General features: G+C 40.2%; 2 protein-coding genes across 2 annotated transcripts; both read right to left on the reverse strand.

The window, feature by feature from the left end:
• Positions 1-3,532: 3,532 nt before the first annotated feature.
• On the reverse strand, positions 3,533-26,262 carry LOC137277855 (deleted in malignant brain tumors 1 protein-like). Its single transcript, XM_067809819.1, has 20 exons — positions 26,052-26,262; positions 24,876-24,942; positions 24,019-24,149; positions 22,243-22,383; positions 21,841-21,931; positions 21,175-21,293; positions 20,481-20,612; positions 19,548-19,632; positions 18,781-18,905; positions 17,290-17,439; positions 16,634-16,718; positions 15,951-16,069; positions 15,256-15,420; positions 12,137-12,221; positions 11,886-12,010; positions 11,472-11,630; positions 10,476-10,566; positions 8,661-8,791; positions 6,392-6,544; positions 3,533-6,099 (listed from the first exon to the last, which is right to left on the reverse strand). Exons 1-20 carry the CDS (start codon positions 26,110-26,112, stop codon positions 5,972-5,974), a joined length of 2,343 nt encoding a protein of 780 aa, XP_067665920.1. The 5' UTR covers positions 26,113-26,262; the 3' UTR covers positions 3,533-5,971.
• A 6,820-nt stretch (positions 26,263-33,082) lies between these two features.
• Positions 33,083-50,870, reverse strand: LOC137276766 (elongin-A-like). The gene is made up of 12 exons (XM_067808407.1): positions 50,755-50,870; positions 49,422-49,478; positions 48,498-48,798; positions 45,081-47,242; positions 42,188-42,281; positions 41,556-41,633; positions 37,668-37,721; positions 37,318-37,415; positions 36,629-36,730; positions 34,847-34,928; positions 34,335-34,514; positions 33,083-33,892 (listed from the first exon to the last, which is right to left on the reverse strand). Exons 1-12 carry the CDS (start codon positions 50,827-50,829, stop codon positions 33,828-33,830), a joined length of 3,348 nt encoding a protein of 1,115 aa, XP_067664508.1. The 5' UTR covers positions 50,830-50,870; the 3' UTR covers positions 33,083-33,827.
• Between the last annotated feature and the right edge of the window lie 2,098 nt (positions 50,871-52,968).

Raw genomic sequence — 52,968 nt, forward strand, 5'->3', positions numbered from 1 at the left:
AACTGTGAATAGAAATGTTCAGTTTTGGGCAGGTTAACCAATAAATTTCCAAAATTATGAGGATATTTCCACTTTGTACCCTCTAAACTGGCTTATACATGAAACTGTCAAGTCTAACAACCTCAAAACAATTCACAGTAAATAGTTTTGATTTCCTGGAAGTTTTTAAAAGTCTTAGCTTGATGAATCAATAGAGTCAAGCATAAGTTCCTATCATGCTGTGGTCAAAAAGTGATTTCATCTGTTTAAGGGGTCATTTGCCTTGATCGACGAACAGGCGGCAGGGTACTCTGATCAGTGTTCCAGACAGCTAGGCATTATGCATCTCCTCACTTAGTACTTTTTGACAAACTTCATCAACCAGCCTTACATATGTCAAGATTCTAAAGCTGCTTAATGTGAAATCTCCCCAATATCTGGCCTATAGTCCATGATTTTGGTCGTTCAAAATATATTCTGGGTTGATATGATCTAGGCAGCCCCAGTCATGTATGGAATCAACCCATGACCCCCTTCTTTTGTGAAATAGGAGTGAACTCCCATGGTATATACATGATTTGAAAACTTTCTCTATGAAAGCAGAAATGCATTTTTGCAAAGCTTTGATGAAGTAGACATGATGTAACTCTTACACCTCTATCAGTGCAGCAAATCTCTTTATTCTTTTGCCATAATAGATATGTTGGACAGAAAAAAATATTGAGGTTTCATGCAGTTTTATTTTTTTTCTGAGAAGTTTCATGTATGTACAGTACATAAATCACAGATTGGCCTTGTGCAGATGCAGACCATTTTTTCTACAGGTTCCACTACACTATATCAATATCACATGCTGCCCGAGCGAGGACCGTATGAAACAACTCAAACGGACAGAGGCCTGTGACAGCTGTGATTGGATGAAATAGTGTAAGATGTGTATGTGTTTTAAAAGCACATCCACCCTGTTATTAAAACTGACCACAATTTTAAGTATTTAGTGCTGTCATTTTTATCACCATGGGTTATGCTTATGTGTGTACCTATATTTTGAAGTAGGTGACATTCGGTGCGGAGCTGGGGGTTGATGTGTTCCGCTTCCTGTGCTTGGCAAATGTGCCGGACAAGTTGGCCACAACTTGTGTTTTATTGTAGTTTAGAGGCCAGACTGTGCCCATGTGTACATGGAATGGCTGTTGATAGCCTGGATATTTTAAAAAAAATATAAGGTTACTATAGAAGTCTATGGGAAAACATTTGGTGTTGTGTAACCTATAGCGGTGTCCATATGTTTACGGAAGTGACGTCACAAAACCACGCTCACTCAGACATGGGTAGGCACAAAGCCACAATGGTTGATGATAACGATGGGAACCGGTGTAGCGTGAAAGGCAAACAATGGTCGGATTATGTACTTAACATTTTATTTCTATCTGATAGACACCCCAGGTCAGTTCACCCTCGAATCTGTGAGACCCTTCAAGTAACTGAAAGCATATGAATATATGGAAAGTGGACACGTTTTTCCGACACAGTACCACAATGTCGATGACAAAACACCTCTGTGCTTGCTGGATATCTGCTACGAGAAAATTATGTCTGTGAGATGACTGTTTAACTTACATATTGAATTGTTAGGAATAAAGAATATATTGCTGATGCCTACTACAAGTGTGTCTGGAAAGTTTTGAAACCACCCTGTTGGTGAGATTAGCCTAGATCAAGGCTGCTTTTGTATGTGTTTTTTATAAGTAGGAATTAATGTGATGACATGATAACTCAATGCCATTTAAAGATTTAGCTTAGATCAATGCTACTTCTTTATCTGTTTTCATAAGAAGGAAAAGCTGTGATAAAATGGTAACTCAATGCCATTTAGATGCATGTGTTGTTATAGTTGACAAGGAAGGTTTGGGGTGGTGTTTATGTAACATGTATGACTGGCAGGTGAGGCAGATTACTCACCTTTCCTGATTATGTCATTGACAATATGTAAGCAAAGAAACAGTAAGTGAGGGATTATTTGTTTAAAATTTGTATTGTTTGAAAGAAATGCGAGACAAACACTTGGGAGTTTTTGCATTGCATTCTTGCTTTAAAAAACGAAGAAGACTTGCAGTATTGGACCAGAGTGAAGTATGAAATCTGGATATTGTCAATTAGATACTTTCCACAAATGTTTTAGAAAAATAAAGGTTGTGTACCTGTCTCATTATACAACACACCAAACGAAAAAAGAAAACCAGATCGGGAGGAGTTGTTACGCATGACAAGTCAACGATCAAATGTATGCAGCTTGTGTGGTTCTCTCGTGTTTATGTTTAACTTCTGCCTACCGGAAGTACTCGGGCGCGTCACGTGATCAAAACACTGACGTCACCGTGGCCTCTCCTATATGCACTGCACGCTGCCATGTCATGTTCTATTTATAGCATGGTTGGACTTCCCGGTTTTCGCTATCAGCGTATATTTCGACTGATGACGCTAAGGGTGGACCAGATACATGTAGAAATTATGTCATTCTACTTTCATACTGCTATGTGTGTGTGTGTGTGTGTGTGTGTGTGTGTGTGTGTGTGTGTGTGTGTGTGTGTGTGTGTGTGTGTATGTGTGTGTGACCGTGGTATTTGCTACTGGTATTGCGAGGACTGTCCCCATGAGTATGAAATGCCAGTCAAAACAACTCCCGTGAACATTCCCTGACGTCAAGACGTTATGCACACATAATGAAACTCGAGTGGTTGTCACGTACCTGTCTTTTGTGTAATTTGTGTCCATTGATTACAGTAATCCGTGAAGATCCGGGCTATAGCTGATCTTCAGAAACTCATGCTTGTCGTAAGAAGCGAATAAAGGGGTCGGGTGGTCAGGCTCGATGACTTGGGTGGCACATGTCATCGTATCTGAGTTTCATCGGACGATACGTATGCTGTTGATCACTGGTTTGTATGTCCAGACCATCAAAATATAGTTGAAATATTGGTAAGTGCGGCGAAAGAAATAAACTGACTCACTCACTTTAATTACTGTACGTTAGGTTCTGTTGACATTCTGGATTAGACACATGTCTTGTCTTTAACCTGATCTGGTGGGTAGCTAGGTAGTAAACCTGATCTGGTGGGTAGCTAGGTAGGAGTTACCAGCAACCAACTAGATACCAGCAGGTAATCAGGCGGCTACAATGTGTGACCATAACTTTAGTGTCGCTATGACTTTAATGATAAGGAAGAGAAACGTGGTGCGCAATTGTAAACTGTAGTTCTCATAAATGATTCTACTCTTTTTCAACATCGGCTGTTAAAACACTTCAGAAATATGGAACGATTTTCTAATCCCATTGAGGCACAATTTAGACACTCTCGTAATCTGAATTCACCGTTACAGTCATACACTGACTTATATATTGAGAACTCAAGACACCGAGAATGCAGCACATCTTTTCTCAAACACCTACAGCCAAATTACATTAATATCTTATGATAAACCCCGTATAAGAAGAAATGCATTAGTCAAACTGATGATAAGGTGGTATTTTGTGATTAAGTACAAATAGAAATAAATATACAATCCTTTATTCAAACCATTATACACTGCTCTTTTAAAAAATATTCCAGACATATTAACAGGTCGTGGAACTGAAAATGGTAATATTGACAAATGGTCTGTCCCTGTATGGAGACATCGACACATCAACACAAGCCAGCAGTACAGTGTATCCTTTGAATTTTACATATTTATAGAATGCACATGGTCTGCGATGAAGGTTGGACCATCTATTATACAAAATGCAATATTCGGAACTACAGACATGGCCAACAAGTACTTGCATGCTGGGATGTGGCCAATAGAGAGAACGAATTCAAAAGATCAAAGTAATAAACCGACAAGTTCAGGTTTTCACTTTAATGGGCGGTTACAGAACAATTTCAATATGAGATTGTCACTGTTTTGTCAGTCAATAATTTGCTTGCCCAAATACTGCCGTTACAGTATACCCATGGACGAGGATGTTCTACTGAGCGACATTGCAGGTCCAGTGACGCCAGTCTGCGGAGATCAGCCACCGTTATCGGTGTCTTATACAACACTGTCTCGACAACGTACATACGGGCTAACTGGATTTACCTGAATCGCCTCAACAAAATCAACATTCAAAACTGTTTCAATTATTGAGCTCAGAAATAGCAATAATGGCTACATACACCTCGCTCGGTGTTTATACACTGTGATAGGCTTACCCGTGAAACATGAAAATAACATCAACATCTTTCGGCAGCTTACATAATACCAAAACTCACAGTAAAACGAAGTAATATAACAGCACACGCCATGAAGCATATGTTATCTCGGAGAAGTATCACAAGAGAGTAAAATCATCAGAGAATGGCCTTTGTGTCTTGTACATATGGACTGGTAATGTTTCGATTCATCCTGAGAAAAATAACGATATATGTATAATAAAGATATATGCAAATATGAAAATGTTTGTAGAATTTCATTTGAAAGGACACATAAAGTTTCAAAACTATAAAAATCGACATCCAATTCTGTTAGCATTCTGTACACATCTGGAGATGAAACAAACACCCTAATACGCATAATACAACAGATCTATTGAAACTGTAATGCTTTGGTGAGTTTTCCAGCATCATAACCATAGACAGACAAGATATTTGACTCTGCACTTGAAGAAAGAGTACAAGAAACGGTTTCGACACCAATTACAAGCAAACGGGTGCTGGAACAGACATGGCACGAAATATGTAATCTCATTAAAACTAGCGTCATCAGGGCTTATGTGTTGAAACCTTGCATGAGTATGATATGCTAGAGTAAATGTGGTGTGTGTATAATAAAGGAATGTGAACCCGTGGTCATTACATCAACACATTAAAACAGCACATCTTGTAAGGGGCATAATAAAGACCTCTGCATGATGGTCAAATAATACCATAAGTCATTCTAAACACGTTAAAATAGCAATATTCCGAAGTAAATAGTACTGATCTGATCTGTATGCACGACTATAACCTAAAGTTGACCAAATAACGTTAGGAAATTGGAAAATATAAAAACTTGTTAGGTGAAATGACCACAACTTGACTGAAAGGAATCCTTCTGGTGAAAGCAGTGGTTCGAAGATGTCATGTAACTAAGGACATTATACGACTTAATGTCATCATGCAAAACGTCACCACTAGAGAAATACTTCCTTAATACGTAAATTGATAAAACATATAGTTTCAGTTAAAACATGGCTTGTATTGGATTCGGCATCACTTATTAGGTACTGTCCATTGCTTCCACTTAGAGACAGTTATAGCAAAACGAGTACACCAACATAATATATTGCAGAACATTGAAAATGATATTGTAAATTCATTTCGTGAATGTAAGGTAAGTGTTATATGGTCAATGAACACTATTAACTACATGGTGGTTTGAAAGGGTGTACGGGACTGTAAGATCCTTGTAGATTCAATATCTCCTGAGGTACAGCTGTTTTGTTTATGAAGTGACAGATTTGACGTGGCCGTTTTGTGTATGACGTGACAGATTTGACGTGGCCGTTTTGTGTATGACGTGACAGATTTGACGTGGCCGTTTTGTGTATGACGTGACAGATTTGACGGGGAATACTGTTCGTACACCCTGGCAAATCTACGTACATGGTTTCGTACGCTTTGGCTATTAACCAATGAGAATTCGACACATTTATCTTAAAGGTAGTAAAAGTCAATATCACCGGTAACACTTCATCTTAAAAGGGAAACATATAAAGTGACTGAGTGAATGAAAGAGTTCAGCCTTATGCTGTTTTTCGCAATATTCCATCAAGCTGGGGACACTAGAAATAGGCTTCACACATTGCATCCAACCCGGGGCTTTGGCTTGACGAGCAAACGCTACTGGCTGGAGCACTGTCCCCATATATATAATCGCTTGTCTGTGATTGTGATTATCAAACACAACTGTCCTTGTATCAGCCCTGCACTCACAGCACGTAACCTGAAGTTTCTCGACCATACTTGCAAACGAGGTAGACGATGACGATCGCGACAAAGGCAACAACGCCGAGAGTGATACCAACGATGATGCCAACTGGCATTGAGTAAGGAGTTACTGAAAATACAAACATATTACAAGACAAATGCACAACAGGTAAAAATCCTATAAACAAAGTTCAGTATTATTTAGATGAAATAAACAATACTGGGCGATTAATGTTTATTCCCTGTACGCACATCAAAGAATATGAATTACCAGGTTCAAATTTTTCTGGAAATTCATATTCATAAAATCCTTTGTCATAAGTTCAGTCATAAGTTAAAATTCAGTTTAGGATTAAAAATCAACACAATAAATTTTGCAAAATTAATTCATCAAATTAAAACAAAACTTATTTTCACCGTACTTTCCCGGTCAGACTTATATTTGATCCGATATCCTTTGCCGCCGATATTCGCGTCAGATATAAACATGACCAACACTTGACCGCCAGTTGACTTGACTTTCAACGATGAATTGCCACAGGCTCGGCCCAGACTTGGGTCGTTAGTACTTGGACCTAAATAACATATGGTCAATCAGCATGAAGCAGCATGATCTTATCTTGTCAAAGAATACAAATGTAAAATAATCGGTCTGTATTAGAAGCCGTATGTGTTTAAATTGAGGAACATAAGTTGAACTCAATTCGCATCTCCACAGACTGTGCCCATGCATTAGTAAGATGTCTTGGACTTTCTAGACTTCACCATTGCAATAGCTTCCACGCTGGAATAGACTCTGCGCAAGTAAAGAAACTCCGAACAATTCCAAACACTGCTGCCTGCATTGTAAGTCTGAAATCTAAGTGAGATCACATCACGTCATCACTCATTTTCCTACATTGGCTAACTGTTAAGTACCGTGTGAACTTCAAAATCATGTGCCTTGTATATGATTGTCTCAACCGTCAAACTCCAGAGTATTTACCAGTACTTCTCACTTTACATCCCTGCAAGATTCTGATCCCAGAAACAGCACTTACTTACTTATTGTCAGACTTCTCTCCTATGGCCAGAGAATGTTTGCCTACATTGCAGCATTGCTTTGAAAATCACTGTCAGCTGACGTCTAATGTGCCGAATAACTTGCACTCTTGCAAATCCCCTCTAAAACCCCATTACTTACTCCATAGCTTTCTCTTATATACGTACTTCCTTTTTGATTCTACCTATTTGTAATCTCGTGTATACATTGTACATATATCGACTTACCCTTTTCATAGCGCCTTCAGCGAAAATTAAATGCAAATATAGTTACAAATGCCTACTGTTACTATTATTTTTTTACTGGCATTCTAGACGCTAGGTCGATGAAGAATGGGGACTGTTTAAATAGATACACAAGTTCTTTATTCTGTATATGGGACGTTTCGACATAGATTCTAATGTCGTTGTGAAGCAAGTTGTTGTCACGCATTTGCCTGACAACCACATTAGAATTAATGTCGAAAAGTCGCCTATACAGAAAAAAGAAGTTTTATATCCATAAAAAGAGTCCTCATTCTTCATTATTCTTATCATTAAACAAAATAGGTTCATAACTGTACAGGTACAACCAACAGAAAAATGAAACCACAAAATCCTTTGCACAATTATCCAAACTCCATCCCCGCCATGTCAGCTGTGTTTATGACTCTTTATCAAACAGTTCTGGTTCTAGAAAGGTCCACCGTGCATACACTGTTCAGCCGGTGTGACGATTCACAAACACTGTAATTATGGCGCCAAAACCCCTTCAACAGCCATACGAAATGCTGAAAGCATAGTCGATTGTACAATTCTGGCCATATCATGAGTATGTATTTGATTCAGCAGTATTGCAGCTTTGTCACTGTGATGTTAACTTTATTCTAGATTCGGAAACAGTTTCTATGAATATTCACTAGAAGGATTAGAAATGTTTATGAAGAAATCTTTGTGACATGGAGTTAGTGGTTAATTTCAAGCAATAGATCACCCTCTTAACTGGTTGCCAAAGAACTTTCAAACGAAAGGAAACACAAACACGAATGGACATTAATGTTTTCAAATTTTACAGTAACGTTGACAGCATTAATATTAATACACCCAGCTCGTTTCTCAAGCAATAGCAAATACAAGTACTTAACTTCAGATCCTTTTAGGCTTTTTTAGTGAGATAACAAACGTTTTGTTTGTGCAATTTCTTTGACAGGAATGAACCTGTTCCCACTTGATCCACTCTGAGAGACATGATTCTTGAAAACAGGAACATACTACAGCCCCGGTCTAAAAGGTTAACTGGTCATAATGAAATTATTATTGGGTCCTTTTGGTCATTCAGTTAACATTGTACAACTTTTCCCAAGTACATAATTCGTATTGACAAAGGACACGATGATGTATTTTGTATTGTACGCTACTTCTGTAGACTAGGCATGTGGCATTGCATGAGAAATTGCCCACTTGGGCGATCAGTATTAGTGACATTGAGCCATGGTACTACCACAGAACTCAGTGAAGAAATGGGATGAAGAATGTTCAACAACAGGTAACGGCAGCAGAAGCAAAATGGCTCCAATGAACCAATAGAGACTAAACCTACAGTCGGTGGACAATACCCTGTAGCCGCTTCTTTTAATATCGCAATGGAATCATCTAAACCTGAAATCTCACCATCAAAGAACTCCACGTAGTCTCTTGTGCAGTTCGTGTCCTCGGGGTGGGGCATGTCCATGTCAGTGACCTCCAGTCGGAGGAAGGAGCCGTTCAGGATAGCCTTCACTAGGGTGGAACAGTTCATCATGCTGACGGACACAATATTCCACTGTTTAGTTCCATGACATGATTGGAAAGTATTTGAGCATACGCTTCCATGCACTAATTACACTTCCACCTGTTCTGTAACATTAACTAGCAGGTCAGTTTGGAGAAGACCATAGAAAATGAGTTTAGTTTCACGCAATAATCCAGCTACATGAGGCCGGTCTGTAGTTAATAGAGTCATAACAATAGGACCAGTCAATCCACTAATCAACACCATGAGCATCGATCTGTGCAGTTGGGAACCGATGACATGTGGCAACCACGTCAGCGGGCCAGGCCACCCAATCCCGTTTCTGAAGATCAACTCTAACCCATATCTTCATGGGTGACTATACAAAGGAAATACTGAACGCTTGCGATAATAATAACATAACAACGTATGGCATGGATTTCCAACTTCTTTATAATTTACAACACGTTTCAGGGCTATTTCTTGCCCTTTCGTCAGGTCATTGCTCATCTTACGAAGGAGCAAGAAGCGTCGTTTAAGTCCATACTATACTTTGACATGTTACCTTCCAACTTCTAAATGCCCATCAAGCATCTGATAATAATAGTAATAATACTATACTACTCATATAGTACTATCTAAGCACTAGATTATGCTTGATCAGGGCATGCATGACACTGTCTTGAGTCATGTATATGATGGGTTTGGACTGTCAGCTGAACAAACATTACTGAACTATTGACTATGATATTACAGAGCAAGAGACTTCTGCGGCTTGCACTTGAGTATGAGGGAGCGTTGCAGAAACAGTCCAGGTCAAACACATATTGAAGTGAGTATGGATCCTTCATCATGAACTTGGACAATAGATCATGGGTGTACACTTTCAAAGGCAGGTATTTTATCTATGACATGCTTGTTTTAATATTTTTTCACCTTTCACCCCTCACAAATATATTTTTACCTTCTCAGTACACAATGTGGTTTGATGATGTTCCAGATAAAAAGAGCTGTTACTGCATCTTTGGAGATCACAAAAGCTTTTGTAAATATGTTTGGGTCATTTTGAATTGAATTAGACAACTATGTTGCCTCATCAAAAATGCAAGTTTTGCGTGGTGTGTATGGTAAGTTAAGAAGTGACCGTTCGGAAAACAAAGGTGCAAAAACTCGACAACAGTGGCCCTTTCTATTCATCACATACATATTCAGCAAACACTGAGCATCACACTGTTGAAAAAGATGTCTGTCACGAAAACAACGTTAATTCAACGTGTTTTTTTCTTTCGAACAATACTTAAACTCGTATTTTTCTAAAGATATTTAGAAACAATATTCGGCTGTACCTGAAAATATCAAGTCAAAACTATGAACCCATAGTTCCCACGACCTCCCAAACGACCTCTGATACAGGACAGCGGCGCTCGGGACCTGTGACGATTCGGGTTAGAACTGATCTTCAGCAACCCTTGCTTGTCGTAAAGGGCGACTAACAGGATCGGGTGGTCAGGTCCGATGACTTGGTTGACATTGGTTGCTGTCGCTTCCAAATGGCGCAGATCGATGACCATTCTGTTGATCACTGGATTGTCTGGTCCAGATTCGATTATGTACAGACTGCCGCCATGCAGTTGGAATATTGCCGAGTGCAGCGTATGTCAAACCAAACCACACAACTGTCACCATCTGTAAACACCCATTACTCCATAACTCACTTGGGGTAGATGCCTGGATACAAAGGCGATACCACGTCAGTGGAGTCGATGGAAACGGCTGTCTTCACATCCACATCCCCCTGGCAACCATCTGATAAAACCATTAATGAATGTGAATAAGAAACATTTGTTTGTGGGAACAGGTCTTACAATTACAGAAACTTCGTGTTCTTTGGTAGAAAAGTCAATATACAATATACAGTGGAAGCTGTCACAACCGGCACTTGTCCAATCTGGCAGGTTGCCAACACCGGCATAAAATCCCAGTCCCATCCGTGGCTTGTACATTTATCATCAGCTCTATAATCCGGCATATTGTCTAAGCCAGATTATTTATCATGTCCCAGTAAGTGCCGGTTTCGACAGCTTCCACTGAAGATGTTTACACCTGAACTAAAACCAAGGGGTATGGTATGGTAGACATAACCCTATGGTGATATTTTAAAAGAAAATATTTTATGCGAAGGTTAGAGTACCTCCAGAAGGCATTCTCAAGTTCCCCACCACCCGAACTAAGGTTAAGTACTCTACCACTCGAACCATGGCTGTTAAGCTCTCCACCGCCCAAAATAGGGATGTTAAGCTCTCTACCATCCAAAATAAGGTTGAGTCCTCTTTCAACCGAACTAAGGCTGTTAAATAATCTACCACCCGAAATAAAGTAGCTAAGTATCCTGCCATCCGAAATATTGTTAAATACTTTACCACCCGAAATAAGGTGGTTACTCAAACGTCCAAACTGATATTTTCAAATACTCGAACAACGGATATAAGGTTGTTAAGTCCCGTGATCAAGGATCCTGCTACCAGTCGAAGAATTTCCAAAATATGTCTTAAATGAAAATAACCTTTACAATACTGGTATTATTTCATCGATATATTGGCCTAAATAACGGCAAGATTTCGTTTAACAAAATGTTTTTAATGGCGCTCTCAACTCTAAATCATATATATCAGATTCATTTGTCATTGTAACACCAGTTGTGACCCACTTACCAAAGCTTCCATATCGTGGTCGAATATACTCAGCTTTAAACCCTCGTTTAGCCAGGTTGCTGTCTGTCTTGAAGACCACCGTGAGTTCTCTGTCACGACTGACGTATTTACCTGTTTCGTTACCACAGATCTTCGAGAACTCATTAGATGATGTATTACCTGGGAATTGAATTATATATATATATATATATATATAACCCTAACAGGTTACATACTAATTCCAAGCAGAAAACAGTTTGCAGAGAGTAACCTCAGGTTCCTCATTCAAGTTTAAGCTTGTTCGGTTGTGTATGATCTCAGCGGGTACAGCGGCATGTGTCCTGTACAAGAGGTGTTAGACACGTGTTACGTGGTAGACAAACTTCAATGTCTTCTTGTTGAAGTTGATGGTGGCAGTCCCATTGTCACACCTACCTCGATAGACCATAATGTAATTGTTGTTACATCCACTTGTGTCTCCAGCATCAACTTCAACGAATGACAACAGCACTTGGTAGTTGGAGAAATCGGAACGCACCGTCCAGGTGGCGTTCATATCTCTGCACATAAATAAAGGCAGCCATGTTGATCTTGTACACATTTCAGTGCGCTAAATAGAAATGTCATACATTTCCTAGAGTTAAATTCTGCAGTAGATTTGACCTACAAGAGTTACATTCCCTTACCTGACTTCTCCATCAGGGAACCTTGGCGACAACATTGTGGATGTGCCACTCTTAGTTTCAACAAACCGATGCATAGGTGGTGTATCTGAAAGCAAAACATACTAATAAACAAATTTTTAGACGATGGTTTATAATTGAAGCTGAAGCAAGTAAAATGACAACAAACTTACGCGTCTCACATACGAAGAAAATATGAATAGGAGACAATCAAGACAATGGTTTGTTGAAGCATAAGGGAACATTCCTGATACAATTTACTAGCATTTATGAATATGTCAAGGTAATGACAGAGTTTTTAACTTTTGGAGAAGAAACATAACCACATTAATCTTGTTGTTACCTACACAGCAACCGTGTACGTTTAAGGAGGGATTGTATTGAGATCGGAATTTGTTTAGAAGTTTCAGTAAATACAAATAACGTAATGTATTCTTTGGGCATTTACATATAATCGTCAGGATTGGTAATACGGATAGCAATACAGGTGCTTCATGTTCTTGTCAAACACTCCCTCAACCCTGAGACAATACCACAGATTTAATACGGTTATCCCACCCAGATTCACTATACCGAACCCAATCCAACAGTCCTAGTTTATTATCCACAGACACTTTTAGCGGCCACTGGTATGACTCGGTTAGAGAACCGACCTTCCGCTTCCAAGACTGACAGTGTCCGGGAGGTGATCTTATACCGGACATGGTAGGATGATGCCCCTCCGGAACAACTGGGATTGTCTCAGTTACGGTTACACAGAACACAAAATTTCCCAGACAGGTGGAAGACCATGGAGGTATCTTCCTCCTTACACTCACATTAAAAGTACGTTTACAAGGCGAAAACGAGGGGAAACGCTGATGTTTTCCAAAATAAAGATAGGTTAAAATAGCTTTCATGGTGAGTCTTGACATACATGAACAGAGGATCATTCGATGAATAAATATAATATACATATGGAAATTAATTAAGCAACACCAAATTCAAAGACACATAAAAACTTAACAAAGTTTAACGAAGTAATTTTGATGATTGATTATTCAATTTTGATGTATTGACATACAGCATGAGCTTTTCATGGGTTGATATGACGCGCGTGAAGCTTGCACAGCGCACGTGCATTGCTTTAACCTCAACTTTCGAAAAATGCACTTTTTCCCTGGGGTGTTTACAAGCGCAGGTTGTCGATTGCATTCGGTTTTTCATTCATTTCAATGTCATGGCACGTAGGAAATTATCAGAGGCCACTCGTTGGCAAATAATCGGCATGAGGAATGCTGGTATGTCTCTAAGACAAATCGGGACTCAAATCGGACGACATCATTCCATAATTTCAAAACTTTTGAAAAAATACCGGGCCACTAATGAAGTTAAAGACCTGCCTAGACCAGGAAGACCCAGGAAGACCACAGTCCGGGAGGACAGAGCTTTACTGAGACTTGTACGGCGCAGGTCCTTCGACTCGAGCTCTCGGTTGAGACAGGAGTGGCTTCCAGGGAGACCCATCTCGAACAGGACTGTTCGGAATCGTCTGAAAGCTGCAGGATACCGGGCAAGGAGGCCAATCAAGCGACCCAGACTGTCTCCAGCCCATAAGGCAGCCCGACTGGCCTGGTGTAATGACCGTTTGCACTGGAACATTGCCTCTTGGAGGAAGGTCCATTTCTCAGATGAGAGCCGGTTCTTGCTGCACATGGTGGACGGTCGTACTCGGGTCTGGAGGCAGAGGAACACAGCAATGGCTCGACGGAACATCCAGGAGACTGTGGCCTTTGGGGGAGGTTCCGTTATGGTATGGGGGTGCATTTCCATGAACTGCAAGTTGGATATCATTACCATCCGTGGCAACCTTAACGGTGTTCGTTACCAACAGGAGGTTCTTGACAGGGCTGTGGTACCTCATTTTGAGAACCATCCTCTGGCAACGAGACCCATATTTATGGACGACAATGCTAGACCTCACAGGGCGCATGCTGTAAATGATTTTTTGCGGCAAAATGCAATTGACAGAATTCCATGGCCTGCCATGAGCCCTGACCTCAACCCCATTGAACATTTGTGGGACTTTATTGGCCGTCGTGTGAGGCAGAGAGACCCACCAGTCCATAATCTCAACGAATTGACGGCTGCCCTGCATGAGGAGTGGAACAGGATCCCCCAGAATCAGATCCGGAGACTCATCCAAGGAATGAGGAGGCGTCTGGAATCGGTGGTGCGTGCGCAGGGAGGACACACTAGATATTGATGAAAGTCGGTGTGCAGACTCTCAGATGACTGTTCTTTCTTTCCATGTGACATTTGTGTTAATACACCTGACAACAACGTCTGTGGATGAATAGTAAATTGTGTCCATTTTTTCATGAATTTAAGACAGTTTTAAGAATTTGGATTTCGTTGCAATAAAGCAAAGTCTTGATACTTTTTCCCTTTAAGTTGTTTGTCAGAGATCGTCTGTTGAATAAAAAAGTGTCAAACTATATCAACCCGGCATATTTTGATTGTCAGAACACTTCAAAGTTGCTCCAATAGAAAAAATTGGGGTGTTGCTTGATTAATTTCCAGGTGTATATATAATTCTGTTTTGAAGAATCATATACATCAAACTACGATCTCTCGAAATGATATATGATATGATATATCAATATATGATTAAAAGAAGAACGAGGATTGATCCTTCTCGTGACCCTAGATGCCTTGCTTTGACCAAATGTTCTTTAGGTAAGATTTATATTCAGCCAGAAGCTTGCCACTCTTGGCCTTGTCCAAACCAAAACAGGTGTAGGACTGAACTTCCAAACGCTGCTGAACATCTCCCTACGTGTCTATACATCTCCCTTGTAACTGGACCGAACCGTCAATCATTATCATGCCGTGTTTCCATGTAGAGTCCAAATGTCATACCGATATCATTTAACAGCACTCGTTAAGGAGAACTTCTTCTTTAAATTGGCACCATGAGAAAGCAATGTTGGGAATGCTGAGGAGATTGTAAGCCTCCTCTTGATTGAGCAGAAAGCTAAAGGGATTTCAAGACAAACAATACACCAAAGTAGAAAACGGGCTCATAATCGTTATTCTTATCACTGTCTTTTGTTAATTGTTGTTGTTAGTTATATTATTACCCAGCGTTTCTTCGTATCCATATACAAAGCCAGCGTTGTTTCCTAACGTGAACTGTCCTAGGTCGTCAGTTGAAAACACCAGGGTCAGCGCTGACTCTTGACTGGAGAACGTGGGCTTGGCATCTCCAACCACTCGACCCATTAAGTACCCGGAAGTGGAGTTACCTGACGGGGTACGCATGTAAAGCAACGTAGGCTATACATTAATAATTAGCTGTTAATCGGGGGGAAATTTTCCTGCTTCTAGCTGAAAAGTGGTTTTTTTTCGTACCCAGGCATTTCTGCAACATCACTTTTATTTCAATTTCATAAAAATGTGAATTATTGCACTTCTGGATCACACGACCAGAACAATAAAATGTTGTTATATTAAACTGGCAGCGTTAGTGAAACGTTTACATGGAATCTGAAACTGGTTGTTTCAAAATGGACGAAAGGCAACACATCCATCAGAACATCCAGGAATATATCTGATCACGTTCCTCGAGGGACACCGTCCCCAAACAGTTTCCTTGTTTAGATACTAGTTTAAACCAAAATATGACAGACTGCCCTCGCCATTTACCAAAACCTTTTTTCCGAGAGTCACTCATTTAAGTCCTTAAATTGCCTTATAAAAAATGAGAGAAAAAAATGAATCTTCGATAATCAACAAAATTAAATAATTCGTGGCCAATTGAGAGAACTTCACATACCATCATATACAGTCACAATATCTGTCTTGAATAATCTGTAAAGCTGCCCTTCTAAGAAGGAGACTACGACGTGTCCTTGTGGATTCTCAGCTGTAATAGTCCAGGCACATCTAAAAGAGCTGAAACACAGCAACAAGTTACCAATGTATTCGTGCGAGGAGATTGCCCGAAAGACTTGTAACGAAGTGTCTGTTACCCTAGGAAAATTGACAACTTTGACTTTCGTCCCCCTGAAAAATATGTAGTCATTTCAGAAAATGAAATTATAAACCGACGGATGAATGTTTGTCTTTGAAGGTGTTAAGTCACATTGACTGACAAACACTGTGAAAGCTGAATGCTTCGTTGGAGAAGTTTATTCAACAGAACATACAAACAACAGGAACAGATGTCTACAGTACATTCACGCGTATGCATTACTCCTCTTCCTTGGAGTCACCCGTGAAGATCCGGATTAGAATTGATCTTCAGTAACCCATGCTTGTCGTATGAGGCGACAACAATTGTAATCATGTATTAAAATCGTACAGCAAGATTGAGTAGACACAATCAACCCAAGACAAAGTTTGAAATTCGTGGATCTTCCGTACAAGTACTAATCAACCACCCCTGTGACCTACAGATGCAGAACCGTGAAGATTCGGGTTAGAATATTGGCCTTCACTAATTTAACTCAGTCTTACTTGGGGTAGTTGACAGGGTATCCTGGTGATGTGACATTCTGTCTTGTGGAGTTGGCAACCAGGTTCCCCCCGCAGGGCTCAGCCGCTGGGAAGATAACATTTCACAACTGTAAATTGATGACATGCTGGTTGATAACATATGTTTTGTTGTGAAAAGGTATGATACACTGGCAGTCAAAGTGAGACGATGAAAGTCACTTCAGGATGACGACAGACAGTTAGATATTCTTAGGCAAACACAGGTGTGAGGATGTTGTAAACAGACTTGCGTAAACAGTTCCTGTAAGTCAAATTGCTACATAATTGCAAAATGATGACTATAAAGGGACCGTTCATAATTTATGGCCTTGGGGTAGGGGTGGGTAACGGTGATGACTATTATGGAACAGCCTAAGTGAAGGACCTCTACACCTAAAATGTATGTACAAAGTGACACCACCCAACACTTCCTTGCAGGTCATGTACAAAATAAAGTTTGGCAGATTGTCAATGAATAGTTAAACCTCAGCCAGATGATCACAAACTGTCACCACATTACGCAGTTCTGGCAGTGATTCATCTAACTCGTGAACTGAAACATTATTTGGGGGTCAATATTATGAATCATAAAGAACACGTATTTGTGTTTGGTCTGTAAGATAGAAAAGCTGCAATACCTGTAGTGTAGTAATATTTCAGCTTAAAGCCTGTTTTTGCGTTATTTTCTTTCAGCGATTTGAACTCAACCACTGCTGCGTGTCCATACACATAGAATGATGCAGGTGTCTCGCATGCAGTTCCAACAAGCAGCTTCCTAAGTGCTGTCTCTGAAACACAAGGTGCTTGAGAATGTAGACCACTATTTTTAAGATATCAGCAAGAAGTCGGTTTACCAAAATGGGTAACAAACAAACATGATTATACCCACTGTGATTGGCATCAAGTGTGTACATTACAAAGGAGATACACGTATTACCCGTACAGCAGAAGTGCTTCCTGACAGTTGAATAGATGTATTCAACGATTCCTAGGACTGATCTGTTCACGACAGGCCGTGAAATGGTTTCATTTTTTTCAGATAATACGATATAAACTCATCTCATAATCATAGGATCATAATTATAAATTGATACGTATATATACGGAATTGGAATGATATTTTAACTGGAGCGGTAGCTAAAGAAGGACTGACAAATATATATTTATACATACATATAAGGAATTTGAATGATATTTTAACCAGAGCGGTATCTAAAGAAGGACTGACAAATATATATTTATACATACATATACGGAATTTGAATGATATTTTAACTGGAGTGGTAGTTAAGGAAGGACTGACAAATCATAATTACGCCGTCATTTCTTTATGAAAATGAAAAATACGTAAACAACAAAATAACCATCTCGAAATCCTTTGGTCAGGTTTTGTCCCTTGAAAACTAACAGAATCCTCACCGAAGGTCGGGGTTTCAGTACTGCGTCAATTTACTGTATCATTCCAAGTATCTTGTTGGCTCGCCTCTATGTAAATTTGTCTTTGTCAGCTACAAAACATCCATTTAAAAATGACTTTCACCAGAGTGAACTGTACAACGCTTTTAGCAATATTTCAGCGACACCAGAAAGGGGCTCCACACATTGTGCCCATGTGTGGAATCGAACCCGGATCTTCGGCGTTACAAACGAGCGCTCTGACTACAAGGCCACCCCCTTCGTCTTTCACTTGATGTAAAGCCAGTGTTCGTAGTTAATAAGACCTGTTTATGAGTGAATCCGGTGGCTGATTCACTTATGTGGGGCCACTTCTTTCATGAAAGATTAGAATACCGGATATGTATGTCATATTCTCAAATAAAATCTGCGCTCAAATCGTCATTAGCTGTTACTTTTTAAATATTTTGAATAATGATATAATACCGTTTGTGGACACCTTACTGCATCTTGTCATGTTGATTGAGATTCTGTCCACTAAAATGATTAAATTTCACTTGTGTTTCTGAATGTCCTGTATTTATGCAAACACTCTTTGTATGTCACTCCCAGCAGATGACTGAGTCAGCAACTCAGGCCCTTGTGTCTTTGCTCAAACGTTTCCAGCTCATAATGGATGATTAGATATGTTTACATGAGAACACAGCTTCCCTGGTTTCGGAATAATGACCTACCGTCATATACCCTAACACTATCTGTCGAACATCTTTGTGTATCCAGATCAATTTCTAGGACATCTATTCTGATTGAGCCCTTTCTGACGTTGGCAGTGTCTATTTTCCATCGACATTCCTGGTAACTGTGAATGAACAAAATATACACAGTATGTTTAAGCGCCCTATGTTATCCTGGACGTAAACATAAAATGGATTAAGAAATAACTAATAATGATACTACGATTGCTGTTGAATACATTAACCAACTGTTAGGTAAATATTTGCCTTAAAAGATATCAAGTAAAAAGAAAGTATTAACTATTGGCCATACATTGAGATGAAATGAATGAACAAGGGAGGTAACTGAATGACTATACAACTTTCTCAACAAGTGGACGCTGACACTGTTCTCAAGTAGTTGATACTCTCAATACTTTGTCACGTTATTAGAACGCCTGCAGCATTTGGGTACGTATAAGAACATAGTCATTAAGCAATTACTCGTTCGATAGAGATTTTAGTATCTTTATTGAAAGGTCTCATTCTTCGTAATGCAGGGGTTGTATAATTCATTGAGTTACCTCCCTTGTTCAGTCTGTGAACACACAATGTTGGAACAGTTTCATAGTCAAGAGCGTTGATTTCAAAACACAAATGGTAACATCTGGAGACATGACAGACGAAATATGTCCCCCCGCCATTTGATGATTTGCTGGGGTTAACTTGAAAGATATGAATGCAGGTGTAGGACTAGCACAATATAGAGGTGAGAGGTGAAGTGGTACCTTGGGAAAGGATTGGGGTATCCCGGTGTCATGAGAAATTGCTCCTCCACTGCTGCGGTCAGATTATCATCTCGGCAGGTAGGTCCTTTAGAGAAACCACAAAGGGTTTGGATAGGGTTAAACAAAAGTATTAATTAACCGCCCCCAATAACCTACAGATACAGACTCGTGATTATCCGGGTTAGAAAACTGGCCTTCAGTAACCCATGCTTGTCGTAAGGGGCGACTACCGGGATCGGGTGGTCAGACTCGCTGACTTGGTTGACACGTCGTCGGTTCCCAACTGTGCAGATGGATGCTCATGCTGTTGATCACTGAATTGTCTGGTCCAGACTCGATTATTTACAGATTATTTACAGATACAGATATATTACTCATACACCACGGTGACACAATAAGTTGGGAATGACAAGATTCAGTACACCATAAGAATACGAAGCGAGTTTCTCCAAATTGATACATCCTTCATTAATGAATCGGTGTTGACAGGGATCGGTGTCTTCTTGAGTAAATTCATTAATTAATTAAAATATAGATATTCTCTAAACAATAATGGAGACTCTGAGACTTTCTTCCCGATTGTATTTACGACCTCATCATGTGCTTCGTATGCTTATTGTTGACCATGAATAGACAATGACTTTCAAACAGAAGTAAAGCCAATAGTGTCCTGCCAATTTACATTTACCGGGGGCTTACAGAATGTACGTGATCTGGACTACCAATTACCCCACTTACATGTTTGTGGATGTTTCGTGGGTTGGGTGGAATAGGTTTGTCTGCTAGCGATTGGGTGCCTCACCATGAGGTAATGGGTTCAGGTTCACAACTGCAATCCCATTAGAGATTGTTATCACCATATATCATATACGACTGAGATGAATAAATGTATCCCATGTCTAAAACAAATACATATTGTAAAGGCCTAACAACCTTCGATAGCTCTGTACTTGACACGGACACTTCGCTCCGGGGATATCCGAAGGTCCATGCGAGTCGTCTGTCCCCAACTTTGGTAGATACTGTCCCTCCCCGGACACCACGTGACCTCTTCCTTCCCGTCTCCTGCAGGGTGACATAAGTTCGTATTTCGTTATAGTACAGTAAACTAGGTTTGTAAAGAACATGCTTATTACGTAGTGGTCACGGACACGAAATGCGTGTAATGAACAATGGTAGTAACGAACTATATGTCTGGTTCCCTTAACGTTTATCACTTACAATGTCCGAAGTTAATCGTCAACCCTTCATAAACAGTGGGATAAAAACGACCGGGTGTGTTGTTGATTGTATGGGTTGTAGGTGTTACAATATTTAGGCAATATCCAGGCATCGAGACTGTCAGTATTGCTTATGGTTTAATGCAACAATCTGCAATGTTTCAGCTCTACTGACGGTGATCGTAAATCATGTAGTCTCTATAAGCCAACAGTTGAAATTGTGAGCAAGGTCCAGCGTTGTCGGAATTCCATGATATTCCCTGATAGGGTTAAGAACAGTTGTACCATATGGTTCTTTAGTCCTATATTCTCATTCTGAGCGTGGATAGGGTTGACAGCAGATATGGTATTCCTTGTGGAAAGACTAACACGTCAACGTAGAATTGTAGAGTAGTGAAAATGCTTACCATTTGTAAATTTGATCTGAACGTCTGGGCAACTGGTACTGGCATTACCAGCTGTTTCTACGGAAAGACGAACCCGCTGATCTCTCAGTGTCCTCACATACCATGTGCTCGAAACTGTTCTGAAGGAGAACACAACATATTGACAAAGTCATACGATCACATCTTTCATTCACAATGGTCATTACTTGCATCTGCCCTTGCAGCATGACACAGACAGAATACCTATTCTAGAAAGGATCTTCGCGGGTCATTCTTTATGTGTGGGTCCTAGTGCTGTGACAGGAACATAATGTCGCACGTCAGTACCAAGACCACGGGTAAAGGATAAATATGTGCTGATTACGGGTAGATTTCCGGGTGGATGGTTTTTCTAATAGAAACACTCCAACAAACATTACATTAGATTCCCACGACGCATCCACAAACAAGCCTCTTAAAGATGGACATTCGGCAGGTTATGGTGTAGCCTATTTGATGTAATCTACCCTCGATAATAAATTGGAAAAAGATCTGTACACGATCAGCTGTTGAACAATATTCTGAATATAAACGCGTCAAAACCATGGCTTGGGGAACCCGAGAAGGCTTTGTATTTTATCTGAACACGTCTCTTCGTAACTGAATAACTGAACTATTCACTGACATATTGTAACTACATGTACGTACTCTGAAGTGCCGTCTGGGTACCCATAAGAAAAGATGTTGTACTCTGCTGTTGAGACTGCCTTCACGAAGAGCCCATAATAGCTGCCTATATCTGCAAATGAAGGTAAACGTGGAAAGTTAGTAGATATGTCAATGGCGGGATGTCCATGATACGTCCATGCGTCACACTGGAGTGGTTTAAGACACTGAAACTGCCATCATGACACCAAGCTTGAGGTGTGTCTATCCACAAAAAGACATGGGAACAGACAGTGAACACTTATCACGCCGTCACTGTAAGCACCACTGTGAACATGCAGTTTCCCTTGACACTCTCCATTCAGCAACCATACGGGCATGGTATACTGTGAGTACCAGTGACTTTATATGTATTCATATTGCATTATATAATGTTGTACCCACCTCTTTTTACATAGTGCAGTTCAAAGGCGTCTGTTTCCGTCACTTCAGTCGCAGGGTAGCGTACTGTGATGACGTTGCCGGAACTCTGGAAGTTGTTGGTGTAATTGCCACAAACCAAACCGAGGATTGCGCCGGATACATCTGCAAAGACGAAGCATGAATAAGCTTCCAAAACGGAGCCTTAATTCTCGAACCCACCCTGATGTAAAGAGGTCTTGTTACTGAAGTACTGAAGGACGCGGTTAGTTTATTGAAAGATGTCATATAAACAACAAAGATAGTATACTACAATAAAAAGCTACAACTGTGCAAATACCCCTAAAGCAGTGTTTGCCCTCAGCAGTAAAAATCTACAGCCCCTAAGGACACAGAACCATGAAATGTTGTGTGTCCTGATCAGAATATGTAGGCCTTATATTTTCGCTACAACAAAAGTAAGTCCCGGAAAGAGAATAAAAGATTTCGGGCCGAGTGTTTTTAGTGGACCAAAGTTAATTTCGAAAGCTGCCATAAAGACATTTTGATTGATATGAATCAAGTTGCAATCAATGATCCTAGCTGTTACTTTGGAGTGATATATGGCATCAAGGACGCCACATGACGAGAGGATGTTGGTAAGTGAACACAGAGTCACGTGTTCGAGGATATGGCTATGGTTCATTCTATTCCGAAACGGTTGTTATGCACAGGAATATGAATTTCTGCTCGAACTGTCTGTGTTAAACCATAATAATTTCGTTTCAAAGTGCTCCCTCAAAAGTACAGCTTCAAAATGTGTTTGTGGTAGACGTATGAATGACATTTGGAAATGTGACAAATCAGTGAGAAAGCTGATATCCCATGCAGGTCCCTTGTTTGACTGGTATATGTACCCATGATTGACTTGTCTTTGTATGTGCTTACGCCGGACAGAACTCGCTCACCCTTAACACTGGGATCATCACTGCTTGAGAGTGATTCAAAAACACATGGTCGTAATATGGTTGGAATCGTGCAATCGTCGCTGTTTTTATTATTTTACATGTTTTTATTGCACATACTACTTAAGAATATGGACAGGACTCTGTCGCTTTTATTGTCGGGGACAACCTCTACAATCCGCAGCTCTCACCGACTGTGGGCATTATTGAGATGTCTGTGTATGGTGGCAAAAACCTCATTGCTTTTGCTTCATGATGATCTGATTGTATTTATCATTTGCCTACTCTAGTTAGCAACGCTCGCGTGAAACATTCCTGCTGGTATACGTTATGTATGCATTGATGCTGAATGTTTAGGCACATTCATCGTAGAATATGTTCTTGTATGTATTTTTTTCCAGGATATGCAGGGTTACCCATCACTATTTATGTGATCCTTTACTTTAAATCATAACTATATGTGATGTAAAAAGCTGGTGTTGATACAGTACTTCGCTCCGACATTTAGCTAGAATATTGCTGAGTGAACAACAGAGCTTCCCTGGCAAACATATCTGTACCATGTGACCTGTGAAGGTCCCGGGGTAGAATAGGCCTTCAGCAACCCATGCTTGCCATAAAAGGGGACTATGCTTGTCGTAACAGGCGACTAACGGGATCGGGTGGTCAGGCTCGCTGACTTGGTTGACACATGTCATCGGTTCCCAATTGCGCAGATCGATCCTCATGTTGTTGGTCACTGGATTGTCTGGTCTAGACTCGATTATTCACAGACCGCCGCCATATAGCTGCAATATTGCTGAGTGCGGCGTAAAACTAAACTCACTCACTCACTCACTCACTCTGTACCACGTACCACCATCATAAACGACGATGCTGTTGCTGACGTCACATGTCGGGTGCTGCGTTAAGTTGACATTCCTGAAATCCAATGATATCGGACCGGGAGACCCTGTAGAGGTTATTGTCCATGTGCACGTGCCGCTCCTGTAATACAGGTCGAGCATAGTATCAATTATACAGATATAATAACTATTATTACATTGGGTTTATGTATGTATTGAAACCATGTCTGTCGCATGACAGGAAAATGTGACAAGCTCTGCTACCCAACTGTTACAACGGTGATATAACACAGACCCACACACACAGAGACCCACACACACAGACGCAGACACACATACATAACATATGTGTGTATGTAGACCGACACACCGATAGAACAGTGGGTAGTAGTAGTAGTAGTAGTAGTAGTAGTAGTAGTAGTAGTAGTAGTAGTAGTAGTAGTAGTAGTAGTAGTACCCAATATTATTCCCAGTTTTAAGGTTTGTCTTAAACATATTTTATTCACAGAGAAAAGGATAGAAACAAGTTCTCCAGCTTAGAATACCTTCTCCGCGGTATGTACATAGATAATTTAGATTCCCGCAAATAAACATGACAAGAAAGTAGTACAAGTGAAAAGAGACAGAGCTTACATAGAATAATATAGATATAATATAAATATGCTATTCGGGTTACTGGAACAGGGTTATGCACATGTGCGATCATATTATACATAAACGGTCGACGTGTATGAAATATTTATCAGTATATTAACATACACACTTTATTTGAGGCATTCACATTCATCTGTGTTCCTTCGTGTCATGTGAAACTTGATGTTATTAAAGCTGAATAACGTTACTATGGTTACTGATATAATTGTCTTACCCTCCAACAACTGGCCTCTGATTCTTGCTTGTTGTGTCTATTTGGAGGGAGAGGTCGCACGATTGGGCTGAAAAAATAAGGATGTACAGAAAAGGGTCTCTCTCACACACACGTTTTTGTTTCAAGAATGCAGGAGGTAGGACCTTTTTCTAAAACTTGTCCCTCACCACTTACTTCTGTTTTTCTACTAAGTCTTACAAAACAATCAGATTTAGGCACCTCCTAAACTCCTCTCCTATGCCTACAGATAACAGTGTCTGCTTCATAGAAAGAAATAGGACAGTGGGGTAGCTTAATGGTTAAAGCGTCCGTTTGTCGCGCTAAAGACCCGGGTTCGATTCCCCACATGGGTAGACTGTGTGAAGCCAATTTCTGGTGTCCCCCGCCCTAATACACCTAGAAAACTGCTAAAAGCGGTGTGAAATCCGTACTCACTCGTAAGTAATCTGAAACATTTCCCTTTTCATGCATTTAGATGAGTACAGATTACAAAACATTTATTACTATCACCTTTATGTCATTTCAAAAAGCGTACATTTAGCAGGCTTAGGAATTTCGATATCATTTTCATCATCAAATATCTGAGTGAGTACATGCTGACGTGTAATTTCCTTGACTCCATTTGTCTTGGACTAATCTAAGATACTCTCATATTATAGATGAAATATGTCAGTAATGTCTCTTGAGGCTGCAAGTAGTACAGCCGACATGCCCCAATGGTGTCGCGACATGTTGCTATAAATAGACACGGATATCCCGTCAACAGAAATACAGTTAAAATGGCCAAACACTTGCTTTCATTGAACATGCTTTTATAAAAGAGGATTATGAAGGAGAATCGCGTCTGAAATCCATGGTATTGAACTACAAGAGAGATGTTTCAGTGGCTGACATGGTGTGTATGACACCTGAATCTAGGACGACAAATGTTGTTGTATTATACATATATACACGCCCAGTTCAAGGGACATAATTAATGTAACCAGAATAGAGGTACGCATAAAACATATTAAACGAAAACATGCCAGCAAAGTCGACAGCAATGTACAAGTTTATTCAACAGTGAGATGCGTTTTATTTACGAACAGGACCCGATGGTGAGGAATGCAAGCATCCCGCCTTTTCAAGCATGCCGATCGATATCCGTTCTTCCATCTACCTGTACTATACGCTCACCTGTAACTGCTGCCGTTGTGATATACAGAAATAACGCCAGGTTCACATACCCCTTCATCATATAAACAATGCCAGTGACTGTTGGTACAGCCGATAAGGAGGAATGTTGAAGGAGTTTGAATACAGTGTTCTCTGGGTGAGTGGTTGTGACGACCTCAGTGACTTCACACAAACCGAGGACGGTATATCGTATTTCCTCTACAGTGCGACACCATACATACAGAAAACACAGTTAATGCTGGGGCGGTTCTGCTCTGAATACCATAGTTTTGAATGACTAAACCTGCATACGTTATCCCTGGAAGAGGGTACAACATGGTACGACAACGATCACAACAGAGTATCACACGAAAAAGAGGCCGGATCTGCAATGTAATAATGTAATGTACACTCTGTAAGCTGTAAGCATGGCATACAGTTACGGCAATACAAATCGATAGGTGCAGCACTAACATACCTCACGTTCAAGTGCCACATTGTACTACTTGGTATATAATGTGTTTCGCGCGGTTATTGGTAAACATGGGGCACTTGGTACATTTACGACGTCGTTGAAAAACATAATAAATTATCAATAATTTTGTCAAATTTGTCACTGTGTTTCCTGTGGTTATTGATAAAGAGGGGGGCGTTTGTACAACTAAGGAGCCGGTGAAAAACATAATAAATTATCAATAATTTATCAAACTTGCGTCACTGAGGATTGACGGAGTGTGTGTGGACATCTCTGGCGACATTACGCAAACACGTCGTGCATGGCAGTTGCCCTGCTGGAGAGAGGTAGACGCGGGATAACAACTGATGGAAGTCAGCGCTAACAACAGTTTCCCACTTTGGTGAAATTCGAAAGTATTTTCACAAGGAGTGTGATTGCTTGAATTCACAACCAGTCTTTCCTGAAAGGCTTAGAAATACAGGCAACAGGAAACAAAGGATCGTTAACATGATAAACGGTCTCCCATGACGATGAAATGTTCTGGAAACAGCTGTTGTCCATACTTTATGGCTCCATAGGTCGGTGATTACGATCACGCAATGTATGTGAAAATAGTTTGGTCGTTTGTCTCTTACATCTCACTGGATTACCTGAGAAGCGGTTTTAGAAAGTCTATATCTAGTACAGATCCGCGGCCTGACGGCATTCGAACCCGATACTGGAAACTGCTCTTGTATCCAACAACACTGCTTTACTGTTTCCGTTTTCTGGTAGGGCATGGGTAATGCTCTTCCATGATTCTGCAAAGTTTGCACAATACTCCTTCCCGAACAGAAGATTTGACTGATCCCAAAAACGTCCACCTTATTACATGTTTGCATACTCAATATACAATCGTCTATACAGTGCCTGACAAACCTCATACTGCTCTTCTTATCACATAATTCACGGAGAGCAGAACGTCTTGTACAGAAAATTATTTCAGAGGGATATCACCACAACCTCTTCACGAGTAGTGTGTGGAACGGAACAGTAATCCAAAAATGTGAAACTAAGGGTTTTCCTTTTGCTGCCCAGGACCAGTCACTTTCCACTCGAAATCGTCCAAAAGTGATTCTTAAACGAAATCTCAAAATGAAATGTCGAGTTTCAAATGAATTTACAGTGGTTGTCCAACACCTTGCCAGCGGTTGTTTCATCGCACTAGCAACATACGAGTACATGTTGGTGTGGCTCGTTGCTTTCACTACCGTCTTCACCGTGCTTACGGCCTTGACTCCAATGTCCTTGCATGGTATGACTCTGAACATGTCCAGGATGCATTTAAACGTCTTTGAAACAGGCCCATACACTGTCGATGAAGGATTCCCGGCATCAATCCTGATCTTGTCCCTTTTGACAGCAACGTCATTGGCAAGACTGAAGGAAAGTATACAAAATTTGCGGACCTCGCCTTTGAAATGTTTCGCTTGCATTCCAAGCATACTGTCGTCCGGTTCCCATTGTTCTCGGTGCCCTTGGTTTGGTATCCCCTGGTCTCTTGGCGCAGATCAGGAGACTGTGTGCGTTGTCCACCAGGAGCACGTACCTTCTGACAGGATATTCTCTGAACATTTTTGGGTGGATTCGACTAGACAGCGTTTCCTGGTGAGAAGTCCTCTTCTACGTCGGGGCTGCGGGCAGACAGGGCATGGGCCCTGAGTTGATGATGAACCTTACCAGCCTCACTGCGTCTGGATGATACGAACCCTATATGTTACATACCATTTTAAATCCGTAAAACATAATAATAGTAGATGCGTTATGCAAGGACTCATCACATCTAACTTTGTTTAACATTCAACATTTGTGACCTGAGTTCTCTGCACGGGACCACACAATAAAAAATATGAAACCGAACTTCATAATAAATTCGTTACATCTTTTATTAAAACTTTCCCCGACACTCTGCAAATGCTGTTTTTTCGTCATTCAAACACCGACAAGGACAAGAATGTCACGAGCACATTAAGACTTCGCCAGTCTAATCTCAGCAATATTTTTCATAAATAACAAACCTAAGACCAATCTGCATATGTATTACAAACACTGTACAGGTCAGCCATTTAGTTTCACAGAAACCATCACAAACAGGTAGGAATATTCCACTGTACATAGGACACTGCAATTACACTGGAGTTAGTAATTGAACCCACAGACTTGGATGCACCTTTTTTATTTGAAAAAACACCATAGATGTGTTCATTTATGTTAATAACCAGGCCTGGAAAGAAAAATAACACAGCCCTGATTTGACATATTTCCATACAGCAATAAATACTTTGTCAATGGTGAGTTGCTAACATCTATACAAAACTGATAATTACTTTTCCCAGAAAAAGGTTCTGGCCATGTATGTGTGACTGCAAAGCATAAATAGCTTGGAGACAGCTAATCTATCACAAGAGGAGTGAGTGAGTGAGTTTAGTTTTACACCGCACTCAGAAACATTCCAACTATATGGCGGCAGTCTGTAAATAATAAAGTCTGGACCAGACAATCCAGTGATGAACAGCATAACCGTCGATCAGGGAACCGATTACATGTGTCAACCAAGTCAGCGAGCCTGACCACCCGATCCTTTTAGTCATCTCTTACGACAAGCGCAGTTGCCTTTTATGGCATGCATGGGTTGCTGAAAGCCTGTTCTGCCCAAGACTTTCACGGGTCTCTACAGACAGTAACATCTCATAGTAGTTGTCATGAAAATAGTTTGAGTACTCATACATTGCCTCATCTGTTACAAAATCTACGTGCCTCTAGTCACGTTGTAGTTTCAATGACTGGTTGAGTCAGTGAGAGAGTTTAGTTTTACCAGGCACCCTGCAATGTTATTACACGATGCCATTAAGAAAGCGGTCAAATGGAACATATGTCATATTTGGGATTTCACTTTCTTAGTAAAGTACAAATTCTAGTACTTTTTTGGTTGAGTCCCATCCGGGATTCGAACCCACACCCTCAGAGACAGGCACCTAATCTAAGAAAGTGAAATCCCAAATATGACATATGTTGCATTTGACCACTTTCTAAATGGAGACCCGTGAAGGTCCCGGGGTAGAATAGGCATTCAGCAACCCATGCTTGCCATAAAAGGCGACCCAGCTTGTCGTAAGAGGGATCGGGTGGTTAGGCTCGCTGACTTGGTTGAAGCATGTCATCGGCTCCCAATTGCGCAGATCGATGCTCATGTTGTTGATCACTGGATTGTCTAGTCCAGACTCGATTATTTATAGACCATCGCTATATAGCTGTAATATTGCTGAGAGCGGCGTAAAACTAAACTCACTCACTCACACACTCTAAATGGCATCGTGTAATCATAGCTTTCGGCCGTGGGAGCCGTGCCAATTTACACTTATCAGAGGGGTACACAAAGTGCTACCAGTTGTCCGACTTTCATTTTGTGGAAGTCGCGGTGGCTGAGCGGGCTAGGCGGCTGACTTTGAGTGCTGGCGATTAGGTGCCTGACTCTAAGGGTGTGGGTTCGAATCCCGGATTGGACTCAACCAAAAATACTAGAATTTGTACTTGACTAAGAAAGTGAAATCCCAAATATGACATATGTTGCACCCAGCAACATTACAACTACCGGCAAATAGCAGTATTTTCGATGACAATTTTACCTGTCTGTTCTTGTCCTCTCCTGCTTGCATCTAAAATGATACCTTTCTCTCCACAAACATTAAACCCCTCAACAGTGGTTGTGAATTATATACCAGAACAACTGACAACAACTACAGGGTAACACAAGCTGCGATCATGTGTTCTCATTGTATATTCAAGAAGTGATGTTATTTCACCTTTTTCTTTCAGTTGATTAAACTGAAAATGCTGAAAATAACGAAAGTTCAAGTGTCCAAAACTAATGTAAAGCTTTTTCAGTTCTCCAAGAATTTGTCATGTAACACTTGCAAACAACATAGAGTCATGCCTTCAGCTCAAAGTCGGGTGATTATTTCAAGTCCAATCTGATAATAATCCCCAATATCAAGGCAATCACTTCACCATTTGGCCAAATGTACACAAAGGATTGCGAGACAATACCACTGATATTGAAATGTTGGCTACCAAATGATTCACTCAGATGCAGGCCTCTGCCTCAGATGTACAATACAGGAGGTACTGCACAAGGCAATATGTTTTTATGTTTGTATTGATGGAAATGAAACCAAAGATAGAAAGAACATTAATTATTTACTGCAAAAACGTTTTCTTTGGCTGATTTGAAAATACAGAAAGTATCTTTCTCAATTGTAAAAGACCAAGTTCATTTTATACAGTCTGTGGTCACAGCAAACTTATTGAAATGAGAAGACATCTCAAAAATATGTACATTCTTAAAAGCTTTCAACAATTTACATACGCACTAATCCTGTGTTCCATGACACATGGTGTTTTTCTACTACTTACTTGCCCTCCCTCAACGCATACAACAGTCATTCCCCTTGAGCACTCAGTTTCCATGACCTGCTTGTCCATGTCCAAAATACCTTATCTAGACTGACAGCAGACATTTCCAGACTGAAAGGTATTTAAGAGAATGTGACAAACACAGTACTAATGACGAGTTCATACAGCAAATACGTAAGACGTATATATGCATAACATTATTCCAGTTCCCAAACATGCAATAAATATTTGTAAAAATGTCAGTGACAACAAATGCATTTGCCTGCACTGACAGCATGAGAAGGGAGGTAACTGCAATCATGGTTGGGAGTAACAACAGAGCTGGAGTGAATCAAGGTGTGCAACTAAGCCCTGAGGTATTTCAGATAAATCATGAATATCATGCACTGGAGAAGTATCTGTCCTAGCTGATACAGGCCAAATCGATTTTGGAATTGTAATTGTTGTTACTTGCATAATGGAACTACTAACCCTACAAGTCATTAAACTGTAGAAAAATATTTCCATTCCAAAGACATCTTCTTAAATGCTGAGGGTGGAATAGTCAATGAACACAAACAGAAGGGTTTCTCTTCTTGAATGACTGGAATAAGTTCATATCCTGTGTACAAAGGATGAAGTAAACAGCCATCATAAATTCGAACCACCTCAGTTCCAGCAAATCACAGAATATAGAAAATACAGTATGCAAAACACTACTATACTCCATGCAAAACAATCACTGATCAGAAAAAGACAAAAGTATAATTTATGCAACCAAATAAGTGTGGGGAATCTGACTCACTATATTCTTATTATCAACAACATAATGATCATAGCACTTGTTATGTCACTGTGTAGGTCAAGTACTGCATGTTGCTTTCATTATCAGAAGTATGATCAAATTATGAGACAAAATTTATAGTTTCATAATATTATTATACTATCAATTTGCTAGTTGTTATATTTGATATTGACATGCTCAGGAAGATAATTTCATTTTGTCATTGAAATAAATACAATTTCATAATCATCACAATCTCAGTCTTAGCACCACTATATGATAACAAAATACAGGCATGGTGGAAACGGCTTTGCTATCCAACATTAATCAATACAGCCATTGTTAATGCCTGCTCAAAACAGTCATAATTCTGGCAAATGTATGTCTCTTCTCGCGTGAGTTCCTTCACCAAAAAGGCTAGTCTAAACTACGATGCACCTAGGAATGTAGAATCTTGTATGGGATTGCCTGGGAATGAGTTTAGGCTGGCTGAGAAACATGATGAAAATACTGAATAACTGCTCTTACAACTGACTACAGATACCACTGACGACCATACTGCAGTTTACCTGTTTGCACAAAGGACTTTCCATCACCACTGACAAACACATACATTTGTTGTATAGCCACAGTACCTGTGATATGAGGATAAGTTTATGAGACCGAACACTTGACATAGATATTAAGGGTGGGGGAATGAGCTGGTATTTTATAATCCAATAGATGATATTGTTGGAAGACGCTTTTTTCCCCAAAAAAATATCTACAAATTCATTAATGTCTTTCCACTGGCATTTAATATAGGCATTTGTCAATGATATCTTAATATTAAGTTTGCAGCAGTTATACATAAATCTCAGCAAACATTCATGTTTCAAGGTAATTATTTGTCACATCTCGTTCAAATTGTCCAAACACGTGTCAGTCATGATGTTCTGCTCTGTATTTGTATCTCATGCCATAAAATACTGACATATCCAGCAAGTGTCTTTCTAGATGTCCAGCTCGGTATTAGTACCCAGTTTCTGTAAGGCACTGACAAAATGAACAGTGTCCAGAGTGTGTTAATACCACTCGAAAATCAGGTGTCCATCAAAGTGTACACATAGGTATCGATATTCAATATTCCTGAGATACTAACATATAATCAGGTGGCCATCAGAGTGTACAGTCAAGTATCAATATATCTGATTTCCCTAAGGTATTGATGTACCAGTATAACAACATATAATCAGGTGGCCATCAGAGTGTACAGTCAAGTATCAATATATCTGATTTCCCTAAGGTATTGATGTACCAGTATAACAACATATAATCAGGTGGCCATCAGAGTGTACAGTCAAGTATCAATATATCTGATTTCCCTAAGGTATTGATGTACCAGTATAACAACATATAATCAGGTCTCCACCAAGGTGTCATATCTGATATTTGGTATAACTTCCCTTCAGGTTTCCAGTTAGGTGTAAATGCAAGTTTCATGTCAGGTGTCAAGTCTGGTGTCAATACCAGTTTCACATCAGGTGTCAATCCAGGTGTCTAGCTGGGTGTCAATACCAGTTTCACATCAAGTATCAATCAAGGTGTCCAGTCTGGTATCATTCCAGTTTCACATCAGGTGTCAATCAAGGTGTTCGGTTAAGTGTCAATACCAGTTTCATATCAGGTGTCATTCCAGGTGTCCAGTTAGGTGTCAATACCAGTTTCACATCAGGTCTGAAACAAGGTGTCTATTCTAGTGTCAATATCAGTTTCACATCAGGTGTCAACATGGGTGTCCAGTTTGGTGTCAATATTAGTTTCACATCAGGTGTCCATTAAGGTAAGTCTTGTGTCTATTCTAGTGTCAATATCAGTTTCACATCAGGTGTCAACATGGGTGTCCAGTTTGGTGTCAATATTAGTTTCACATCAGGTGTCCATTAAGGTAAGTCTTGTGCCAATAAGTTTTTCTTCAGGTGTCCATTCTTGTACTTCTTCATTTTTCCAACCAGAATTGGAGATTGAAGATTGCACCAAGTGTCCAGTATGGTGTCCAGACTTCCCACTTCAGGATCTGTCAGGAAAATATCTGACAGTGCTATGAACCTAGCTGCATCTGGTGCCAGTCAGAGTGAGAGTTGTACTATCTGTTCAGCTTCTTGATCATCTTCATTGTCTTCTGCATCATTGGCGCCACTCTCTTCATCGCTGAAACAGCAACAACTTGATCACATGTCTGGCAGCTAAATAGTTAAACACCCAACTCTGTGTAACTCTATGTCTATGTTGCTCTTTATTTAAATTACATCCATCTTTTAGAATCCGGTGGAGTGCCATCGTAACAGAGAGACAACTCCATGAAATGTTCAGTACATTGAAGAGGTTTCAAGGAATTAGCATTGTTTTACCCATTCAGCAATGCAAAACCTATAACTGCTGGACACACGAGATATGGGCCTCACACATTCTACCAATGATCAGAACAAATGCAGATATTTCCATGACAGGCAGATGCTTTAACCACCGTGCTACCCCGAGGCGAGGTGAGGCCAGGCCAGGATGTGTGGATGATCATTAAAAGCCTAACTTTAATTCAGCATTATAAACTGTCCTTATCCTTTTGAATCCTACAAACACTCTAAGGACTCACGTTTTGGAGGGGGTGTGGGCCGAGCAGCCACAGGGGCTTTAGAGCGGGACCAGCCCATGTCAACATTGCCCTTGTTTGGAGCCTTGGAGATGGTAGCAGTCCCATACTTCTGCTGCATGCGCTTAACCTCCCGGGGCGGTTTCACCACGCTGTCCACATATGCCAGCTTCACTTTCTTGGCTGGAACAAACACATGTAACAGTCTTGTAGAAGTGGTTGATCCACAACCTATCCACTGGTTATTGTCTTCATTTGTATGAGTATGTACATAGTGAAAACATGCAGGTAGGATTCTCCGGACTTGACACTCATATATAAACACTATTTCTTGAGAAAAGTAACCCTTACCTTCTTATAGCCAAGTGTGTAATGTGTAATGTTGATGCAAAACTGAAGCATGCAGCACATGAGATTTGTTAGCAAGTACTTAACGCAAGATGTTGATAAATGTATGTACTTTTATACACATTTATACACCTAAATAAAAGAGTTGCCTCCCTTGAAATACCAACCTGTTGTGTCAAGGTTCTTGACAGTTTTGGACATGCGTCCCTTCAGTCTCTCATACTTGGCTTCCCTCTCATCAAGCAGGCGCTGGAAGCAAAACAACAGGAACTCGGTCACAATTCAGCTGCAGATGTTTAAAGACATAACACCTTAGCTGTTAGTTTTATTAAAATTATACCGCAAGAATGGAGTGTATTCTGATTGTGAGCAACCCTACATCCTGAAATGGATGGAAGCCCATGTGACAGGTATACAGATAAATATGAAAGTGTCCTGTAATAGAACCACAAGTTCTGACAGGTCTGGGGACAATTTGGGGTATATGATAAATCAGCTGATCAAGTGGCCAGTTCTACTCACAGAGAAGCAGTGACTTAGAGGACAAATACAATGTAAATATGGTCCAGGGTTTTACATGATGCACAAATGTGTTATGGCCCGGGGTTTAACATGACACGCAAACGTAGAGAATGGATGCAGAAAAAAATACACTGTATCATGAAGGAAGCACAATATCAATGACTTTGCTGAGTGTTGGGATGTATTTTTCAGAGCATGCAGCATTAAATGCTTCAGTCCACATGACTGATGCTTCATTCCAGGCTCTAAAGGAACTATCATAACGTACAATTCCCCACACTGTTACTTCACAGGACCCCAACACTGCACTGAAGGACCGCCAAAACGAATATTTGCAGGTCCCTAAGACCCCCATGTTTGCAAACAGAGGTAATCCCTATGGTCTTATATTTTTTGAAAACATCATCACAAGTCAGACATTCAAATTAATCGTATCTTAAAAGACTCATAAACAGGCCAAGATTGATACTCCATATACAACCAATTGATTCAAATGAAACTTTATGATAATAAAAAAGTCATGTAAAATGAGCTTTTTTCTTAAGAAATGGCAAAATTGATCGCAGTCAAAATGTACCTGCCCCAATCAAACATCTGCACCAACATATGACATAGCAAATGAATACAAGATGACAAAGTCATCAATATCGTCTTCAGTGGCAAAATATCATTCATGAAAATGACTATGCCAAACGTTTTGGTGAGTATATATAAAAGTGGGAGAAGAGCAATGAAAGGATTTAAATGTTCTGCTCCTAAAAGGAGCACTACCATCAATTTCAGTCTCACTCAAACCTGTAGCCATGTTAACACTATATTCAGAATTCAAAAATTTCCAAAAGGCACCAGTACACTACTAGACCAAACTATATGCAAAGTTTGATGAAAAAATAGTTAGTGGAAAAGAGCACTACTACCAATTTCAGTCTAAGTCAAAGTTGTTGCCTGGGAAACACCAAAAAATATTTAATTCAGATTTCCCAAACTACCAAAACTACCAAAGGCACCAGTACACCAGAAGACCAGGCTATGCAACAAGTTTGGTGAAGAAATAGTGAATGGTTTTACAGTTCTGCTCCAGAAAAGAGCACTACTACCAGTTTCAGTTGAAGTTAAATTTGCTGCCATGGAAACGCAAAAATACTTTATTCAGAATACCAACAAAAGGAACCAGTACACCACTATATCTATACGCCAAGTTTGGTGAAGTTATAGTCAACAGTTTTACAATTCTGCTCCGGCAAAAAGATGAATGTGTGCACAGACACACTTAGCGATTTTAATACCCACCCACCCCGCAAAACGCGTTGCGGGGAATAATACGTATTTTGCTGATAAACCAATGACCTTTGCCTGGTATGTGCTTCCAGTATCATAGGATCCTGACACATCAACATGTAACATTATCCCTCTACAACGACACATACCAAGTACATCTCCCGCCAGGTCTCCATCTCCTCTGGCTCCTGCTTCCGGAACTCTCTCTCACAGTGCCTGTGCCACAGTTCATCTGTGTCCTCAAGGAAGTGCTGAATCAATCATGCATGTTCTTTACGATCAAACATCCAAATACTTCACTATCAAGCCATGAAATCTTTCACCATCAAACATAAAAGATATTCACCATCAACAAAGAAGCATTTCACCTTCAGAAATACAAATACTTCTAAAAACAATATTCCAGGTCCTAAATAATGGCTATTAAGGACGTTTTAAGGCCATTACAAATAAATCAAATAACAGGCAATGAACTCAGACCTGTTTACTAAAACACTGTACATCATTTCATGAGAGATGACTCTCTTTACCACCTACTGATAAATATATGCGAAATACAAGAAAAGGAATAAATAATGGTAGAAACAATTTCATTAAGAAAAGTGCATTTCAATGGTCAGAACAGTGTCACATGTCACTGTTACAATCATATTTTTTGTCAAAAGGCAGATCACAAAACCAAACAGGTGAGTGAATAGTCTTTTTTTCACACTCAGCAATATTTGAACTATAATTTGATATCCTAGAAATCTGGGCTTCAAAACAACTTTGGCTGACAACCAGTTACCTGTTCTGCCCTAGAATAGCCTCAGGATATGAACAATAGCATGAAACTCACAGGGTTACAATCCTCCAGATTATACAGTTGTGTAGCACTGCATCTCTTCAGGACTGGCATCAAGATGTCAGCTGGGATACCACCCACATAGTCAATAGCTGAAACAACAGAGTATGTCAGCAGGAATAGAACATTCGTAGTTAATAGCTGAAACAACAGAGTATGTTAGCATGGATAGCACCTACACAGTCAATAGCTGCAACAACAGATTATAATCTGATCAAGTTTCTTAGCAATGTCACCGAGACTAATAGCTGCCATTCAAATACAATGTCACATTAATAACTGCCTTACTAAAAGCACATAAAGAACCATCAACATTTCACAAACACCCTCCTGATCATACTTACAGTCAATGTTGTCTATAAGAACTTGCATACAGATGTCAAAGAGAGGCTTCATTGCTGAAAAGAAAGGAAAAGCCATCAGTCGTGGAACCAGCTGATCTATCACATGAGGAGTAAGTGAGTGAGTTTAGTTTTAGGGCAGAGTCATATTCCAGGTATATGGTGTCAATCTGTAAATAATTGAGCCTTGGCCAGATGATCCATTAATCAACAGCATGAGCATCAACCTACACAAGTGGGATAGGATGACACATGTCAACCTAGTTAGCAAACCTGACCACCCTATCCCATCAGCCGACTCTTACAACAAGCATGGGCTACTGAAGAGCAATGATAACCCACATCTCCAAGGGTCTCTCACATGAAGAAGTGGTAAATAAGATAGGTTGGGATAAGCTACAAGTGGTTGATAGTGGAAGCACCATAGTGTCATTATGAACAGTTCAGGACCATTGGACCCTATGATAATTGAAAATTTTAATGTAAATTGTACATTTACATACTTGTCCTATCTCATGGTATGCACCTCTATCTCTTGATTTGACACTGAGTGGAACAACTGCCCACATGACTATCTCCGAATCATCATTCCTATTTTGGAGCCACTGAGAATATCCATCTTGAAATGTGCATGATGGGGAGGAAGGGTGGGAATCCATCATGTTAGCTAAGATAAGATTATAAATATACAATTCATATTCAAATTTTAAATTTTTTAAACTCATATTACCCCATGGTATGCACCTATTGCATGGCTGGATGGCAGGAATGCAGATACTGTGTCTTGACAGTACAAACAGCAGAACTGTGCAGACTGGAAACAACTGTAGATAATGATGCACAAGGGAGGCCTGTTACAGAAGCACAGACCTCGCTTGTGACGAGTTCTCCAGAACTCCTTGACTTACTAAGTACAACGACTCCCAGGGAGATGGGTGCTCCCAAGCAGTCTGGTGTTCAGCTGCAACCTCCGAAGAGGGATGTAGCTCATCGAGAAAGGTGCCACTTTGACATGATTTTCAAGGTACTCCATAAATTAAAGTCATAGACAATATCGAGCCAATCCCTGCTTCGAGCAGACCCCTACAAACAACAACCAGAGGCGGGACAAGGCAGCGCATAAGGCAAACAAACAGTTCAGACTTATATTCTAGAAATTACAAGGAAATAAATAACTGTGAGGAACCATTTCCCATCTGCATTGTTGAACCATTGATAGCTGCTGTGCAAGGAAAAGAGAACCAAACTGGTGCAGGCCTTGAATGTCCTTGACTGAGAGGTCACACAGGTAGTGGGAAACAAAGATTGTCTTTGACCACCACAAGCATAACTCCATAACAGTCCTTCAAGCAGCGCAGCGAGATGAGCCCGATCAGCAAACACCAACAGAAACAAGCCTTGGTATAGTCGCCAAACTCCTCAAAGGTGAGATGTTTACATTTCCCACACCAAGAATCCCACTACTTGCATTGACCAACACAATCCACATACGAGGGGATATCAAAAAGTTTTCAGCCTCGGCTTGAAAAAGCAAGATTTTGGAATTCAAACTGCTTAATTTTTTAACATAGTCCCCTTCCAACTTCACACACTTCTCCAATCTGGTTTGCCAATTGCTGATTCCTTATCTGAAGAACTCCACAGCAGTGATAAGCTCATCATCATCCTGAAATTTCAGGCCCCGGATGTGTATTTTCAGTCGATGAAAGAGGTGGAAGTCGCTAGGGGCTAGGTCTGGTGAACAGGGAGGGTGAGGGAAAATTTTGTACCCGCACTCGTGCGCATTTTCCATTGCAGCTCGACTGGTGTGGACTGGCGCATTGTCCTGGTGAAGAAGAATCTCTTGCCAGATCTTTCCTTGCCACTTCTCTTTAATGGACTTGCGTACCTTCTTCAGAAGGTTAGCATAGTACTCTCCATTCACTGTCGTACCACGAGGCAAGTAGTCGATGTGGATAACACCTTTACTGTCCCCCAAAATAGTTGCCATAACCTTCTTTGGGGACCTGGTCGATTTGAACTTCTTTGTCCTTGGAGAGGTGACATGTTTCCATTCCACTGACTCCTGTTTGCTCTCAGGGTCATAATGATGAAGCCTGGTTTCATCACAGGTTACAATTCTAAAGTGAAAATCTTCTGGGTTGGCATGGTAACGAGCCAGCAATGCGCCACTGATGTTGACCCGAGAAAGCTTCATGTCATCAGAAAGCATCCTTGGGACCCATCTTGCACACACCTTGGACATGTGGAAATTGTCATGGAGTATGCTGTGAATGAATCCATATGAGAGCCCGGTTGCATCTTCTAACCCGTGCAGGGTGATACAACGATTTCCCATCACTAGTTGATGCACTTTGTCAATGTTTGCTTGGGTGGTACTGGTTGAGGGTCGCCCTGTAGGGGGGTCATCATCTAAGCTCTCTCTTAAGAATGAAGATTTTATGGATATCAACTTCTTTATATGAGAACACAACATTTCGGAGTTAATGCTTACTCCTTCATCCACCTGATGAAGGAGTAAGCATTAACTCCGAAACGTTGTGTTCTCATATAAAGAAGTTGATATCCATAAAATCTTCATTCTTATGCATTTCACTTCTAAATGCCCTTCAAAGACTTGAAGCTCTCTCTTCCTCACTGAAACTCTTTCACCCAACATTTCATAGTTGCAGCAGAAGGGGAAGACTCCTTGTAAACAGCAGTGAGTCACTCTTCAACCTGCTTAGCCGTGTTGCCCTCCAGGACAAGAAACCTTATTACTGCTCTATATTCAACCTTGTCCATTTTTCACATTCACTAAGGGGTATATCTCTTCTACAAGGCACTGCCATTGAAGAAATGCATCCATCTATGTGATCCTACCGGGAATATGTAGCTAGGACACTAATATACGCAAGGTGCCCTGCCCATTACTATTTGTTAAGTATAAATATGCAAGGCTCAAAACTTTTTGATATCCCATCGTACAGCAAATGAGGATCATTAGCTGATAAAACCTTGTTACAACAAGTACATTTCTTCCTTTTCTTCTGATCAACCTTTCCACTTTGAGAGAATAAACAGACACATCCACACTCGTGTGCAACAAGACATAGAATGATAATTCATAGAGATAGCCACGCGGGCAGTTGGTGTCTCAAGCTTAACCTGAGAGTTGGGAAGATGTCGTATAATGAGGGTAATATGGAGTGCTTGGGCGGATGGGCAAGAGAGGCATAGAGAGAAAAAGTTTACATCATTCCACTAAGTGTCGAGTCAAGAGATAGAAATCCATACTGTGAGATAGGATAAGTTTAAGAAATAGAGATTTCTTTCCCTTCAGCTGGCTGTTATTCTTCAAGATCACTACATTAAATATTGAAAATACTTGCATTCAGCATCAAAACACTTGCATTTAGCACAAAAGAGTGTGAGAGCTTGTGAAAAAGTGTAACATTGGTTCAAACTGTAAACTCCTGAATGAACTTCTGAGCTTAGAACTATAAGCAATCATCAGATCTTGTGGTAATGTCTGTCATAAGTTGAAAATCAGTGTGTATAGGGTAATGTCTGGGTAACTCTCCATTCCTTACAAATAATGGAGATGAGGCCCCAGAGGAACTGAGGCACATTTTCATGAGAAATGAAGAGTTAGGAGGATATTGCCCTAATTAAATTACCTACAAAGTAATGGGAATATTTCTGTTAACAAAAGTAAACATCAAAATGACAAAATCATGAAGTCTTTAAACTGGTACACATCGCTTCATTCCTGAAAAGTATTGGAGCAAGCATACATTGGAATGGTGTCACAAATGCAACATAACATCCGATGATTCAGAGCATGTGAAGCACCTGTAGGTATGATTAACTGGCAAACATATCACGTCACATAATTAAATATTGCCTTACTTGTAGTGGTGTGTTTTCTGCCCGAGTACACTTGTGTACGAGTATTGGACTTAAAGCCTATCTTTGCTGGGTCGTGCACTGAAAACATGAAACACACATATCACTAAATATTGTTTGAGAAGCTTTACCTGTTCAAGATACAACCTAAAGCTAAGCTATGAGTGTCTGCTGTAAAGGTGAAACATACTGACTTAATATTTCAAGAGAAAGATAGTGTATGGCTACAGAGATTTCATATATTTATCACAATAGAATACTGGTGAAATTAGGGGAAATAAAGGTTATCACTGCATTGAAGAGCTTTGAACTTATAAAAAACATGCAAGCTTGAGAGAGTGAGTGTGATTTTTATTTGTTCTTGTGCAAGATACCAATTTACCATCAAACTGTGAAAATAACATGTATATACCACTGAGAGAAAACACACTCAGTCCTGGCCAGCCCAGGTAACATCTCTTAGCATCTTTTGGTCTGATACTGTCAGGAGATAGAGCTATGGCCTGCTGCTCTCTGAGCAAACAGTCTATCCACTACCCCAAGAAGATGGTCATGATATGGAATGGAGTTATCAAACGGCAGGAAGCAGGAGAGAATATACAACTGAATAACAGGCATGTTGGACAGCCCCTCACCTTGCTTCTTCTCCACCTCGTTGAACCTCCAGGGCCTGTAGTGAGCATGAGTCTCAGGGAGGTAACCCAGGATATCCTGCTCTGTGATCTTCACCTGGACACAACCACGTACATCACCATGATAACGACCAGATCCTCATCATGTCCATGTTATCATACTCACATTCACATTATCCCATTACATATTCCTAACAACTGATCATATTCTAAAGGCAACAGTTATTTATATTTTTCAATATCCTGAACTTGTCTTTCCACAAATGATAACAAAACAGTATGACTTGCAAACTTGTAATGTCTTCACACTTAGAATTATCAGGATTCCAAAACAGACATCCAAGGATGTACTTACTAATTCTATATATGGAAAAAAAGGAAGCCTCAAATTGATGACCTGAGAACGAACAACCTTTTGCATAATTAAATGTAGAATCCAGATCATATGCAAAACATATTTCGTAATTTTCATTCATTTTTGTTAATCACAGATATTTTCCATCTTTGACTACTTACATATATAGACAACTAATTCCTTCTCATTACCAAAAATATGGCCATTAATGATGTGGTAAACACTGCATTGTAGCTAGTGTCTCACTCATAAATATTAAAGTGAGAGAGTGAGTTCAATTTTACACCTCACTCAGCAATATTCAAACTACATGTTGGTGGTCAGTAAATAATCAAGTCTGGGCCAGACAATCCAGTGATCAACAGCATAAGCAAGATCTACGCAAAAGGGTACCACGGATGTGTCAACCAAGTCAGCAAGCCTGACCATCTGATCCTGTTAGTCACCTCTTACCCTCTTTACCCTCAACTAGTGAGTGAGCTTAGTTTTGCGCCGCACTCAGCAATACAATCTTTAAACAATCTTTACACAAATGGCGGACAATAGCAACGACAGTAAGGCTGCACAAAGGGGGCGTGTCAAAGCAAGCCCTCTCATTGGTTGATGCTTGCTATCATCCGCTATATGTGTCAAGATCGTTTAGTTGAGGGTCAAAATCGGCTTTCAAACAACTTGTAGAAATAACAATAAAGAACTGGTAGGTGTCACGAGTGGTGATCGATCGGCCAATCACTCATGATTATGTTTTGATGGAAGTTTTACTTGATTGCATGAGATGGTAGCATAGTGATCGACAAAGCAGTCAGGTGGAACACACCAAAGTGTCCAGCCTTGTCTAGATGTATTGTACTGTGAATCATTTCAAGCTGTAGGTCATCTCAAAATTTTTATATTTTTTAAAAAAAAATATCTTTAATCCTCACAATGACATGAGGGCCTGTGCCTCAGATAACTGGTTGTGAGCCACATTACTGAATCATCAACTCACACAGCACAACTGGGTATCAGGCTAACTGCCCCAGGGACAACTGCCCCCTGGACAACTGCACCCCCATCCATTGTGCCCCCCGGACAGCTGCCCCCCGGGTTAATAGCCCCCCCACCCCAGCCCCCTTCATAACAAAACGCACAAACTAAATGTTATGATGCTATTTTTGTTTATAGCACTAATTAGATTCAATACGAGAATCAATTCATTTAAAAGGACAGATTGTGGGATATGGCTCTTAAAAATTCAAAAATGTGCATGGAGTCATATACCTCAACAACACGTGCAAGTCTGTTGGCACTGTCACGGTAGGTTGTATTGAGTACAGTTGATAAAAAAGTTCGGGAACAACCTGGAATGTACCATCACTTAACCATGTAGATGACAACGTTTCGAGGAGGTATAGATTTCTGGCAGTGGAAAATAATAAGAGACGATCTTGCTCAGCACCATTGTCATACAGAAGGAAGGGTTCTCTCAAGTCTGGTACATGTGTGTGATCATGCAGACGACCAACTACTTCCCCGTCTTTAACTTTAATCTTAGCCTCATGTATATAGGGCTATCAATTACAAGTATTAGTTGGTGTGTTGTTATTATGGGGGGGCACTTGTCCCAGGGGGCAATTAGCCTAGGGGGCAGTTGTCCAGGGGGCACAATGGATGGGGGGCAGATAGCCAGGGGGCAGTTGGCGGGGGGCAGTTGTCCGGGGGGCACTTGTCTGGGGGACAGTTAGCCTAGACCCCTCTAAACAGTGTATTGGTAAATGTGAACATGCATGCATTTCACCTGCATACCTGCAAAATATGTAATGCACATGCATATTGTTTTCGTTTTCTGAACTGGTGAAATGAAAACTGTCATTCATTCAATTGTATTCATTTGAATGGTTTCATTTTCATCATGTTCAAGCAGGTGTTGCCTCAAATTTTACCATCAGTATATCAGAGTCAAGGCAAGGTAAAATAGCAGGACTCACAACTCAAGCTGTCAAGGTACTACGTCACACAAACAACCAAGTCATGGCACACAACCACAAAGTCCTTAATATCATCAACTCAAGTAACAAGCATGTGGGGGCAGTGGGGTAGCTTAGTAGTTAAAGCGTTAGCTCGTCACGCCAAAGGCTTCAGTTCGATTCCTCACATGGGTACAAAGTGTGAAGTCCATTTCTGGTGACCCCAGCCATGATATTGCTGAATATTGCTGCATGTGGTCAAAAACCATACTCACTCACTCACAAACATGTGAGTGAGTTTAGTTTTACGTCACACTCCGCAATATTCCAGCTATGGTGGTGCTCTGTAAATAACCGAATCAGGACCAGACAATCCAGAGATCAACAGCATGAACATTAATCAGCGCAACTGGGAACCGACAACATGTCAATCAAGTCAGCGAGTCTGACCATCCGATCCCACTGGTTGCCTCTTACAACAATAGTTGCCTTTCTTCACAGGTGTCACAAACATACAGTACTGGATTCACATAAGTGTATTATCAAGATAAACCTTTATGCCACCCACCTGCTCCCAGTTATAAGCAATACTTACATTCTTTGGTGCTGGAGGAACCCCAAAGCCTGATGTTCCTGCTTCAGGTTTCAGGATTGGACTGTCTTCCCTCTCTGGTTTCACCTCTGTCTTCTTCTTCACTTTAAATTTGTCATAATTCATTTTCCTTTCAACCGGTGCTGCCATAGTTTTGGGTCGTTTTGGTGCCATTGAAGTATCACAGTTCAAAAAATCATCAAATGACATATTGTCATCATCTAAATTCACATGTTTCCTTTTTTCTACCTTCTTCTTCTTGTCGCTACCTTCCCTCCCACTATCCTTCCCACTATTCTGAACAGCACCACTACTCCCTGAATGACTATCTCTGCTGCTACACTTGGGATGAGAGTCACTAATACTGCCCTTAGATGGTCGGTCTTTGGACCCATGTGTATCATGCTTAGACTTGTCCTTCAGATCCTTCACTTCTCTTCTCTCCTCCCTATGTTTATCCTTCTTAGGCACATCGGAAGAATGTCTATCACCCCTATGTTCTGACTTCACATGACTATTCCCTGAGCTTGAATACTTTTCATGTTTACCAGGCACAGCATTAGAATGAGATTTGGATGAGTGAGACGGCTTGGGAGAATGTGTTCTCTCTGGTTTAGGCAATGAAGGTTTGGAAAAAGCACCGGTAGGATCCACTGGTTTAGGCTTTGGTTTACTTGAAACTGTTTTAACTTTTTCAGATTTGTCAACACTAAATAAATCAAAAACTGACTCGCCATGACCTGATACAGGTTTGGCTTTCTTTTTAGGCAGCATCTTTTCATCCTTTTCTGGACTAAACAAACTGGTAGAGGAGTACATGTCATCCTTGGAAGGTTTGGCACTGCCAGATTTAGAATGGGAATGTGAGGAACTCGATTTGGAGTCTTTATCTCTCCTGTATTTGTCAACATCACTTTTTTGTTCTTTTCTGTGATCTTTTATTTCCCGTTCTTTATGATCACTATGCCTTGGCTTCCCGTTACCACCCACAGAACTGCTACCATTGTCTCTGTGTTTGGATGACTGATGATCATTGAGCTTTGATCTATCATGACTAGACTTCTCAACTCTGTGTCTTTCTTGTGGCTTAGGAGACTCCAGTCTGTTGGAACTGGAGTGACTTTTCTCCTTACCAGAATGGTTAGATCTAGCTGATGAGGCACGTTCTGTGTACTTCTTGAGTTCATCTTTCTTCGTTTTGTGCCGGTCTTCCTTACATGTTGACACTTCAGTACTGTCTCTTTCTTTGTGTTTGATATCCATCTTTGGGGAATATTGTGGGCTTTCTCTATGCTTGTGTTTGATCTCACACTTTGAGGAATGTTGTGGACTTTCTCTATGTTTGTGTTTGATTTCACTCTTTGAGGAATGTTGTGAACTTTCTCTATATTTGTGTTTGATTTCAGTCTTTGAGGAATGTTGTGGACTTTCTCTATGTTTGTGTTTGATATCCAGCTTTGAGGAATGTTCTGGACTTTCTATATGTTTGTGTCTATGATCCCTTTTTGGGGACAACTGTGGACTTTCCCTATATTTCTGCTTCTTTGACTCTTGGTATAATGCATGACTCCCCATGTCTGAATTATCTTGATAACCATGTTTCTTCCTATCTGCACTATCTTGATAACTATGTCTCTTCTTATCTGAACTATCTTGATAACCATGTCTGCTCCTATCTGATTTATCTTGATAACCATGTCTGCTCCTATCTGATTTATCTTGATAACCATGTCTGCTCCTATCTGATTTATCTTGATAACCATGTCTGCTCCTATCAGATTTATCTTGATAACCATGTCTCTTTCTTTCTGAACTATCCTGATAACCATGCCTCCTGTCTGGACTCTCTTGATGGCCCTCACTGCCACTATCAGAACTGCCCTGATAATGGTGTCTCCCTCTATGAGGACTATGGCCATGTCCTTTTCTGTCCGGGCTCTCATTGTAACCACGCATCCCTCTCTCTGGAGAACTTTCATCTGACCTCGCATCATCATCAGGCTCCGCCTCATCCTCCTCATCCTCCTCCTCACTGTCAGAGGTATGGTCATCACTGTCAATGAACATGTTTTTAGGTCGGCGGGGTGGTTCCTCATATTCCTCCTCTTCTGCTTCACTGTCAGACTGTCCCCCTTCTGATGAATACCTCCTGTCTGATTCTTCCCCTGGAAATTGGAAAACTTGGTCAAACTCAAACTATAACAAATTAGTACAACCTATCTCAGTGTTCTGTGGGTAATCTTCAGATCCTTAACCCCAGTCTGTGGGAATATTCTGGAATAAGTGATTTATCTGGGGTTGTGTGTGAAGATCTACGGACATTGGTTGACAGTATGATCAGTAACAACACAATTATAGGATATTTATACAGCACACATATCCATGCAACTAGTGCTTGCTCAAGGTGCTGACATTTGTTTCCCTCGATCATTGGATGTCAATCTCTATGTAACATTGTATTATCAATCTCAACTCTCTGGGGAGTATACAACTCTTGCTGCCACTAGGCGTACCAAGTTCATTGTAGCCCTCTCATCCTTACAAGGTATCCAATTTACAGCTGGGTAGATTGTGACACATGGTCACAGCACTTTGTCCAAGTTTACTGCACATTGCTGTACCCACAGGTAGGTGTTCATGTGGCCACCATCTGGTCATATACCAATGGCTTTGTGGGTTCTTTTAGGTGCACAGGTTTGTGTACTGTACACTAGGGGTTGTGACAACACTGAAAAAGTCTGCACACAAAGTTGACTCCAAGGTTTTTAAACCAAGTCACAGGTTGCTGCTTGATACCAACACCTCAACCTCTTTGGATCACTAGCCTGGCACTTTAGCCAGCTCGCCCACCACGCCCCACTGACACTGACACTGACATTGACTTACGCTTTTAATATTTAAACAACAGCAAAACATCACAAATAGTAATCTATATGTTTTACTATACCTTCATGCCAGAGACGTTTAACAATGTATCTGTGTCCTGCCCAAATATATCATATATCTCATTATACCATCATGCCAAAGAAATTTAATGCTAAACCATTTATGAACAACTGACATTATGATGGATAACTGAATCAAATTTATTCTTCAAATGCCCTGTTTACCTTCCAGTGACCTGAAGTGGCAACAAGTACTTTTCATTAGATACAGCCTTCCATTAGATAGCACTTACACAACTATTTAAAACTTTCAATATTTTCATGACATAATAGCAAAAGATTCAATCTTACCTGAATTTATGTATGAATTGGTACAGATTGTAAAGCTCCCTTAAAAACAAATTTCCTACCTCAGCTGCCTCACACTTTCAGTTGAATTCTTTAAAAGGGAAATGCCAAATATAAAAAGTTAACCTGAAATACTGACAGGCGAGTAATGGCTTGGACGGATTACTTGCCGTATAAGTATACCTACCTGAGACATGGTCTCGTTCTCGTTCAGGAGATGGGGACCGTGATGGTTCTGGAGATGCAGACCGTGACCGTTCAGGAGACGGGGAGGGTGAACGTTCAGGGGAAGGTGAGGGTGATGGGGAGGGTGGGGGTGACGGGGAAGGAGGTGGAGAGGGTGACCGCCTTGAGGAACCTTTCTTCTTTGAGGAGCTGGCTTCGGTAGCAACTTGATTCTTCCATCTCGCAACAAGCTCTCTAGCTCTGACACCTATTTCAGTGTCTCTCTTGCGGAAACCATTTACTAGCTTGCCCAATCCAGTTTCCTGTGAAGGAGAATTTCTTTCATACAGAAAGTAAATTCAAGGCACAACTACAATGCCTTTAGTAATGAGAGGTCGATAAACAAATGACAAGGTAATGCAGTTTGATACGTCTTTGAAGTAAAGTAAACAACTTCATGATTTGGAGTAAACAAATGCAAGCACATACCTTACAGGCATGTGAATGATCAGTGGGTAAAATCCATGTGTGCATTACTCATCAGCAAATTATTCATGGAAGCTTTATGATCAAACTCACTAACACCTCTTCCACAACAAATATGTAACTTCCAAATTATCTGATTATGAGTCTTCATGACCTTAGATTTTACATTATACCGATCTAAGGTCGCGGTGGCCGAGTGGGCAAGGTGGCTGACTTTGGGTGCCTGACTCTGAGGGTGCGGGTTCGAATTTCGAATCCTGGATGGGACTCAACCAAAAAAGTACTAGAATTTGTACTTTACTAAGAAAGTGAAATCCTAAATGTGACATGTTGCACTTGACCACTTTCTAAAATGGCATTGTGTAATCATAAGTATGCCAGTCTAGTTCCACATCACAATGCATGGCACACAGCACAACCACACAAGTCATACTGTATGTATACACTTCCTTTGACTGACCTGTAACACTGATATGGAAACTGGGAGGACAGACAGTTTGTTGAGAACCAGCAGCACCTAAATGAGAGAAAATGTTTTCAGCTGATGGAATAGAGAAAGAGGTTTCATTTGAAAGCGTTGTGTTCATAGCAGGATATACAGTATTGTATCAAAATACAAAATGTACAATGTAATACAATAAGTATCAACATAGAACTACAATACATCTTTTACAGTGGTATAAAAAGATGTGAATAGTCACAGAAACCGTTCAACAACAACTTTTGCTCTAGAACTTTCAGATTCCCTAGCATCTGCAAGAGCCTTTTAAACAGTATATTATTCAAGGTTGAGATTCGCCTACATAGAGCAAATGTGTCAATGTATGAGATACCAGCACTATGTTGGGATATGACTGAACCATATTGCACCTATGATTAAGTATATGTGTCATATACCAGCACTGTGTTGCAAAATGAATCATAATAACCATAGTGCATCAGTACACGTCCCATATACCCAGTGAGGCTATTAACCTCCTAGAGCCTAATGCTTGCTTGGGTTATCCAGGGTAATAATGATCTGATTGTGTGCTGTCAGCAGGATAGCTATATGGGATATATATAATCTCAATATCATTATATGCTAGAACTGTGTTGGAATATTAATTGCATTGCTCCTATAGTATATCTGTTCACAACTGTCTAAGCACCAACATCCCTTTGTCGAACTGCACCCTGAATTAATGAATTTATTCATTTTTATTCTTGGAAGCTGGTTCAGAATTATATGCTGTCTCACAGTTATTTTCATTTCAAGATTCTCATTGCACTTACTTGTTTTCATAATTTTTTTGAGACCCTGACAACCGAAATAGGAAGACATAGCTTGTGTAAGCATAGAAACTATCAGGTGAATGACTTGTTGATCTATTTTTACTTAAGTTTCACGATCTTTGCATTATGTTTCAAATGGCTCACAATTGTATTACTCTGACGATAAATCTGGGTATTTCAATTGTTTTCTTTTCAGTCCCAAGTGTAAAAGAACACGAGCATCACCAATAATTATTTTTCAGTTGCTTGTAATTTGCCTGCATCACCATACTTCCTATTTAGACTTCGGGAACATCTGAATTCCCCATTATTTACATTAGCACAAACAAAAACTTCACTTAACCATAGCCTATTTTCTTTTCGCAATACTTGTTTCGATTTCTTGGATTTGCCTCGATCAGTTGGTAGACGCTGAAAATTTCAGTGCACTTATTTTTAATTCACGTTCAGCGTAGATATAATCGGTTCATATTTATTGCACCGTACATGAAGGGGATGACCACATATGTTTATGCTACCTTATCCCCGTATGGATGTGACTCAAGATACGCTTTATATTTCTTCAGTTTGTGTAAAGTCTCGGGATCCGCCATTGCATACGTCTACTAAGGGCAGATAACTCTAATTCACTGGTAACGGTCCCTGAACCATATACGGTAGCTTCATTTACTCTTACTACATTGAGAAATGCCAATGTTCGAATCATCGTGCTTAAAAGGACAATTGTTCTGCCAACAGATCACCTGGCCTACCTTTAGAATGCAGCATAGTAATAAAATAATTAGAATAATTCGCCGTTCACGAATTTAATGAACTGATTATATGTTAGTATAAGAGAATTTAGACTGGATGCCATAAGCAGAACAGTATGGTTTCGATGGTTTCATTCTAAACACGAACGGTGTAAGCCAGCAACCTCATTGTCGCACTGCGACGTTTTCTTAAGGTAAAATAAGCCACACTTCAGATACAAAATAGGGTGCATAGATGTGTAGTACGTGTCATCTCCTTGTTAATTAAAACCGATTGGCTTTAACGCGTCAAAGACGACTCACACATGTCTTCATCAACAAAGTGAATGTATCTTTAGTTGTGTATTTTAGATGCTCATGTTGTTGATCACTAGATTGTCTTGACTCGATTACCTACTGCTGTCATATAACTGGTATATTGCTAAGTGTGAATTTCAAACAAACAAGATGAAAAATGCACCACGATGTCGACTAAAACTCATTACCATATAGATATAATGAAAGGAACTTCGTGCCATTGGATTGCTAACCAAACAATCACTTTCAATATGCAAACGTTCACTGTCATGTTTCAAACCTTGTCTTTGTAATCATGCACTTGTATCATATGGCGTATTTTGTTTATTTGTTTATTTCACATTCATATTTTAAAAGGTCCGGGGTAGAATAGGCCTTCAGCAACCCATGCTTGCCATAAAAGGCGACTATGCTTGTCGCAAGAGGCGACTAACGGGATCGGGTGGTCAGGCTCGCTGACTTGGTTGACACATGTCATCGGTTCCCAAGTGCGCAGATCGATGCTCATGTTGTTGGTCACTGGATTGTCTGGTCCAGACTCGATTATTCACAGACCGCCGCCATATAGCTGTAATATTGCAGAGCGCTGCGTAAAACTAAACTAACTCACTCACTCATATTTTGAACACATTGAATTTGTTCATAGATATGTCAACCTTTAGTCAAGATCAGTAAGACTTTCGGATGAGATACTAGGTCGTAATAGTCACCCTTCACATGGCGCCATAAACAATATTTGCCGTATTGGTAATGATAAAAGGTGTCAAGACACAAACTTATCATTGGCGAACGAGACTGAAGCTATGAAAGGTGTGAGTTCAGTTATCATATATCATTTACTTTTCACAGTGGAAGTTGTTTGGGGGAAATGATCTAAAGTAGCTTTGTCTTCTGTCATTTGTAGCTGTAATTTGAACTCCTTGGCAGTGTCATTCAACGACAGTTCATCTGAAATGTGCTTGTCCGTCTGCAATAACAAGACGTTGTTCTGTCGCTCCTGAGTCATTGTAGATCTCAGATATATGACTTGATAATGAAAAAGATCGCCCATCTGTAGAAGTTGTGACTGGAATCGTCAGATAGATCTTTGGTAAGCCATTCATCTGTGTGAACATCCGTTAGATGACTGGTGAAGAGTTGAGGGTAACGATCATAGCCAACATACTGTTTCGAAATATATACTTGGAATGAAATCATTTAAGTATTAGGATATTTAGGATACTAATTTTGTCTCCTAAATAGGCATGTTTAAAATGAACTGAGAAAGATGACACACTCCAGTGCAAAAGAATTATCAAAATGATATGACACACAATTAAGGGAAATGGTTAAATGTAACAGTGGACGAATCTTTTCAGATTTTTCTAAAGGATTATGATTTTTGGATTGAAAAAGCAAGTGCACGTGAGCGGTAACGTAAAACTGTGGGTTTTATTGGCGTTTTCCCCAGTGTTAACACATTTGTTTAAAGTGAGGCAAGCCAAAGCTAATGTTTTAAGAAATTAGCTTAAACAGGAAATATGTTGTAGTAAACGGCTAATGGCTCTTGACTCGTGGAGTATGTAGACAAGACATAACATATCCTTGGTGACTGGGAATAAACCTTGTTCGTGCTTTAACATCTGCATGTTACACTCCTGTGATTCGTTATTGAATCGGCATCCAAACTATCTGAATTATTTA

The sequence above is a fragment of the Haliotis asinina genome, chromosome 3 (genome assembly GCF_037392515.1).
Source record: "Haliotis asinina isolate JCU_RB_2024 chromosome 3, JCU_Hal_asi_v2, whole genome shotgun sequence".
Lineage (NCBI taxonomy): Eukaryota > Metazoa > Mollusca > Gastropoda > Lepetellida > Haliotidae > Haliotis > Haliotis asinina.

What these genes read in the sequence shown, in the direction of transcription:
- LOC137277855 (XM_067809819.1), bottom strand. Translation starts at nt 26,112, where the DNA reads ATGATGAAGGGGTATGTGAACCTGGCGTTATTTCTGTATATCACAACG. An exon ending in TGGATACGAAGAAACGCTGG is followed by an intron (nt 12,222 to 15,255) that starts GTAATAATATAA and finishes TTTTGCTTTCAG; the next exon opens with ATACACCACCTATGCATCGG. An exon ending in TTCCCTGATGGAGAAGTCAG is followed by an intron (nt 12,011 to 12,136) that starts GTAAGGGAATGT and finishes ATTTATGTGCAG; the next exon opens with AGATATGAACGCCACCTGGA.
- LOC137276766 (XM_067808407.1), bottom strand. Translation starts at nt 50,829, where the DNA reads ATGGCGGATCCCGAGACTTTACACAAACTGAAGAAATATAAAGCGTAT. An exon ending in TCTTATAGACAACATTGACT is followed by an intron (nt 37,416 to 37,667) that starts GTAAGTATGATC and finishes CTGTTGTTTCAG; the next exon opens with CTATTGACTATGTGGGTGGT. An exon ending in GCCCACACCCCCTCCAAAAC is followed by an intron (nt 33,893 to 34,334) that starts GTGAGTCCTTAG and finishes TTGCTGTTTCAG; the next exon opens with CGATGAAGAGAGTGGCGCCA.